The sequence below is a fragment of the Lipophrys pholis genome, assembly GCF_963383615.2.
Source record: "Lipophrys pholis genome assembly, chromosome: 16".
NCBI lineage: Eukaryota > Metazoa > Chordata > Actinopteri > Blenniiformes > Blenniidae > Lipophrys > Lipophrys pholis.
The window spans coordinates 21,581,842-21,652,295 of record NC_137634.1 but is presented as its reverse complement, the minus strand read 5'-3'; the positions used below and the strand labels follow the sequence as shown (position 1 = coordinate 21,652,295).

Below are 70,454 nucleotides of genomic sequence, written 5' to 3'. Positions count from 1 at the left end.
GGTTTTTGTGCTGCGGGGAAACGAGAGAAGCTGCCGATTATCAGCACCAAAGGCAAAAAGATCCCCTCATTCCTAAAACCCTCGAGCACGACTCTGAAGCCTAACATGCTCCTTTATCCCCCCGATTTGAAACACAAAGGCTCCTCATGAGTGTGACTGCGAGGGAGAGCAGGAGATGGGGCATGCATTGTGAGAGAAATCTTCATCTCCCTCTTAATTACTCAAACTACAGTTGTTTTTGACATTTATCAAGTGGAGTAAAATGTGAATCTCAGCACTGAGGATCAATAAAAAATGAGTTCTTCATCACTCAGCAACATGGAAACTTTTTTATTTTATTTTAAGCATTACGTTTTATAAAAGTAATTGTGGGGAAAGTAAAGAAGTGTTGATGCGAGCTCTAGATGATGACAATGCTAATGCTACATTTCCTGACAATTAAAGTAAAATGAAACAAGTGTGTGTACATGTGAGAGTTTGAAGTGACTGTGTAAAATCAAGACTACAATCAATTGTATGAAAGTGAGATCCAATCATCATTTGTGTATTTGAGCTGAACTAAGTTAAAATGGGAGTGAATGAATGGTCGTCTAAGTGAAACTAAAGTGTCAGCTACAACTAAATATGGCTTGCTTACTTTGGTAACCTTTATATGTTATACTTGATAATCCTGTCGTCAGGTTCAATCTGCTTTTTGCAGATGATGTCATCCTTTTAGCACCTTTGCAGAAGTTCCTTCAACACTGGAACCGTTTGTCACAACCAGAACAGATCAGGAGAATCTTTAGTCTTGGACAAGAAATCTGTTCTGATCCACTCTGGATAGGATTTATTGGTCCCAAACCAGGTCCAGAGCGATACTGCCCATATCAAAAAATGAAAATGTTTCAGGACCTGTCCAGGGAGGTCCCAGATGTAAAGAAATTGATACTGCCTGTTTGCAGTGATCCAGGACTCTTCTGGGCGGAGTCATAGCTCAACGACCATTAGGAGGAACGCACATAGTCACTGTGCACCTCCTCAAGGGTTTCACTCGCCTGTAATTCATCCAGCATTCATGATGATAAAAGAATATGTTCTTTTTTAACGCTTTTGCCGTGGACTCCTGCCATTTTGGAAAACTGCTGGTGAACATCACTTAGGATACCAGCTGAAGAAAATCTAGGAAAAGATAGCAGCTCTCTACAGGGAGGGGGAGAACTTTCACCAAGTAGAATCATTCAAATGTCTTATTGATGAGTTATGGGAGGAAATATTATGAGATTGTTCCTAAAGGTTTGATCGAGCTGCAGGCACTGAATGGGACAGTGGATCGAAGCGGCTGAAATTAGTTTTCTCTGCCGGGAGTGGGGCGACTCTAGTCATATTATGGACCTCAATATTTCCTGATTATTCTGTGAGTGAATCCAGACAGCTAAGAACAGCTGTTGGGGCGACAGGTATTTTCCCACCTGAACTCCATGCAGTCTGTGCAGGAAAGTAGATGGATGGATGAAAAGGTATTTTATCTTTGCAGGATATGCAAAGAACCTCATGTGAAGAACAACAAACACCTGCCCTCAATCAATTTCCTATTACAAATTAGTGCTGGCAGGTAGAACAACTGCCATTCTAAAACGTTCTTCGTTTGTGGACCGAGAACACAGATCAACCTACACGTGAGCCGACACACGCAGCGTGCTTTCCATACGCCCATTTAAAGACATTAACTCCATGAATTAGGTTTAAACAAAGATTTACTGTGACGCCTACAAGCTGAAGTCCAGTAATCCTTTATTATATTTACACAGAACTGTTTTTTCATTTCGTGCGAGAGTTTTCTCCGGGTATTTGGCAAACGGTGTAATCCTTCCTCCTTGAACGCACGCCGCAGGTGGAGGCGAGGTGTCACCACACCGCGAGCGGACATCCGCAGACCATCATCCTACGATGGGGGAGTCAGTGACCCATGCCTCCTTAAACACCCGGAGGTCAGCCAAGACAAGAGGTGTTAGATCCAGACGTGGCTCCATTTCAACACTGGGTGTTCGGGGTTTTACTGAAAGAACGTCATTGTGCTGTACGAGTCTGAACACACGCCTCCGCCTTCCTGTTTTTACTTTTATTGAATTGCAGACATAAAAAAGCTGAGCTTTTAAAAGAACAGCAGGTTTTGTTAACATAATTTTGTTGGCAACGTCAATATAGTTGTCGATTATAGTTGTTTTCTACTTCTATTGTAAATTAAAGCCCAATTCGATGCCGACTTCTGTACACAATGTCTTGTATTCACTTTGCTCTTGATCCTTTTGAGCAGGTTTTTCTTTACTCTATGATTGGTAGGTCAGCGAAGCATAACTACTATTTTGCTAACGTTGTCTCTAGTTAAGAATGAAGTGTGATTTTCACAGTCGATGGTCTGTGGTGCCACTTTTCTGACTTCCGCTGTCTGGAGTGCAGACTTTCACTTGGACCATTCTCGAAATCAGTTCAGCTTATAAAAGTTATATATGATAAATTCCTTCTCCCTATGGGAAGCAAGCTGCGTGTGTAGGCCCACGTGTAGGTTGATCTGTGTTCTCAGTCTACAAACGAAGAAAGTTTTAGAATGGCGGTGGTTTCAACCTGCTCATGCACATGTAAACAAACATAGCGGCCCCTGCAGTGGTATGACTCGTGGTCCGTATTCTAGTTTTCTAGTCCATATTGGTACTTTTATAGTTGAGGCTCCCCCTGATGGCGTCCGATTCGTCATCTGCCCATACAAATATCGGGTTCTTTCAATTTTATTCACGTTTAAAGCGTACTGTTTTCTTCACACACGTCTGTGTGGTTTCATCGCCCTGCTGTGGCTCTGTAAATGATACACTTTCTTTTTAGGCTCAAGGTGTTGTCACGCAAAACGTTGTCATGTAAACAGGGCCTTAGTTTCATGGTGCACAGTCGCAGCGTTTCTGAAAAGTTGCCTTTTCCCCCATTAACACAGAAACAAAGGTTGTTATTTTTCCTGAAACGTTCCACCTTGGGAGCTGTTTTCAAAAAGTTGCAATTTCAGCAGCTCCGAGCATGTTGTTGTGTAAACAGACACCCAAAACGCCACAAAAATGGTCCATTATCATTTGAAAATATTGCTGTATAAACGGCGCTCTGAGTGCGACCCGTGAGGGAAAACACCCGCCACCCTTTCACATGTTTATGGTTTCGTCCAAAGCTAAACATTACATTATAGTATATTCTTATTTACGGCCGATAAACTTTTGAAATTAGGGATTCATCTGTGACAGGATTATACACAACAGTAAACAAAAAAACATATTGAATATGCTGATGATGTTCACGCCTCTCGTCCAGCCCTCACACACTCTCACTGACTCACTGGCTTTGACAGATATGACCACATATCTCTCGTCTGAGCCACGACGATCGCATTAACTCCCGTTCAGCCTCGCCCGCGATCTGCTTCACATTGAGAGGATCAAAGCTGGGAGGAGGAGGAGGCGGGTGGGGGGAGGCTGTAAGGCAGTAACTTGTTTCCACAGGGGAGTCCTCTCTCTGGGAAAGTGCAATAGGTTAGAATATCAATGAGACGTGCCTGAGAGCGTAACCGCTCACCTGTTGTCTGACTGCGGCTTTGGCACCGTTCCTCTGCGGTCAGGACGCCGCTTCCTCTCCGCTCCGTCCGTCCCCAGTTTCCCAAGCAAACATTTTGACGCTGAATAAATCATGAAGAGTGGTTTCGCCGGCACTGACGGCCTTGACCTGGTGAGAGGAGCAACTTTCCCCCGAGAGGTCAGGTCATCCCCACGGCTTGTGAAAACGGAGAAAAGCTGGGTGTTTGTGTTTATCCCTGATGTAACGGTCTCCACCTCGCTCTGTTAGTAACACTAATGCAACACATCCTCAGAAACTGACCCCACATGTTTTAATATCATCTGCTAGAGTGAATCATGGTAAAAGTCAAGGAGGAATTTTTTCATCACTTAGTTTTAAGATTTGTGACCACACCAATGTGTCACATGACGCATGATGATATGTCTACTGAGATACTTGCAGAAGTAGGAAATTAAAAAGCTCCCAATCTTTGGTCGAAGGACTTGCAATACCATTTCTGGATTCTAGAGGCTGAATGAGTCCGTTCTCAGCTTGGAAAACGACCTTGTGGCAAAATTAAAAGCAGCAGAAGAAGAAAGCCAGACTATCCAAACACATGAGAGCATGAATTACTGCCTCAAAATGCTGCCTATCAAAGACTTTATTTTAGCCAATTGCCTCAGTTGAAAAAAGCCAGATTTAACCACCTACTGCATTTGATTTGACCGGCAAAAAAGGTTTTCATGGTGGGTGTGCCGTACTGTCTCGGAGGACCAAGTTCTACAGAGCTGGTCAAAGTGGTAACACCAGAAACTATCACCTCTGTCTTGGTGCCATGAAGACTGAAAAGGTTTAAAGGGGACATATCATGCTAAATCCACTTTTTTAGCCCTTAAATGCATTTTGTTGTATATTTAGAGTGTTTAGAAGTACAGAAAAGTTCAAAGTAGTCTCTTCAGGTGCTCCGTTGATATCTTTATATTCTGTTTTGGTCATATTTTGCGATCGGTTTCGATTTTTCTATTCTCTATTACGTTTTTTGAACAATGACGTCACAGTATTCTCAGCGGAACTGCCAAATTAGGACATCGACATTTCGAGCAATCCGCCATTTTTGTTTCTCGCTGCGATTTTGTAGTCCAACCGAAGTTACGAGAGGATAAGTCGAAATGTTCGGTTGTTGGATGTAGTAACCCACAAGCTTCGTTACACCGTCTCCCAGCATCACAACCTTTTCGAAGTGCCTGGTTGAGTTTTATTTTTCACAGAAATGTACCCACATCTGTGGGTAAGGTCATTTTTGTGTGCGCGAATCACTTTAAGGACGACTGCTTCAGCAACCTCCGCCAGTATAAAGAAGGATTTGCCGAAAGACTTGGTCTGATTGAGCGGTCAGTTCCTTCTATCTATGGAGACGACGAACAGAGCACTTCGGTAAGCTGTATATAACGCTAAAAAGTGTGATGATAAGACGTCCCTGTCATTGTTTTGTTAGCATTAGCAGTTGCACCGTCTTCATATGTTAGCGCTGTGTGCTCGTTTTAGATTATAATGTAACTTCTGTGTTAAATAGTCGTTGTAATACAGGCAGTATTGTAGTAGTGGGCATGGATGGAGAAGTTAGTGTAAATATAGTAACACACCATTGCGTTACATCCATATGAAGACGTTGTTCTGTAGGTGCATCATCGTCATTTTCATCTCGCTCCGCCGGGTCCGACTCTGGCTCCAACATGTATGGCTGGATGGACAAATCTTCCGTTGTTGACATTTTGTAAATAATGTGTGAATATAAAGTTTCTGCGCCGCTAGATAATTGTATCTGTTCTATCAAACTACAAAGATGGCCGAATAGGGTGACGTTGAACCGAGTGTCACCTCTGCAACCTGGAGAGGAGGCGGGGTATGAAGTGTCTCATTTGCATTTGAAGAGACCGCACCAAAACGAGTTGCTCTCAGAAGCACATCAGAAAAGGGGTTGAAAAGGGGCCTGTGGAGCTATAATAATGAGGAATTCAGACCCAAGCATTGCAGTTTCGCGTTGTATAGACCACAACTGTATGATTTATATGTAAAAAGGAAGGATTTAAAAGCATGATATGTCTCCTTTAAGGCATTCAGGTTTCAATATCTTCAGTTAAGCAGTGGGTGGCTTGGTACTATAAGAGTAAGACTTTTTGAGAGGCATGTATAACAGAATATCATCTCCATAGCAGTGGAATGAAACACTGTGTTTTCTAAGTATGGACCAAACGGAAGAGGACAGAAGAGGACAGAAGAGGACAGAAGAGGACCCAAAACTGAACCTTGTGGAACACCACAAGAGACGGAGGTTTTGGCAGGCACACCGTTGCCAAGGCTGAAAGTTTGATCTGCCAATAAACCATGTCCGTCATGGTTGTTGATGTGTTGAGTGAAAATCATTCGATTTGGGGAATCATACACTCTATGGTAAACACAACAGCCTCCCGATCTGATTGACTTGAAACAATTAACTTTTTTCATGTGCTTATTCCTGATTCCAGACTGGTTTAGCATACTAGAAAAACCAGACTAATATTGACTGTTGGAGTCTTAAAGCTCTTCAGTACAGAACCATATTTTGCTCTTAGAGATTCAGTCCATGAGTTACACATCTGGTAAAATAAAGCAATCACAGCATGTCAGCGTTAATCATCCACTGTTTCTGCAGTGGACACGAGTGAAAAGTCTCCGGCCTGCGCTCCAAACAGTCCTGATAAATCTGTGACAGGAAAGAGAAAACGGAAACATTCAGTTGATCCAGCTGCTCTCTCCCCTTCCTCCTCTATCTGTTTCTGCCCCCCCAGTCCTCCCCTGTCCTCCCCCGCACTCTCCATCGCTCTCCCATGCCTGTATCGAGTGTCCGGGGTGGGTGGGGGTGGTGGGGTGGGGGGTGGGGTGGGGGTTCAAACAGGTGTCTGCTCACAGTCCCAGCGGCCTGCTGAATACAGGTTCTACCTCCTCGTGCTCCCAGCTGTTCTGTTGCTGACACACACACACACACACACACACACACACACACACACACACACACACACACACACACACACACACACACACACACACACACACCTTCCATGACATCTGAAAATTCCTGTGGATTAAATATAATTCTTGTGACAGATGGACTATGTTGCTGTGTGTGTGTGCATGTGCGTGTGTGCATGCGTGTGCGTGCGTGTGCGTGCGTGCGTGCGCGTGCGTGCGTGCGTGTGCGTGCACGCTTTCACTGAGGTTGTAATGCGACCACTTGACCACCTGCAGTTGATTGTAAAGAATTCCCCGCCTCCCTAACACACTCTCTCTCTCTCTCTCTCTCTCTCTCGCTCTCTCTCGCTCTCTCTTGCTCTCTCTCTCTCATGCACACTTTTTCTCAGTGCCTCTTCACCTCTTCTCCCTCTCTCTCTCTCTTACACTCTCTCTCTTGCTCTTTCCCTTTCTATCTATCTTATACTCTCCCTTGTGCTCTCTCACACCCCCCCCCCCTCTCTCTCTCTCTCTCTGCATTACTTACATATTTGCCAATGCTACTGTATGTACTGAATGTTCAATCCCACAAAATATTGAAATATTTTTCAACCTCGTGGGAAAAAGAAGCACAACATCATTTCCTCTCAGAAACACACGCAGCCTCGGTTACACAAGTACTTAAACCACAGTTAACCCTCACTCATGATTGCAACAGATGAGATGTGATAAAGAAGCACGAGAACAGAATTTATGAAAAACATTTCCTCTGAAAGCAAAGCACTTGTGATTTTCTTCTCACTCTGGATCCACGTTGGCTCATCCAGGAAACACATGGTCCAAATATCTGCCCCATGCAGCTGCACTGTCATGGTTATTATTAGTCGATATCAGCCTGAGAAAGACATAGTCACTCCACCTGCAGCCATTCACAAACAGAGTTCACCCAAAACAGCTGTTTTTATTTCACGCCCTTGTTTCACTTTCTTAATGACCATTACAGCAACAAATTATCAGTCGGAGGAGACATAACAGTGAGCAATAAAAACCCTGTCGGTGGAAATGAGCCCAACATTAAGTCAGAGAGCAAAATGGAGCCAAGACGATTTCTCCTAGTGTCATTGAAACATTATTTTATCCACCTGATGCTTCAAGAGAATTATTCGCAAATTAGTATAACTCAAATTCAATGCTCTTTCTTCCAAAATATATAGAATATATATTAGATTTAGTTTCTCCTGTTGTGAAGATATATATGTGTGTTTCGACTAACGTCTTCCTCTATTTCACGCCGAGGATTTTCTTTTTGACTGTATAAAAAATAAAAATATGGCCGAGGTAACAGTTCAGGTGAAAATGCATTATTCTTGTGTCTTAGTTTCAAGAATGGTTTGCGTTTACACTTTATAAAAGGGGACCCTAAATATAAAATATAAGCCGTAAATTCGAGAAGACAACTCGTGAAACTATCTGATCGTGCTGCAAGTAAATTTTACTTGATGAGAAATCTATAAATCTAAACAAGTCTAATCTAGTCATGACACCCATTGTTGCTATTGTCCATCTACTGAGAATGTGCAGAAGAACTATTTATTACAGCTGTTGTTTGCAGCGTTTCAGAAAAGTATTAATTCCTGTTTCCTTAAAGACGGATTTGGATCGTTTTCCAAAACTTGTGTTTTCAGTAGCACCATTCTCGTGTGATCGGACACCCAAAACATTTTCAGGTTTAAAACGTGTAAACGGGACCTAAATGATGCATGTTGTAATAAGTGACAATGCTAATAGGATTGTTCTTGGATTGGATCACTTCAGATTTAAATAAAGAGCTTATTAAAAGCACCAAAAGCACAGGTGTTGAGTGGAACACCTAAAGAGACATGGACAAACGCAATATTAATGTTGACAAGGTGAAAGTAGGTGGTTATATGCAACATCTTTACATAGAGAAATAATTAACTGAACCAACAAAAGCAAGGTGGGTATATAAATTCACTAAAATCCACTTAATAATATAAATAATAAAGAGGGCCTTTATATTTTTAAGTATTTTTTTTATCTTGTTTTTTCATTTCATCTTGTTTTTTCATTTTCATTGTTTCATTTAAATTTTCTAGTTTGGTCTTGTGTTTGTTTTGTCAAAAGCCCTTCGTGCCCCATATTTAAATATATCGCATCACACTAATTTACCTTTTATTATATTTTCATGTTATCTAATGTCCTAAGATATCATGTCGTTCTCATAATTTTTACGTCCAGGTCTGATTAAAGGTTCCGTGTCTGAGCTTCCTCTCGCTTCATCGCCCCTGATTGTTGTCAGCTGTGCCTCGTTTCTCTGTGGGTCTATAAAGCAACGTTTCCCAGCCGAAGGACAGTTTGTCTGTCTTGTTGCTGAACCCGAGCCACGTTTGTCTTAATTTTTTGTTCGGCCTCGTCTGTTAATTACTTTGATTTCTTGTTTTTTTGGGGCTTTTGGATTTTCGAACTGGCAGTACAGCTGTGTCCAAACAACTGGTGGCAAGTGGCCACATCCAACCTGCAAGCCAATTCCCCCCCAAAAAATGATGAAATCACTGATTTCACAGTTGGTTTAATCCAATTTGGTTTGATAGAGTCCAGCTATGACTTATGATGATGAAAAAGATGAGAAAATCTTGCATTTTTCTGCAAATTATACTTGAAATGAGCCTGATTTAGTTGAATATTGGCTGTTTGTAGTGCATTGACCCGCTATCCGTACACATATTGTATGAATGCATGAGTAAACATCAGCCTGGTAAATTATATTAGCATGAGGCTCTTTTGCTGTCTTTGCAATTTGTAGTTGAGGATCCTGAAGAGGAATTTAACTTAAATTTAAATGTGAAAGATCAGCCTGGGATTAGGCTCTCTGTCATAGAGAGACTAGATGTCAACACACAGAAGGAAATACACACCCAGAAACACGACTAATGAGACGAAGGGATTAACACACACACACACACACACACACACACACACACACACACACACACACACCTACCTGCAGTCATCAGCAGGTAGACAGGAGGCAGGTGTTGGTGGGTCCTGCAGGGCCCCCTGCCAGTAACCGAGTGGCCTGCTGACTGACGGCTGATGGGAAATGGCCTGCTGCATGCTGGGGAATGAGCTGATGACAGCCTGATGTGCCCACCTGCTACGATTCACTATTTCTTTCACTCAGTCTGCTGTTTTAGAGCAGGTGTCACTGACAGCACCAAGAGTGGAGGCATTTTTCAATCGTTTATTCTCAAAAGTCCAGGTTGAGAAGAGGCTTTAGTGATCATTTTGTGCAAGTTTCCTCAATACAATTACACATTTCATTCAGCATTACAGTAAATAAAATCGACAGCAGCCACAGATCTTGTCCTGATCCAGTCCGACCAAGGAGCAGAGGTCCCCGGGCTTAACTCTACCCCAGCGAAACACTAAAGGTAGCGTGAACTTCCTATAAACTTATGAGCCTGCTACAGACACTAACTAATTAAACGTAGTCTACATTGCCCTGTTTATTAATATTTTCAATTTACTTAAATGAAATAGGCTATTATAGTTTAACTGACAGATAAAGATAGAGCTATTGGTAACCCTGCAAAGAAAGCTCGCTACCTCGTTGCTATTAAACTAGCATCAAAGCAATGCTAAAAACGCACATAATGCAGCAGCGAAAGGAGAACTCAGTTGTTTTTTGGGCGGGGGGGGGGAGTCACTATATTTTGCACCAGTAGGTTTCATCAAAATTGGCTTTAAATTGAGATTGTAGTCATGGTGGTAATTGTTTTATATATATATATGGTTTTTTATAACACATATAGACATTTTCATCACGTATGCTCTGTGTCACAACAAAGTAAAGCTTCTTAAGTCAGAGAGTTTCCCTATATGATGTCATGTGGGGAAATAACCCCTCCTCTCATAGTGGATACCTTTTCTGCCCCCCCCCCCCCCCCCCCCCCCATCAGGTAGATGAGCTCTGACCTCCAAACTCCATCGACTTTATCTTAACCCCGTGGGTTAAGGAAAGGTGTTAGAGGTTTCCTAAAGTAGTTAGTGAAAGGCGATCACGTCAGTGTGGCAGTCGGACAGCACTTTCACTTAGTGACGCCATAATAATGCGACGGCGGCGCAAGTTAGTGACGTCCACCGTGGTGGGGAAAGAACAATAAGTTTCCAAAAATGGACTACAAAAAGCGCATTTGGGTTTTAGATGATTTAAAGTTGTTCAAGGCAGATTATTGCTTTGGTAACTTGCATGATCTGCTCCCTTTTTCCGACATCGTGAGATGAGCGGGTCCCTTTAAATGTTGTCGGCGCAAGGAATTGTGGGGCAGCATGAGCTCGCCTCCTTTGATAAAAAGATGCATCAGTGGTTCCTAAGCTAAAGGAGGCTCTAAAGGAAGCAACGAGCCTCCTTTCCTTTGCTTATTGAGAATTCGGACAGTCCTTATCATAGCCGCCACGCAAAACACTTGTGGGGTTAAGGAAAAGTCGATTGTTTAGGAGTTAGGAGGGACAATTTGGACGTACGCGGAGTCTTACGTCACCTCGTGGAAGTGCTGTCCGACAGTCAAAACAACGTGAACGCTTTTCCCTAACGCCTTTAGAAAGCCTCCTAACACCTTTTCTTAACCCTGTGACATCATCCACGGGGTTAAGGAAAAGTAGGTAGGAAAGGAGAAAGGAGGGAGTATTTGGATATAGCCATGGAGTATGTGTGGACAGGCACAGCTCATTAACATTTAAAGGTACAGACACAGAAACAGCCTGTTCTCAGAAGCGCTCACGAGAGGGACGTTTAGACTGGCTGGCATTCAGAACCAAGGCTGGATTGGCGGAAAAACACTTTGATTACAGTGTTGTCGGACCTCTGACACCTATTTGAAATTGTTGAAAAACTGTACAATATGGAACCTTTAAGTGCCCTGATTTTTTTGTATTGTGTCCTCCACCATGGACGAACTGTCTCGGGTTTGAAACTCCTGGTCCTTCCATGCATGTTTTGTTCCTTCTTCACAGACTGTGCTCTCCCTGCAAGCTGCCTCCGAGGGGACAGTAGGGGATGGCTTTAAATGTGAATTTAGATGCGTGACTTCAAATTGGCAGAATGGAGTTTAAAGATATTATGCAAGATATAATGGAAAACAAAAAGTTTTCCCCGAGGAAAGTCATCAGAAAAAGACCAGTGTGCTCCTTCCTAAAACATCCCACAGTGAAGCCGAGCCGGCAAAGCGTTCTAACTCCACTGTGTGGAGAAACAAAGACGATCCATTTCAAAGATCTTGAGTTACATCAGGATTTTGATGGTTGATACCCTTCCTTCCTGAGCGTTTTTGTGCTGTGCGATTAAATAAAACAGAGTCAGACACTGCGATGTTTTCTTTTAGATCTCAGATGTGAATCAGAACCCTTTTTTTCTTGCAGACGGAGGAGGGAGAGATCAGAAGCCTTAAAACCTTTGGTAACTTTGTCGGACTGACTCTTTCTTTTGATCCTTTGAGCACATGGCCTCCCCGCTTTAGAAGATGGAACAAGACACCGCGGTGAAGAAAAGCCGTGGACTGGACTGTGTTTTGGGCCTTGAGACCCAGAGCCGCAGCTGTGGCACCGAGGCAGGTCTTTACAGGATGAGTTCAGACCGACTGAAAACATTTCAGATTGATCTGTTAGAACAACAACCAAACAAAACTAAAGCCCGGTGTACACGACAACGATTTCAAGTGGGAATGCAAAAGTTTCGCTACTTTTTGCAAAACGATGTGCGTTTTCACAGAAATGGCAGAAACAGTGAAAACTGTGCAATTTTCCTATTGGGCCATGAGAGGGTGCTGTTTGTTTTTTTGTAATGTAACCACACACATACTCGGAGAACAATGCACGATAAACTGGATCAGTGGGAGAACACAGATATTCATATGCTCTTAGTGGTGAAAAATTCTGTTTTCAGGGTGGAGCATTTTTAACAACAACAAAAAAAAAAACTCCACCTTGACAGCCGTCCTACAAAAGTTGTGTTTTCAGTGGCTCCGAGCACTGTTGTCGTGGAAACGGACACCCAAAACACAACAGAAGTTTAGTGGTAACGGGGTCTAAAACTAATGGTGGTAAAGTGATCATCTCTCAATCCAAAGGTTCGATTACCATCTGTCCACATGTTGATGTGCCTTTCAGCAAAACTCTGAATCTCGGATCTGCTCCCAGTGGATGGACGGAGTGCGTTGAATGGCAGCCATTGATGGGTGTGGATGAGTGTACTGACAGGGTCAAGTCCTTTGGAGGCTGCTGAAGCAGTGGAATCAGTGAAATCCATCGACAATTTCAGAAAAAGTTACAAGAGGTTAGAGAAGTGAACTTTGTGATCTGAGGTTTGAGAAATAATTTCCCCACAAGGGATCAATGATCCTGTCCTACACATGAGGAGGTTTGGTCAGCTGTGGCACATACAGAGATTAGAAGTTACATCTCATTGATCTATTCCAGGTTTATGGATTACTTGTGTAGATTGCATGTTCTCCCTCTGCTCACTTGGTTTTTGTCCACAATCCAAAGATATGCATGTGAAGTTAATCTACTCTAAATTTTCTCAAAACAAAAATGGTCTTAACGTCGATATTTTATCCGGCACATGAAGCATTGAACAGAAAGCAACAGAATGTATGTATGGCCAAAGGTCGGCAACCTTTGTTAAATCCCCTGCTTTAACACTATGTGCTGCTTGAGAAAAGAAGAAAAAAAAGAATAAAAAGAAATGCTTATTGTTGCTCTGTTTGCATATAGACTTTCTATTTGTAGTATAATTGACTTTATTTTTCATGAAGAATATTTAGTGGAATAAAACAAACATTTTCGTTTCGTTTCAATGCAGCACAAATAATATATAATTAATCTGATTTATCACAGAGTTGTAAAACAAAGTGCTGGCAGAGGGATTTCAAAATGAGTACTTTAGACGTAACTGGATACTTGCTGTGCCTCATTGCAGAGCAGGAGACACTTTTATGGTTCGACAAGCACTTTTTTGAGTCACACTGATCCAACGGAGCAGAGGCAACATCTGGATGCAACATTTTCTGTATTTAAAATGCATATCGATTCATCCAAGCGATGGCTTTACATGCAGACAATGGGGGGGAAATTTCCGAGCCCCTGTGACAACCGTACAGTCTCACAAACACAACGAGGCAGCCGGAGGCACATCCACAAATTAAACTGACAATAAACAACCGTTCATTCAGGACAGTCCGTTAGAACTTACTGTAAGAAGATACTGTCGCCATATGAAAATCAGATCGGGGAGCATTTCTGCTCTGACATGCCTCCTTTAATTGAAATACAATAACAGTGAGGCCCATTCAGCCTGTAGGGGGACCAAGACAAATCATCTTGTCTGGCAGCTCTAAGAGACTCTCCTGATGTCAACGCCTGTGCTCCTCACGCTGCTCCCAGCTGCTCGGCCTGGCCTCGTTCTGACCGACACATTGTTGGTGGAGGTAAACAAGGACCGTCAAAGGACGTGAGGTTTGGCCTCATTGTGGCGGCGCGAGGAGGCTGCAGCTGTCTGCTGAAAACTTTGCGGGGATTTTCTGCACATATGATGAACTTCTGGGATAGAAAACGTCTGATTATCTGACCCCTGAGAACATTTCTGTGGGAAATGAGGGTGGAAACTCCCCTGAAAACTGGAGATTACCTGTGAAGTACAAGTATTACCTCATTTACGTTAAAACTGATCACATATTGATTACAGCCAGTTCCTTTATTTTGAAGTGCTTCAGTTACTTCCAGTCTCATGACTGACATCTATTTTTTGTGTGTTTTCTTTCTTTTAGTCGGTTGGTTATTCAGTTCTTTCTTTCTTTCTTTTGGTCGGTCGGTCCATCAGTTGGTCGGTTTGTTGGTTCTTTCTTTCTTTCTTTCTTTTTTTCTTGAAAATGTTTTTCAATCATATTTATTGTGTTAATGGGATTGGATGGAAAACACTTTGGTCAACTGCTTTATAAATGGGATCTAAAAAATACATTTGGATTGAATTGCTTCAGATTGGAAACCAAATCTAAAAACATTTATGTTTTTTTTTTTACACTTTTTATACTGCACAGCACTAGTATATATATTTCTACAGCATGGAGGATTTTCTGGTTAGAGTTTGCATGTTCTTCTTGTGCACGCATTGGTTTCTTCCTCCAGTATAAAATCATGTATTTGAGGCCCGTGGCCCAAGGGAGGCTCCAATCCGACCAAACCACCAAACAAATTGTAAAAAGTGAAAAGAAAACAAAAACATTTTTAGACTAATATCTTAAAAGTAGAGGACACGAGACACAATGAGAACCGAGCTGAGATATCAATGATCCAGCTGATCTGTTCGATCCAGTGGGAAACTAAAATGAATGGATGATCATCTGATAAAAGCCTGGATGGACACGTCAATCATCACTCGTACAGACCTACTGCGAACTCGTATCTCATGCAAAAATGCTCAAAGCCCTTTTAGTTTTCACTCGGATTCACCAAAATTCATCCACACACAAGTCTGTTTCATTCATACACAATCGTGTTTTCTTTCCTCTGACAGGAACATGAATGTGTTCATACCCTCACACACACACACACACACACACACACACACACACACACACACACACACACACACACACACACACACTGACTCCCTCAGCAAACAGAGCTGAGGCCGGTAATAGAGGGGCTATTAGCGCCAGATAATCCATTCTTTGTGCATGAGAACTGCGTGTTCAAAATGTACGTCCAAAGTGTAATTTGTGAGGGTTAACTTGAGGTTTTTAGTGCTGTCGGAGTCGAAAGCAGCGGAAACTCAGCCAGGAAATTCAAAGTCACTGAGTCGACACTGTGTCCCTCTCAGTCGGCTTTGTGTGCGGACTCGCACAACACTAACGGGAGAAAAAATAAATAAACTGTGACTACAGTTAAAATGTCTAAGTAGATTTTAAAGGAGGCTCAGTTTGCTTCTCCTCTGACTCCTGAAACAAGCTGGTCACATTGTGACTGTATAAAGCGTTTTTATCGTTCTGCTTCACGTGAAATCCAGTAAAAACAGGCAATTAAGTCACTAATTCAACCAAAAAACATGTTTTTTGGGGGGGCCTGTGTGAGGGAACCTGAATGTAAACTCCACAAAGAAAGACCCTCAAACCAAGAATCAAACCAGGGATTTTATCACTGTGAGGCCACAGTGTCATTCACGACATAAACTCAGCTAGTTACATGTTACCTTGTTATATTATTAATTATTGTTCTTTCTTTAACGGAAATGAATGATTTATATTGGTCGCGTGGTGGAGCAGTGGGTGGAGCTGTTGCGTGTTCTGCATTTATTATCAATTATGCATGTGAGGTTAATTGGTGACACAAACCGTTTAGAAGATGGATTTAGATTATTACCCAAATCGCACATTGTGGGGGACCCTGGTACGAATCCCAGTGGAAAAACTGAGCAAATCAATCGAACAATTTCCAATGAGTTAGTTTTTACCCGAGTCAAAGAGAGCAGCTGTATAAACAGTGACTTTCTATATGATAAATATCATGTGAGGGAAAAATGTCTCCTTGTGTGAACATGTGTGTTTATATATATATATATATATATATATATATATGTTTGTTTGTTTTTTTAATTTAATGTGTTTCCTGAAACAGATCACATTCAAGACATTTCACCTAAAAATTCAACTAATTACTTGAACACAGTGTATTTACACAGATATCTAAACTTAAAGCAGTTTGAACCCAAGGAGCAAGACATACTGTAGATTTTTTACCAAAAATCCATTAAAACTAATCCTGAAGTCTGTAAAAACAGATTAAAATCCCGCTCAGTTTTAGGATTGACAGAGCAGAAACGATAAGGAAAAGTGGCGCAACTCTCATTCTCTCCCTCTAATCCAGCACCAGCACAGAGCCAGTCTGCCACCATGTGGACTGAATCAAACCCTGAAGCTCACTGAGAGGCGGGACTGGACTTCGGAGGGTCAACGCACATCTGGAGCAAACAACATCTGCTTTCATCCACATGTGTCAAAACACAGGCAGATTAAAAACTATTTCATGTGACTCCCTGAGGTTTTCACATTCATTCAACATCATGTTGTTCTAACCAGAGGATTTTCATATGAACTATATCAGAAAATATTACATTCATCTTCTGCAACTCTCACTCTGTTACTCAATATACAGTTTGAACTGTCGTCAGTAAATCCACTTTTAAAACTGGATTCTAACAAACAAATTCAAAAGATTTTTTGTTCCTAAAAATTGCTCGTTGGCTTCAGGCAGGGGTCTGCAAGAGCTGTTTTTGTGATTTAAATAATAAAATTTATCTTTAGCTGTAAAACCTGTTAAATATCTGAAATGAAGAAAAAACATTGTGGTGGGGGGGGTTAAGTAAAACATAAAACATCTAGAACGTCTCAATTTCAGACAAAAACTGCGGTTAGGTCCATGAAGTGTCATTTACTTTATTACATTTTCACCTTTTCAAGCAGTTTTTAGATCTTTTTTCCCCACGTGGATGATAGTGCATCGGTTATTTAATGTATGATTTCTATTTTAGATGTTTCGTTTATATCCAAAGTGTAAAGTTAAGAGCAGCTTTTGCAATGCGAGCAAATATTTTGTGTTTTTGTTACGTTTAGTTTTTGTCAGGTCTCTGCGTCTGCTCCTGTGTCTCCCCTCCTTTTGTCTTCTCCCTGTTTGCTTCAATCTGGATCATTATAAGCTTCACCTGTGTCCTCCCCTTCCCACTGGATTTAAAAACGTCTCCTCTCTGCTTCTCCCAGGGCGCCCAGGAGGAGAATTCCCAAGTCTCTAGTCTTTTTTTTCCTTTTGCTGTTATAGAAATGTGTGTTTATGCTTGAGTTTCTCTCTGAAATCCAAAAGGATCCGACTTGGTAACTCGTCTAATTCCGGTTGGAAAGGAACTAAAAAGCACCCAGAGGCAATCCGTCCACGCACGGGGAGAACGTGCGAGTCCAGAGGTCAGCCGAGACTCGAACCGGGGAATTTCTCAGTGTGAGGTGAGAGTGCGAGCCACTCCTCCACCGGGACCAAGAGGAATTCCGCATCGTCATGAGGCTCCTCGACGTTGAAGAAAGAAAAAACAAACTCTCTTTAAAACATTTCTCTACTTTATATTCGCAGCATCATTTTCCTCAACGATACACAACTCAAAGTCGCCAAAGCAAATCTGAGTCACAGAACATCGAACACACACAAAACTCAGGATAAAAACAAAAGAAAAAGGCCTTTTTTTTTTACACATAATGTACGACTATACAGTATGCACGAGCCCTCTTTGTATAAATTACATTTAAAAAAAAAAAAAGAGAAAAAAAAAGAACATTTTTTTAAAAGCAGAAAGTTGAAGACATTCAGTAACAAAAATATTAAACCGATCGTCTGGTGTGAAAACTAAAAAAGTTATTCCTATATTGACATCACTCGCTAATCTGACATCACTCTTCTCTTCCAGGGACGAGAATCGGCTTCTCTGCTGACGCGTCGTCGTCCCCGGGAAATAAATCCATGAGCATGTACAATGTGATGACGTCTGCTACAGAAAGCACGGATCAGCCTCCAGAGTGGATGAAGCCCCACGTTCGAGAGTCGGCTCAAGTTTTTTGACAGTTTGTTAAACATGAGGTTGCTTTTTTTTTCTTCTTTTTTTTTTAAATACAACTGATGAAAATAGGATTTAAATAGATCTGACGGGGGAAACAAAACAAACATCAGCAATCTGTTAAAACAGATTCCGCGAGCAGACAAATTATTCCAAAGCAAAGAAAAAAGTGTCGACGTGGGTTAAAACAAGAGGATACAAGAAGACGATTTCAACCGGAAGCAGATCCGTCTTTTGGACTGAGAGCTGAAGTAACAGATGATTCGGTAAGTACATTCAGTCGAGGCGCAGAAGTAGAAAATAGTTTTGCTCTTTACACTTTGCTGCGTACATTTGGCTCTGAGACTACATGGAAATACGACTCCGACGTCCGAAGGAGCTAAAGGGTCAAATGTGTTGCGTTTTCCAGCAGAAACCTTGGAGGAGTAAAACGTCAGGCAGGATGAGACGTGACAAACTAACGCACGGCGCGGATCTTTTATGCTTTTGCGTATTTGTCAGTTTCAGATCGTCACCACGTTATTACAGTGACTCAATCGTCATTTTAAAAAGTATTTTTGGATTTATTTGATCTGAAACATTTCAGTGTGACAAATACGCCAGAAAATTGCACATTCACTGGATTTTTCTTTCATTCGGGGGACAATGCGAGCATGTCGGAGGGGTTTCCGGGGCCTCGGTCACAGTTTGAAAGGAGAAAAGCTCAGCAGACGTTTCCTGGCGGTCGGTGTTGGATTGACGAGTTTAAAGGGGGCTGGTTGTCGTTTGAGTTTCGTCTGGCACCGCTGCAGTCCGCCTCGGTCCGGCCTCAAGTGTACTGGTACTCCTCTGAGTACTGGGAGTCCTCCGGGGCGTACTGCTCCCCCCCGCCCTCGTACTGCTCCTCCCCGCCGTCATACGGCTCCTCGCCACCGTCGTATTGCTCCTCGCCGCCTTCATACGGCTCCTCGCCGCTGTCGTACTGCTCCTCGCCGCCGTCGTACGGCTCCTCCTTGGGGGCGAATGGCTTGTCGGTGGCGGCGGCGGTGGCGGCGGGGGCGTCCGGCTGCTCGCTCGTCAATGATTCTTCTGCCGGATTCTGCTTCTCTGCAGCGGAGAGGCCTGACTTCTTCACGCTGTGGGGGAAGATCAAGATGATACCGACATTTAAAACAAGACTTTTTACTCCTTTTCTGTCGTAACCACAACTCAGAAACGACCAGACACCATTTGTGACGTCCACCGCCAGCATTTCTGTCAATAATGGAAGTCATTTCAACCAAGAAGACGCCTGTTTCACCCTGAAGTAAACTCAGTAATAAAGCAACTTGGAGTCCTTTCATTTCATTTCCCCAACAGATTACCATTTTCTAACATTCTATATTCGTGCAGAGCCTGGATCTATAAATATATACCTTAACCATCACAGTAATATTAACAGCTCGAGGGTCTTAAAGCATGAAGATGGGGGGGCTTCCAGTTACCCCTCGTCGGACATAGACTGTTTAAAATATCCCCGAAAGTTAGCTGAAAGCAGAGTAACGGAGTGTGTGAGCTCAAACCTGAGTTATTACGGTGACTCATGGGATTTATGCAATATAGTTGTCCAATTCCAGACAAGATTCACCAGCATGTCACACGAAATGAGCCATTGTGATGGAAATATACCGACATGTGGCCGCCACTGTCAAAAACAGGTTGACAGTTGAACTTTTTAAATTCTGAATAAATCCTGTCAATCGAGCAGCAAAATGTTAAGTTTCGTCATTTTTGTGACCAAAAAACAGGGCGGTGGTTGTCAAGAGGTTAGAGAGGTGGAATCCCACAGTGGACAGGTCACCACGGTGGCTCCCTGAGCGTGACCTTTGACCTCCTTCAGCTTAAGGGTTAGTCAATGTGGGGAAAAAAGGAATTTCCCCAAGAGGATTAAGAAGTATGACGCGTTTAATTTTAAAATGGTAAACAAGTGTAATTATGAGATGGATCTATGAGAGTTGTTTCTCCTTCTTTAAAAACGTTGCACTGGAAGAGGCTTCCAGAAGGTCTGAGTCAGGCTGATATATTCACATTATCAGATATGATCTTAAAACTTTGTTTTGTGCTTTGAAACGTGTCACAAATTAGTTTCTTTGTTTACAGTTCAGCGGTTTTTAGTTTGTATCCCATCATGTTTTTAAGAGTATTCCATATCTAAGTAAGTGTTTTCTTCTCACGACACTCCAGGTGTTTCTGTGTTTCGTCTGCGTGTTCTCCCTGTGCCTGATTACTTACTGGTTCTTATGCTTGGCGCCGCTGATGTGAGACTGGTACTGGGCCACGGAGTTGAGCTCGATGTTGCAGACGGTGCACGGATATCCGTTTATGGTGGAAGCTGTGGACAGGAAGAGGAAAACAGCTTTGCGTCAGCATGAACTCCCGCTGCTGGATTCACAGGAGAAACCCCGGAGCCTCGCGCTGCGATCGGACCTGGCGCCGTGGACGGGCCGTACGTCTCCATCAGTTTGAGCTTGGTCATCTGTTTTCTGTGCTTCTTGCCGACGTAGTGCTGCTGGGCCATGAGCGGGTTGTTGAAGGAGGCCCGGCAGATGGAGCAGAAGCGGTCCGGGTTGTTGCTGTCGATGCCGCCGCCCGTCGCCTGGACGACGCTCGGCTCCTCCACGGGTTTCTTCTTCTGCGGCGGGGCTGCTGGTGTTTTGGTGGGGGCCGCTGGAGACGATTCACAAGAGAAGGAAGGTCAAATCTGAACCGCAGCTGGTGAGGAAAAACCGCCAATAGACAGACGGTGAAGCACCCACCGGGGGCCGGGGGGCCGACGGTTTTCAGCCTCAGGTTCTTGGCGTGACCTTTGCTCTGGTAGTGGGACTCGGCCATCACCGGAGAGGAGAAGGTCATGTTACATAGGTGGCACACCTTCGACCGGTCCGTGTCTCCGTTGTTGCAGGACTGCAGACAGAAGATGATCAAGATGTCACCCACAGGAGCGTCTCAAAACAAACAAATGCACGTTTATTCTCTCTCAATTTCTATTGAAGCAGAGAAGCTTCCATATATTTTTGGGGGATTTGAAGGTCTGCAGAGAGAAGTAGAAGGTTAGTAGAGACAAAACACATGATGGAGATGAGCTGCAGGAGAAGAGGAAGATCATGGAGGGGCTAAAAAAGGTATTAGACTGAAAATCTAAGTTTTCAAACACATCTTTTGGTGTAATTATCACAATTACCACTTTTAAAATGTTTGAAACTTTTCAACGTGGAAATACAAAACAATTAACTTTCCAAAAAATATTGTATTCATTTGAGATGCGCGTGTCTGAGCCAGGAGGACACTGTCCTCTGTTGTGTTTTCTGTCAGGAGAACCTGCTGGTGCAACCCCCATGAGACAGAACACACAGGAATCAGACTGAGAGCGATTAAAAAACGTTTACAAGAATTGTATTACATTATTCTTGCAAGAAGAGACAAAGTCATGGTACAACCTTTAGCGGGTGTCCAGGAGTTTGTCTGTCTATGAAGTCGGACAGCGCCTTCTTAAAGGCTGAATTATTTTGAGAGAGATCCCCGTGCTTCCTGCACTGTCGACGCTGAAGGTTACAAAAAGTGGCACGGAGGTTCCAAAAGTGCTGACAGCCTTGAAACACAGACTGCAAAATTACACCTCATTTTTCGGAGACAAAAAAACAAGATTACCCTAAAAAAAAAAAAAACACCAAAACTGGCTTTTCCAATACATTCACGAGCGGTTAGGTTTCCACGTGATAAGACGACCTCCGCTTTACTGACACATTAAAACTGCATTCGACAACCAAACGAACTGTAAATTCACCTCAAATCACAATATTGACGACAAACAGTAGCACTCTTCACTCAGACATACACAAATTTAGTCATTAAAAAAAACAAAAAAAAACCAGAAATAAAACACCAAGAAAAGTCTAAAATCAGAATAAAAATGTTAATATTTCAGCTGGATGGTTTTCCAGATAAGTTGTTTTCCAAAAAGCAAAACTAATTCAGTGATTACACACACAACAAAAAATAAATAAATCAAGTTCTCGTGGGTAAAAACCACATTCCTCCTCCAGTCACCTTTTTGATTTGAACATTCTGGTGCCGATCAGGCAGTTTATTAACCGCCGTGTACGTTTTACTCACGCCATCAGGTGAGAGCATCTTCAGCTTCTTGACGGCCGACTCCTTCTCGCCCCGGATGGAAAGGTACCGCCGCACTTTGTTGGCATGTTTCTTGCTCTGCGAAAAAAAAGAGACGTGATTACAAACCTTCATCACAACAGCGGGAAATGAGCATTTGCTGTGTAAAACATGGTGTTTAAGTTTTTTTTGTTTTTATTTTAGTCTCTCCTGAACAAGGAACACATTTTGTTCGTGACACCTGCAAACCTTTCATGTGTGCATTATTCCTGTGTGGTCACTAAAAACTGTTCTGAATATGACATTCTGCGTGGTTACAACTTCTCAATCACAGAGGTGTTTTGTGTCACTATAAATAACCATCGTTCGCTCTCTTGTTGCTTTTTTTTTTTAAATATAGAAATAAACCGAGACATCATGTGGAGCTCCTCTAGTTCGTGACAGACATTTTACCTTTTGTGCTGATCTTTAATGGCCTGGAAAAGTAAGGAAAAGAAAGCTATTTTGGGACTGGCACCAAACCAACTATCACAAATACTTCAAATACCTTTTACTCATCTAATTATTTTTCAAATCCTGACTTTTTTTTTTTTTTCTTAGACTTTCCAGGTCATGTTTTGTCAAGATGTAAATCCATGCGGCAACACAAGGAAAGAAAAAAAACAAAAACGTGTTTGCTGCAATACAAAACTGTGACTGAATCTGAGTTGTGGTCGACACTGTAGTAAAGTGCTTCTCTCATTCCCTAATTAGATCATAAAAAAAAACAAAAAACCTTCAGCATGTGCGGACTTCTTCCCTTGAGGTCAGATTTCTTTCTTTCTATGTCGTTTTAAAATGTAAAACCTCCTGAAATAACCGCAGTGAAAGGTGAAATCGCACCGTGAAGAATGGATGTGCTTGAATCTTAACAGCTGAATAAAAAGAACTTGATATATAAAACGTGGTGGGGGGAAAAAAACCTAAAAACAACCCCTAACTAACACTGAGCTGAGATCTCCTCACTGACCTGATAATGAGTCAACTTCTGCGATTCTGAATTTAGGACAGCGCTGCAGACTTTACACTGGGAGTCAGAAAACAGGTCACCATGCTCCTTTATCATCTTATTTACTGCAGAGAGGAAGAGAGAGAGAGAGGAAGAGGAAAAAGAGAGAGGAGATTTAAAATCAGGTTGCATCTTTGGGGAAAATATAATTATAACACAACAGGGGGGGGGAAAGAAAAAAAAAACGATCTCGCTCAAGATTTCCGGATTTTTCTTCACATTTACCAAGAATATGAGAGCAGCAGAATCCTGCAAAACTCTGTCTTGATTCATTTCCAAAGATACCACTCCCTTCTCCATCGTTCGTCATTCTAAACAATGCTATCTGTGAACCAAACGATCCAAAAACATTCAAGGTTATATCAACCTTCCAGTCCAAGTCCTCTGCTTATCTGAAAAGATGCGATGAGTCAATGTACCTGCAGAGATGACGCAAACAAAGGCAGGAGAGGAGACAAGATGCCACAAAATAAATGAAAAGCCGTGTCATGGTGACAGACAGAGAGCGATAGGTGCTACGTTAAAAAAAACAAAAAACAAAGAGAGACACCGAAAACCATCCGGAGACAAAAGAAGAAGCAACTCATAATGATTGACAACAACAAAATAAAAGAAGACGAAGTTAAGCTGGTGATGAAGACTCAAAGGCCAAAGTATCAGAAAGTCATTCAAATTCAAGGAGAAAACTTTTTAAGGGTCAGTTTTAGGCCCCCGCTTAAATGTTTTCAAGTCAAAATGGAAAAAACCTTTGTTGTGTTGTGGGGCTCTGTTTCCATGACAACTGTGCTCAGCCACCGAAAACACAACTTTCTGAAAATCCTCTGACTGCATCTCCATGCAAACGAGGGAAACACAACTTTTCGGAAATTCGCATGCACACTCCAGCCATAGTAAAGAGTTCTGCTGCCCGTGTGAGGAGATGAACAAGAACAGTGTTTCCTCCGTCGTGTCACGACTCCCCGTCCATCTCCTCCTGGGACTTGGTAGTTTTATAGTTGACAGTCACTGTAGTAACAATCTAACTTAGTCGTCTGCTTATACTAACGTCTGTGTACTCCCACTGCTAATGTTTATAGTGCATTGCTCTCTGCATGTGTGTGTGTGGTTTCATTAAAAAAAAAAAGAAAAGAAAACTAACCGCTGCCCCTAGTGGCCCGACATGAAAACTACAATGTTGTCAGCATTTCTGTCATTTCTATGGAGACAGACATGTTTTACAGAAACGTCGCAGTGAATCTATTCTGATTCCAAAATGCACAAACGATGCGTTGTCTCTTGAAACGTTGTTGTGTAAACCGGGCATTAAAGCGGAGTAAAGACGAGTTAAAGGTCAGTGAGAAGACGGTTCAGCCTGTGATGAAGCTTACAAATGTCGTCAAAGGCCAAGAGACAGGTAGCCGAGCTCATGAAGGCAGCAAGTCTACTGTGAAGCACAAAGGGCCATGAGGAGCCAATGAAGAGACGGGACACTCTGACATGAAGCCTTAATGGGTGTTGAAGGCTGAACAAAATCTGGTCAAAACTCTGTTTGAAGCCAAGACATTTTGGTTCATTCCTCGCAATTTCATCTCTAGCGGGTTGGAATAATGAAATAGTGGCATAATAACCTTTAAATTTAAAGTTTAAAACGGTTTAAAGCTTCTTTTTTTTTTGTCGTGGTGCAGAGTATACATGTTAAATATCTCTATTTTGGCAAAAACTAAAAGATTACTTCAGGAAATTACGACAATGTCAACATAAAGCCAATATTAATAATGTGCAATACAGTGGAATGTCAAAACCGGCCTACTGGCCTTGTATTGGACACCCAAGCTAAGCGGCTGAAAGAAAGATGTAGTCAGTGACGAAGGCCAGAGGGAGGTTGGTTGAATCGACGACAGAGCGAACACGAAATCACCGGGGGGGGGGGGGGGGGGGGGGGGGGGGCATACAACTCCAACAAGAGCCTGTGTTCAATGACACTGAGGAGCTGCAGCAGTTTGCAGGACAGCAGCCAAGAAGCGACACAGGAGAACTCTGTCTCGCCAAGAGACGATAATGTCTGCTGGATAACTTTATTACATAAACGATAACATCTCACCCGGAATAACACTGCACGGACAGTTTAATTGTAAACAAACAGTAAACGCTATAATGGAGAGCACAATGCAGATCAGCAGTGACAGAACTGAGACACTTTGGGATCAACAGATGATTGCAATAAGCTCTATTTACACATGACATGACTTTATTGCTTTGAGTATTTTAATGGAGGGTGTCACTATAAAAAGTGGAAGGAATCCTTTACAGAGAAAAAATATCTGATGTATTTGAAAATAGTTACACACACACACACACACACACACACACACACACACACACACACACACACACACACACACACACACACACACACACACACAACCATGACATTATTTACATTATTGCATTTTGGTATTGCTTGATGATATACCAGAGATGATGTGCTCAGAATAAATGAATCATAAACATTGCACACCAGAGAACAGCATGGGACATCAAATTGTTGATTTTGGGGGTCTGTGCTGGACTTCTTAATGAGTTTGTCCACTGTTGAGATGCTGCTACTTTTCTCTGGAGTCCTCACACAGAACAAATACTTGACTTTAAGAATATTGCAATTGACTTAATTTAATTATTTGCATGTTATTAACTGGGTGGAGGTTTTCACTGTTAGAAAGCCCGTTAACCCAGGAAAGCAGGGATGCACAAAATACGGTAAATCTATTGCAAAGACAACTCGCAAACACACATGATCAATTCACAAATATTATGAGATTAATGAATGGAAATGTTTATTCGATTCATAACAATAAGTATTTCACACCTGGTGGTAAAAATAAGGATTTAAAACTGAGACTCAAACACTAAAATTCAGCTTTTAAAGCTGCAGAGGCGCATTATGAATAACAACACGGGGCAAGAGAAAGAGCGCTGTTACTTGGAGAAACAAATCTCCAAGCACAAAGACTTTACCTCCACCTCATCAATCATACCGTTTATCTGCAATACTCAACAACATATATGCAGCCCAGAATATAAGTCAGAGTGTGTCTTCAACCTGAAGCAAATATCTGACGTGGATTAATCCAAAACAGTGGATGTGTGTGCAAGCGCCTCTTGGATCTACCCAAACACGAAACTACTATAATGTTTTGGGGATGCTTCGAAAACTACTAATGGGAATCTGCAGCCATGCAGACAGTGACTGCGCTGCACAAACACAAGTGTCATTGCAGAGAACCTCAGTATTTCATGTCGCGGTCACTCTGGTGTTTTGGTTTGATAGATGGATTGAATGAAACATGCATGCAAGCTATTTTCAACACAGAGTAACCTGAAATAGAGCTGGCGGCGCCACTGGGATGCAGAAGTGCTGCACAGTCAATGGCATCACGTCATCTAACGTTGTTAAAACAGGTTTATTCGACATTTGGCGGCGACGCTCTTCATCCAGAAGTTCAAAAAGGGAGCGAGTGTTGCTGCTCGTGCAGCTTAAATAAACAAACAAACCACCGACATCACCCCGCATTTCAAGCTAAAACACGCATTTCATCTTAAAGTCTTTCTAGGTAGCGAATTTTTTTCCCCCCCACAAGCGGAGCCAAAGATCCACAATTAGAGTGGAGCGACATCGGATGCAGACGTGCTCTCGTCGACCTTGGAAGCGATACGGCTACGGTTAGCTTAGCTTAGCTCCGCTCATTCTGAAATGCCGGCTAACGTTAGCTCGGAGGCTAACAACAACACACGAGCAGGTTTAAAGTGGGCGCGCCCTCGTGTCTGTCACGGAGCGAACTGTCACGGTGCTGCGGTGAAACATGCATGCGGTGAGTGAATAATAAAGCAGATCATACTCTCCGCCGGCCCCGAAGGCAAGCATGGAAAATCCTCCGCCTGCATCGCGACGGCCATAATTTACAGTACACACGTTCGGATTAGCTGTTTGTGCGCATGCGCAGCAGATGGAGCGACAGAGGGAAGATGACAGAAAATAAACAAACCGACCTGAGCTGGTAAAGTGCAAAGACTTACCAGTTCAGTGGTGACATTTCTTAGTATGTCGAATTGTAATAGAATGTAATAAAGCAACCTGTGATCAAGTTTTTGATATATTAAGTACAGTTTTTGGAAATTTGGCATCTTCGTTTCCGTAGTGTAGTGGTTATCACGTTCGCCTAACACGCGAAAGGTCCCCGGTTCGAGACCGGGCGGAAACATACTTTTGGATCATTTATTTTGTATAAATACTATTTTTCTTTTTCGTTTGAACAAAATCCCCAAACGTTCCAAAAAAATTTTAATGTTTTTTTTATCGAGTGAAAGTGATTTTCTTGACCAATGAGGTCCCGCTGTTTTGTAAATATTTGTCACTATGTAAATAATAATAAATATTATTTTACTTCTTTCATTTATATTGTATTTGATAATTTAACATGTGTTGTATTTATTGTTCTCTGTGGGTAGCAATGCTTAAAAAACAATTCCCTGCAGGATTAATGAAGTATTTCTATTTGATTCTAAACTACAACTAAGAAAACAAGGCAAGTTAAAGTAGATCTACTTCAAATATGTTTTTGTCTTTAATGTTTATCATTTATATTTCCACCTAAATAGGATGCTGTTTATCTTACCTTTATGCATTCATTGTCCTATCATAAACATACATTTATTTTCAATTATGTACAGTGACATTAGACATGACTTACCTCGAACTAGACTATATTTTTTCAGTCTTTTCCTCTGGTGTTATTTTGGTCTTTGTTCTTTTCTGAGCCTGAGTGGTTATTTTAGTACTTCTTACTCAGAGCCTCAAAGTCTCCTGCTGTCATCCAGTTTTTTTTTGCAATATTCCCACCTAAACAACTGATTTGGGGGCAGGTAGTTGGTGAACAGTGACACCCAGAGTTAGAATTAAAACATTTCATCGTGTTTATTCTCAATAGATGAAGGTTTCTCAAAGTGGAACAGGGAGCTTCAGAAGGGTTGGGGTGAGGCTTTTATTCACAGTATTTCCTTTTAATTGTTCATAAGAAATCATAAGCAGGAGAGCGAAACTGAGACTTATCTCATCACATGACACATTTTTGAAAAGTATTGAGCTTTTTTTTTTTATTGACTATAGATCTCAACCCCATTTAATTTGATCCGAAGACCAAATAATGATTGACAATGTCAAGCAAAGCATCTTATCTGATGTTGAGGATATTCCCAGAATATTATAAGTATTCCAGAAGTATTTAAGACAACGCAACTGTGAAAGCATCAGCGTTTTGATCAGGATTCCGCGCGAGTGTTGCAATCAAACACACCCCTGCTTGTGCCATGTCGTGAAACTGCCTGCAGCTACTAAAAGGCTGCTGGGAAAGTCACGTATTGCTTTTTGTTTGGTACCACCATGAGCACTGCTCCATTTTGTGTCTCATCCGTGAGCAGCTGGATTAAACCCTCGGCGACCTCGGACGGGCTGTAGGTGATGGAAGACGAGGAAGACTGTTAATAAACCACAGGGAGAAAACTGAGTATCGCTTCAACAGAAGGACAAAGACTCACTTCATGACTCCTAACTCATCCACATACTCCTGGTGTTTTCCACTCAGGTGGGAATATTGTCCCAGTTGGGTCCGGATGTTGGAGAAAAGATCAGTCTGGACAAAACTTGGACAAATGGCGTTGACTCGTATACCGTAGCCTGATAACTCAGCAGCAGCCTGAAAAGATAAACACGGTTTGGTTTGATTTACACGCTTAACATGCATTCTTTTAAACTCTTAAATGCCAAATAGTCTCAGAAAAGGATTGATGCTGCCAAAGTTACAAGTTCACTTGGAGGTATTCAGGCCCAGAGTATACGGTTGGTTTCAGGTGAAAACGATGCGTTTTTACGTTTTCATTTCAGAAAGGCTTCACGTTTACACAGTGTTTATATGGAAACTGCAGAAACCATAGACCTATATACAGTAGCTCTAGACCGCGCTTTGGCCTGTGTGATCCGGTCAATGAGCTCTGACCTCCGGTAGTGGCAAAACGGAGCATCACAGGAGGGTGAAGTCATGCGGTGCTGTTGGTTGTACAAATCGCTTTTCAAAGGGGTTCACCCATCACATTTTACACGTAAGTAAATGACAAATATATTTGTGATGTGAAACTAATATTTATTTATATGTGTTTTTTATTATTGCATGAATGCAGACATAAGTATGTCATATAATGTATGTGTAAGAAAACGCCCCCTTGTGGCCGCTAAGCATCAGACACTGTCTGTTGACTCTCTCTCCCCTTTAGAAGACGCCTCGCTTCATCTGGACGTCGAGCCAATCACAAGTTGACTCAGGCTCACTGCACGCTGGTAGTAACGCATGTTATCCGCACCAGGATGCCTGGTTACACCTGTCTTGTTTTTGTGTGCGTCTTTACCAGTAAGAATGGGTATTTTGTTGTTATTTTACTGTCACTGCTAGATTGGTAGTGTTTTGTCTGCGTAGCGTTGCTCAGGCTTTGCCTGCCTGGCTCGGCCTCGTGCCGTGACTTTCCTTTCTGTAAATCCAGCTAATTGGCGATAAGGCACCAACGCGGCCTGTTGTAGTTATTCATGCGACCAGCAGAGGGAGCCATTGTATTGCGAATGGTTTATTTTTTCTCATTTCATGGTTGAAGCTGTTTAGGCCCACAGAGCAGCCTTGTTTCATTATTTAATGCCAGTTTCGGCCATGTTTATACTTTATCGTTATTATTTCAGCACTATTACTATACTAGCATATAGCGAAGACAAATGCTTCTTGCATTATAGGCCATTTGCGTTCTGCTAGTTATGTTTTATTTCTGTTTCTCTGTTTCAGAACCACACTAACACATATTCAATTTGACAGTTGTGAAGTCAATAAATCATCATCCAATGAGGAAATCTTGCGTGATTCTGACTGATCACCAGCTGTGAACTCTGCTTAACGATCCACCCCAGTTCTAATTCAAGGAAGCCAGTCTTCTTCCGCACAGTATGCAAATTATCTTTTGCATGAATAACAATGATAGTACATCACACATTATGGAATTGTTTTTAACTTATTTGGATATATTATAGTCTGAAAATTAAAAGACTGACGCAAGTGGAGCAGTGGGAGTTGACTATATATATGTGTGTGTGTGTGTGTGTGTGTGTGTGTGTGTGTGTATATGATGAATGGATATTGTTAAGTTTAATTATTTTAGATAATTAACTCAATAGATTAAATTAAAATATATATATTTTGGAATAAACATCTTTTATGAGAGATTTTCCTTGTTTCCTATATGTACTTCAGCTCTTTTGATTGTCATAAAGGCAATAACTGTGTTTAACCTAAGCTTAATGCTCATTTTTGATTAATTAACAGAGCTGTCAAGAGCCAGATAGGTTATAAAGACTCAGTTTAGCTGTAATTTCTGATGCTGGCTGGTGGCTTTTTGCTACTATTGGAAGTCAGCGCCTATTCGCCGTGGTGACGTCAGCCAGTAGCATTGGCTGCGTGGTCTAGAACTACCGGTACATAGAAGTCTATGGCAGAAACACTGAAAATTATGTAATTTTCCTGTTGGGCCACTAGTGGGTGCTGTTGTTTTGTAATGAAACCAAACACACGTGCGCAGCGAAAAATCTGCTAAAAACACTAAGAATGGGAGAACACGGACATTAAAAATGACGACCGAGTTGGATTGTCATTACGGTGACCGTCAAAATAAAACTACCAAGTCCCAGGAGAATATGGACTGGGAGTCATGACACTCTGGAGGAAATTTTGTTGTGATTGTCTCTACTGAGCATGTGCAGAAGAACTATTTACGACAGCCGTGGTGCGCATGCACAGTAGCATGCGCACCACAGAAAAGTTGCATTTTCCTCTGTTTCCATGGAGACGGAGACTGGTGGTTTTTGAAAAGTATCACTTTGGGAGCTGTTTTTTAAAAAGTAAATGGTAAATAAAGCCTAATACATAAGCCTCAATATGAATCTATGATGATGATGCATCTGTCAAATCATGACTGAATAATTGTGACATAACCTTAGCTTTATCTAATGAAGGAAGATACCAGTTATATTCACCAGATACTATCTTTCCCTCGGGCAGCAGTGTGCATGTTTTCACCTTCAGTGGTGCACATCTTTTAAAATATCTTTTTAATCACGGTGAATTGTGTCCCAAGAAAAATGTCCTCACCGCCATGGTCCGAGTGAAGCCAATCACAGCGTGTTTGGTGGCTGTATAGACGGGACAACAGACGAAAGGGCCGAGACCTGCAGGACAACAATTAAAAAACAAATCAAACACAATCTGTTTTCAATAACACACTGCAGGACAGATCGGATAAGAATATGCAGAGACTGTCTCAGCACAGTCTTTCCTGGCACTTGTGTGTTAGTGTCAACTACTCGTCTGACATAAGTTCTTTATGCAACCTATGTATTGGAAAATTGTGAATTTACACCATGAAACACTCATGCAAGATGTAAAACTACGTGGCCAAACTGTCTCGTCGATAGTGGGATTTACCCGCCATGGACGCCGTGTTGATGACGACTCCTCCCCGTCCTCCACTCAACTTGTTCATGTGCTCCAGAGCCAGATAGGTTCCTCTGATGACCCCCATCTACAATATGGAGTTTATTTAAGGCGTCAGCTTCCGGTCCAAAGCAACTTTATTTATAAAGCACATCGTGAAATGAAACAGATGTCGGACTGGCATTAAGGGGTCATATTACGCAGCTTTTCAAATCTTTCACATGGTCTCGTTGGTCCAGAATCATGCTAGTCAAAGTTTATTGCCCCAATTCCAGCTTGAATGTTGGATCATAGGAGCTGGATTCAGAATCTGCTGTGTCTGTGTGGGCTGGACTGGCTCCGCCCACACATGCCCATCCTGGGAAGAGGAGGAAATACTTCATCTCGTGGTGCCATGTGCCAGAGCAGAGCTGCCTAATTGTTGGAGGGTCAAAGGGAGGGCCTACCTTGATTGGGATTGGCTAAACCCCCGATGACCCTATATAGGGTTTGGTTTCTGATTGGCCCGTTGGAGCAACACACTTTTTAAAAACTGAAACAACCCAGGGAGAGAGAGGACAGATTTTTTTCACTTCTGAGGCGTCATTTCCATGTATGGGATACGATTGTGACTGTTGGAAAACTATTAGAAAGTGAATTTTGTATAATTTTGACCCCTTTAAATAAACAGGCCATTGCATTTTTGGTACACCAAACAGAATCCATATTCTATTGAGTATCGTTCTAGATGGAGTTAAAAACTTGCGAGATTAACCTTGGTGACATTGCGGCATATTCTGACACGTGGCCTGAGCACATCCAAACACTGAGCATCATCTTTGATAAGCTGAAACTCGCTTCCCTCACCTGAAACCTGGCCGAATGTGAGTTTGGTCGCGCTACCGTGACCTATTTAGGGAAACAAGTAGGTCAGGGTCAGGTGCGGGTCCTCACCGATAAAATCCAGGCAGTACTAGACTTTCCTGTACCTCAGACACGGCGTGAGCTTCACCGATCTTTAGGCACGGCTGGTTATTACCGAGGTTTCTGCAGAAACTTTTCGGATGTTGCGGCTCCAGTCACTGCTTTAACCAGTACCTCACGGCCACTCGAATGGTCTTCTGTCTGCACCGCAGCCTTCCAGTCGGCCAAAGCTGACCTCTGCAGCACAGCTGTCCTGGCCGCTGCTAACTTTGAGCGTCTCTTCAGGATGGAAGTGGACGCCAGCGCCAGCGGTGCCGGGGCAGTGCTGCTGCAGTAGGATGAGCATGGTATCAACCGCCCCATTTGTTGCTTCTCCAAGAAGTTCCAAAAACCTCGGGTACAGTACAGCATTTTGAGGTCGATGTGGGCCCCAGCCCTCTGCCTGTGGTGGTCTACATGGACCACAAGTGTTTCTGACCCAGATGAGAAATGCCAACCAGAGACTCATGAGGTGGTCCCTGTTGCTCCAGGATTGTAACCTGGAAATTCGGCACAAAAAAGGGAGCCGATGCCCTACCTCGGGGACTCGGTCTGACAGCAGCAGCGTTTGTGATTCATTTGGGAGAGCTTTGTCCCTGAACCTGTCTTGTGCATGCTGATTATTGTAACACTGTATATATCCAGTATCTTGGTTTTGTTTTGCCTTAAGATCTTTTTACCGGGAAGTCAGGCCACGTTCTGTTAATAAAGCCACGTTTGAACTCGCACCTAATTTGTTTTGCAATCCCTTTCTTTTACTCTTTTGTGTTGCGTCATTTCTCCCTAGACTGGGTCGTTACACGTACGCACATACAAATCAATGAATAAATAAACACACACAGACGAACACACAGTTTTCAGCATCGGACATCGCTTTCAAAGCGTTGCCATGTAAATGTGTAAATGATTCTTTTCTGAAGCAATGATGCAAAACGGTGCGTTTTCACTTAAAGCTTCGTCATGTGAACATCTCGTGTAAAACAAGACAAAATTCTTTCTTACAATGTTTACGGAGACGGTTTTCTCCCACGCAGCCTCATTCAAAACGCCAGCGTTGTTGACCAAGACGTCCACTCCTCCGAAAGTGTCCACAGCTTTCTGGAAGGCAGCTTGAAAGAAGAAAAAAAAAAAGTAGGTAGAACTCTTTAGGGATGAGTCAATGAACATGGGAATGAGTTACTAAAATTCAATATGAATTCCAAATATTTAGTTCAGGTTCCAGTTGCTGTGTAGCCAGTGTGTGCGTCCGACCTTTGAACTGCTGGTCTGACTCCACATCACACTCCACAAACAAGGTGTTTTCTGGTCCACATTGTTTATTGAGGGCTTTCTTTAAAGCCTCTAATGCGGTTTGGTTCACATCCAGGATGGCCACCTGGACACGCAAAGAACAAATCAGATAGAAATGAACCTGATGCAGTTTGTGTGTAAACGCGGTTTGATTTACGACTCAAAAACAGACTTGGACCAGTTTTACTGCGCCGGAGCCTGGTTAATCATTTTTTTATGTTCCAATGGGAGCATAATCCGAGCTTTTTATTTGTTCTCATTACGCAAAGTCAATTGATGAAATCTCACATGATGATTAAAAAAGTAAATGTCTTCTTTAGTCCAGACAATTTTATGAACGGTGCGTTTATATAACGTCAAAGTGTAAAAGTCTGCATGAGTGTGTGCAATACGGATCTGTTATTGTGTGTGCATGATACTAGTTTTGCAAAAAATAACTAAAGCAAAAATTGAACCGAGTTGAGTTTTATTTTTTTCCACTGAAAATCTGGTGTGCTGCATGTTTCTGGAATTTAATAAATAACTCTTTTTTCTTTTACATGTAAAAACACAAAACATTGCACGCAATTTGTTTTAACAACACCGTTCCTTTGTAGATTTGAAGTAAAACATTACCTTTGCACCGTTCAGCAGAAGAATTTCCGTCATCGCTTTTCCTATTCCCATCCCTGCTCCTGTCACCACTGCGGATTTACCACTTAGAGACATTTCAGCTGTTGGGTTGAAGTGGCTGCAGAGGAGTTGACTTCAGTAATGCTGCAGGTCACCAAGCAAATGGAGGGTTTTGGAGAATCCATAAATGACAGCACCGCCCAGCAGCAGTACTACGAGCAGGCTGGGTTTCAGTGAAAGATTCAAGCAAGTTAAAACATGATGAAATCTGAGGAATTGCAATAACAACGCAGAAAACGTTTTATTTTATCAGCAAGCTTACATGGATTAATAACATTAATAATAATAACAATGCATTGTATTTGTAATGCATTTTACATTTAAACAATCTGAAAGTGATGCAAAAATGTTTAAATTGTTAAAAGAAAAGGTAGGCCAGGGCGAGAAAAGTCTGTTAAACTGATTATTCAAATAAAATGTATTTTACTGTTTTACATTAACAATCAGGCGAGGAAGTAGTAAAAGCTTTAAAAAGACTTTATGTATGTATTAAGTAGTCATAGTTACATGTTTGCACATATCTTGGGACGCAGCAAAAAAATACCACTCTATTATGTTTCGGTCTCTGTTTGAGTCAAATGAACCATTTTTACAGACGTTTATCCTGAATTTAAAAAATGTCCGGCGAGGCTGTGAGTATCTTTCTCCTCCCAAAACACGCCAATGTACTCGGTACACGTAAATATTTCTCAAATAAATAAGTGAGTTTGGCATTCTAACATTTAACAGTACGGGACAAAATCGACAAATCACACGTCTATTCAGCTGACCCCTTATCACAAGGTGTCGCCATAGCAAGTTATTTTGTGTGTCCAATTGAACAGAACAAAGTCTGCACCTCTGGTCATGTCCCTTACAGTTGAGGGGAGATGAGATAATCAAACATTAGTAGGATATACACAAGTACACACTGTACATTTCATGTCCTCAAACTGTATATGATGCTTAAACTATAAGTCAAGTCAAGTCAGCTTTATTTATACAGCACTTTAAAACAGTTGTGGCTGAGGCCAAAGTGCTTGACAATAAAAGACAAAATAAAAAAGTACAGTAAAGAGTAAAGAGTAAAAACAGTGAAATACAATAAACAAACAATAGATTGGCAACAATAAAACCAGGGACAGAGTCTCAAACATGGTTAAAAGCCAAGGAATAAAAGTGGGTTTTAAGATTAGTTTTAAAAGTGGACCGTGAGGGGGATTGTCTGACGGGCAGTGGTAGCTCATTCCACAACAGAGGGGCTGCAACAGAAAAGGGCCTGTCCCCTCTGAGCTTTCGTTTGGACCTCGGTACCTCCAGAAGAAGCTGATCAGCTGACCGGAGGCACCGAGCAGGGGTGTAGGGGTGGAGCAGCTCAGAGAGGTAGGGCGGGGCAAGACCATTCAGAGATTTAAAAACAAATAAAAGAATCTTAAAACGAATTCTAAAATGCACAGGCAGCCAGTGGAGAGACGCCAGAACGGGTGTTATGTGCTCCCTCTTACGTGCTCCAGTTAGAAGGCGGGCTGCAGCGTTCTGGACTAACTGGAGACGAGCGAGGGAGGACTGGCTGACTCCAACATAAAGTGCGTTACAGTAATCCAGCCGGGATGTAATAAAAGCATGGATTACTGTTTCAAAGTGCTGCTGTGCCAGAGTGGTCTTCACCTTTGCAAGCCTTCTGAGGTGGAAGAAGCTGGACTTTACCACTGCCCTAATCTGAGAGTCCAATTTAAAATCACTGTCCATTCTAAAAGCTAGGTTCAAAACCACTGGCTTCACATGAAGCCAGTAAACTTAACAACAGTGTGAAACTATAAGATCTACCAGATTTCAAATTAAAAGAAGATTTTAATGATATCTGGTGCTATTGCCTCTAAAACTATTCTGATTTATAATCTAGGCTGGACTGGATATTTGGCTTTTTCCCAGCGACTCAGTATTTTTGTGACATTTTCCTTTGAATGTTGACGGATTGGCCAAATGAGAACCGGCATTGCTTATTGGTCCATTCCTGCACATCACTTTTCCTGTGGTTTGATTGGCTCATTGTCAGTGTTGCCACAGTCACCTTGAGAAAGTTCTCTGGTTACTGATTACTAGTGACTCCTTTAAAAGTAACTTAGTTAGTTTATTGATTACCTGTTTTCAGAAGTAACAAAGTTAGATTACAAGCAACTTTTAGTTATTTTCAGCAGCTGTCGACAACACCCCACTGTCTCAACATGAAAATGACCGGTTTCATCAAAAACTCTGCTGATCACTGCCTCCTGCACCTGCTAATACATATTTTAACCTTTGACCTTCATTCTTTGTTGTGTTTACATCTGACTCACCGTTTTATTATCAGGTTTTTACTATTACTGCTATTTATTTACCCGGTGATGTAGTTGTAGTCTGTTGTTGCACTATTTATCTATTTATTCATTTGCACCACCTGCTCTATGCAACCTTTAAATTGTCCCCCCTGGGGACAAATAATGTCTTTCATTGATTGATTGATTGATTGATTGATTGATTGATTAATTGATGGAAAAAAGAAGGAGGACTTCCTGCCAATATATCTTTTTATTCAGAAAATTACAAAAATAGTGTAACATCTCTGCAGTTGTGTTTTTGATGCTGTTGGAACCCGGCCTTAAGCCCGCTGGTTCCTCCTGGTTCCTTTGATTCTAGCAAGATACGTTTTACCATTTATTGAGCGAGATAGTAAAGATAGTAAAGATAGCCATATGCAATGCACAGCACTGGACCCTGAACGTCTCATGCAGGAGTACGAGTGTCCAACTTCCATGGTTCGACATGGCCACACCCCGACAATAGGTTGGGCTTCAGTGCAAATTGGTCAATTTTGTCATGGCGTCTGTTGCCAATTGAAATCAGACGTCTTTAATCAATGTGCGTCATGAAAGCTGTATGTGTGCATGTTGTTATCCAAGGGTAGCTGAGTTCTATCTCTGTTGCTCTGCCATCATACGTCAGGCTGATAGCAGAACAACCTTATCCTGGAATGAACGGTCAGAATGTCTTGTTAGAATGAACTCTCAGATTCTTCTTCTTTTGAATACTATTAAGGCCACTTAATCTAATAAAGATTTTTTTTTTTAAATCACTTGTTTTCTAGAATTCTGAGAAGAAAGTCCAAAATAAACACATTTTAAAACATAATTTTTTTGTCAGTGTCCACACAACATTAAAATGCTCCAAATGTAAAATGTGAAGTTGGTTTCATTTGAATAGTACGGAGCCCTGGAGTGGCCATAGAGAAAAAAAATTTAAATAACACGTGGGAACAAGATAAGTTGTTCCCTCAAATTAACAATGCAAGGGAACAGTTATAAAGCCTAAAGCTTTGGGACTCCAGCGAACCACAGTGAAAGCCATTATCCACAAATGGCGAAAACACGGAACAGTGGTGAACTTGGCCAGGAGTGGCTGGCTGACCCAAGAGTGGTCGGCCGACCCAGGAGTGGCCGGCCGACCCAGGAGTGGCCGGCCGACCTAGGAGTGGCCGGCCGGCCTCAGTTAAGGTCAGTGTTCCACGACCAAAACCACTGCTAAGCAAAAAGAACATTAAGGCTTGTCTCATTTTTGCCAGAAAACATCTTGATGATCCCCAAGACAGAACATCATACCAACAGTAAAATCTGGTGGTGGCAGTGTGATGGTGTGGGGCTGCTTTGCTGCTTCAGGACCTGGAAAGACTTGCCGTGATAAATGGAAGCATGAATTCTGCTGTCTACCAAAATATCCTGAAGGAGAATGTCCGGCCATCTGTCCGTGACCTCAAGCTGAAGAGAACTTGGGTTCTACAGCAGGACAATGATCCAAAACACACCAGCATGTCCACCTCTGAATGGCTGAAGAAAAACAAAATGAAGACTTTGGAGTGTCCTGGTCAAAGTCCTGACCTCAATCCTATTGGGATGCTGTGGCAGGACCTTAAAAAGGCAGTTCAGAAGTGAAAAGAGCAGAAATTCACAATGTCATGCCGAAATGTTGACAACTAAGCCCCAAACTATCCATGGCGACTCTGAGGCTCCGTACAACAGTGCTTGAAGAATCAATATTTAATCAGAATGGACTCTGGGTACTTGTGATCTGTGCAGTTGTTATTTTAGCAGAGTTTCAGCTGTAGCCAATGCTGGACTGGGATTACTGTAATTTATCTACTATAGTATACTCTTTTTGTTCAGTTTTTTTGTATTTTGTCTTGCAAAGCATTTTCTAACTTTGGTTGGGTGTGTTGCACACTTGTTTGCATACAGGTGATTTCCAGGCATGCATGGATTTGATTACTTGGATTTTTGTTCCAAACTGAATCGTTAAAAAAAACAAAAACATAAACACTCTTAATCCACTAATGCACAAATTCCATAAATTCATTTGTATCCAGAGGACCAAGCAGCAGATAGAGAACAATATCAGTGAGCAATAAACAATTAAAAGAATTAACAAGATGTAAAAAGTATGCAGGGTGTCTGTGAGAATTCAGTAAAAAAAAAAAAAAAAACTCAGGGAGACAGAATACACAGGAGTGATTTGAAAAAGTTTAAGATAATTGTATTCCATTATTCTTGCAAGAAGAGACAATGTCACATTTCAGCATGATTGTCCAGGAGTTTGTCAGACAGCGCCTTCTTAAAAGGCTGAGTTGTTTCGCTACTGCATTGAAGGACACCAAAAGTAAAACAGGCGCTCCAAAAGTGCCACACAGGCCATCCTTGAACACAGACTTTAACACAAAATGACACATCATTCTTTATCAGACAAGACAAGATTTCTCTAACAGTGTCCAATGTTCATCATAGGCATTACTGTCTATTAATTAAACATGCAGCCATGAGAGTAAAGTCAAAGTCAAGTCAAAAAATGAAGTGGGACACAATAAAAAAAAAAGCGATGGGAGGGAAAAGCCTTCTATCATTTTATCATTTGGTTTTCTAATGTTTTCTTAAGGAATTCCATTGATTCGTCTGACCTGCACCTTTATGATGAGCGCTTATCTTGTGGGTGTGGTTGATTGGTGTGGACAAGGTGAGCAATCAACCTCTAAATGAACCCGCCTCCCTGCCATGCCCCACCAGCTTGCTGCCCTCATGTGATTTAAAACACACACCCCAGGAGGTTCACTTCTTCATTCTGTGAGCTGTTCCCACAACTCGGTCACATTTTATTTAGTTTTTCTGCCAATTTCAAACCTTTGCTCGTGGACTCAGGACAGCCGGAATCATGTTGAAAGGTAAAGTTGCAGTCGTGACTGGAGCAGCAATGGGGATTGGAAAATCAACAACCAAGATCCTTTTGCAGAATGGTGCCAAGGTAAAGTCACTTCAGCTGATTTTGGATACTAGATCTATTTCACAAAAAAAGGGAACAGTTTGAGGTGTGTTACTATGAATGTGATTCAAATGGCTTTTGTTTATTTATTTACATGTCTAATTGTGCAAACAAGATTTTTTTTTTTTTTATCCAATTGAAATTGCTGCATGGTTCAGATTAAATCTGTTCCTTTAGTTTAAGGTTCTTATAAAGCACACAGGCACTGCCTGTTGCAACAATAAATGAGTTGAGCCACCTTTTTGATTCAGCAATAAAGATTGAACTCCGGGAAAGGAGCCTTTTGTTTTTTTAATGTGTCTCATTCTATGACCGACATTTGCCTGCGCAGGTCGCCCTCCTGGACGTGAACGAAGTGGCAGGAAAGGGTCTGAAGACGACTCTGGACGAAGAGTACGGACAAGAAAACACTCTGTTCCTTCGGTGCAACGTGGAGTCCGACAAGGACGTCAAAGGTGATGACAAGATGATCACATTAGATGAGAAAAGTTAGATTGTGGCTGTAATATAGGATTTAATCCCAAAGTTGAATTAGGAGCTGATGTAATCCCCATGTTTATTATGGTATGCTGCAGCCTGATTTAAATAAGCAAAATGTTTGACTTGTTTTTGGTTCATTCTTGGCCGTTTCAAACTGTTAAAATGACAAAGTCCGAACGAATAAAACAACCAAACTCACTTGAAATATAGGCTAAGAAGCTATTGTAAAGTAGATTGTAGTCATGAATGTACATTTAGCAACGCTACATAAATAACTTTAAGCTGTGTGATCAGTGGTGATTAGATGATTAGATTCATGTGGACTTGAGCAGAGACCTGCAGGACTTGGCGCAAATCTGACTGTGCCATTATCCTCCAATTCGTCCGTCCAGATGCTTTCCAGAGCGCAATGGAAACCTTTGGAGGGATCGACATTGTCTTCAACAACGCTGGCGTCCTGAATGAGGCTGACTGGGAAAAGTCTCTGTCCGTCAATCTGGTAATTTTCTCCCAGGTTTTCTCTTCAGCCACGCAGAAGCGACGTTAAATGATCCTGTGTTGCTCTGTCACGGCAGGCGGGAGTCATCAGGGTGGCCTATGTGGCTCTGGAGCATATGAACAAGTTAACTGGAGGTCGGGGAGGAGGCGTAGTCAACACGGCGTCGATGGCAGGTAAAACCCACAGATGGCTAAAGACACGTAAACTCAAAAAATGCAGCTTGGAGTTCAATATAAAGGATAAATACACATGCATACAAATTGCAATAGTTACAAATGAGGACACTGAGACAACATCAATGTTTTCTTGAAGATTTTTAGCATTTGCTCATTGGTTGGAGCCTGTTATGTTCGACAGCCCTGGTTTAATGTTCGTTCCTATAAGAGAGAGGATCAGTTCTAAAGTCTCTGATGCAGCATGTGTTTTCAGGTCTCCAGCCAGCAGCGATTTTCCCCGTCTACTCGGCCACCAAACACGGCGTGGTGGGTTTCACCCGATCCATCGCGGTAAGGTCACAGAGTTCTGCTTGGGAGGGGGGGGGGGGGGGGAGAATCTATTGTTTAGCTTAGATTTAATGACGCACTCGGAGTGATTGGTGTGTGTTTTTCCAGGCTGCCTCTGCTGCCTCAGGCTACGGCGTTCGCTTCAATGCACTTTGCCCTGCCGTCGTTCAAACAGACTTCTTCGCCGACATTGAAGTCAAAATGGGGCAGTTCTCCCACCTGTACTACCTGATTGAAAAGATTAAAGAGAGAGACTTTCTGGAGTAAGTCTTAATGTTTTGAGGCCCCTGTTTACTCTTAACGCTCTTGAGTGAAAAGGCAGACGTTTTGGGCGTCCGTTTGCACGTCAACGTTGGTCGGTGGCTGTTAGTAGTTGTTAATCGCTGTACGTTTTGCGTTTCAGTGTGTCTCAGGTCGCAGAGTGCGTCCTCGAGCTGGCGGCCGACGAGGTGAAGAATGGAGAAGCTCTCATACTGAAGAATGATGAGAAGAAATACATGACTTTTCCTACATTATAAATCAGATAATTAAAAGGGACTATCGGCTCCATACAAAAAGTTGGCTCACAAGGGTGGAACATTTTAAACATTCAGCTGAAACTTGACCATCAAGTACATGACAAATGTAGTTTTTTGTATTCTCTAATCTGTTTAGTCTATTGTATTATGACAGAAAATATACATTTGAGGGTAAATTGATGTGTAAATGCGAGTGTCTGTTTCTGTGTTACACCCCTGATGACCTAATTGTTCTTGTACTCCTAGTATATGAGCGTTTCATTCTTCAGAGTAATAAATGAGCAATTCATCTGAATCCTAAGCCATCATTTTACCATTTTCAAAGTCTGGCATTGTAGCTCACATAACATTGGCTGTGGACATGTGGATTAATGTCCAACATCTGGACTGACGCCAGTTGTTCTAACACGCACGTCTTTGAGCAGTGGGAGGAAACCTGGGAAAAACAACTTGAAATTCATAGTGAGAACAAAATGACCTTAACATGACTCCGGTGTGCAGCAACCAAATAGTGTGACTGTCTGGGGGTGGGAATAAAGGCTGCTTTCTCTGAACTAAGGCCAGCCGGGTCTGCCAATGCTCCTCTGTAACCAACCTCGTGTGGTTTTGTCCTTCAGAAGTTCTGAAAAAATAACAGTTGCAGTCTCTTCAAAGTCCCAACGCTGACGAACATTGTGCTTGTGAGCGGGAAGGTCGACATTCTTTTCTTAAAGTGAAACATAAAATCGATTGGGGGGGGTGATTGTTTTCTCAAGGAATTTCATTGATTCTTCATCCTCTTTACTGCACTTTTGAGTGTTAGTCTTGTTGATTGGTGCCTCTTACAGATGTTTTCTCGTTGCCAGTGACGGGCCGTCAGGGCCATGTACTGATAAAGCGTAGACGCCGCATAGGCTGCCACGCAGCAGGAAATACAGTCGCCATCTTGGTCCGGTCGTCAAATCCATAGACACTATGTCTGTGGTCAAACCTGTAAAAAAAACTGCAGCAGCAGAGAATACAAGACCTCCAGCCAGCCAGTCCCAGCTGATTATGTAATTTTGTTTCCGGGGGACAATATTTTGTGATGGAACCAAACGATGGCTGGCAGAGTAAATCATAACGTTGGAACAATTTCAACACGGTGATCAACATTGATGCTTTCTGAAAACACGTAACGACAATCACAATCCACGCCCCCGTAATCAAAATCAATATTGTCCCCTGGAAACGTCCGATATGATTTTTCCTGTTGTGTTGTTGCCTTATTATACTGTGTGTATATATATATATATATATATTTTTTTTTTTTTTTTTTTTTTTTGAAGTTCCTTTGATTCAGTCGTATGAAGTGAAGACACAAAAATGTTGTGGTTTACTGAATAAACTGTTTTCCCACTTCAAGAATATGACACTGGTGATTTAAATGCTGCAGTTATTCAATCTTTAGACAAATTTAACAAACTACACACAGTCATCAATGTTGAGCCTCAGATCAGATTTTTACTTCATTTAATATTTTTCTTGCATTAAAAGTATTTTATGTTGCTGATAAGATTGTCTAAATATTAGTCAAATAGCATGAACTGCAGTTTCAGATATCCTAAGGTGAAATGTGACTGAATGTTTTAGTTGATAAAATAATCAGTGTTTTTAATGTCTGAAGCACTCAGGAGTTTGAACCTACTGTATGTAGTTAAAATGTTTCCAAAAGTCACATTCCAGTCTGACCGAAGACAAACACTCAACCATGATTATCAGAAGACTTTTGTGACATAGAAGGACTTTGAGATACGTCTGATTACTGATTCCATTTGGTTCCGATGCCACCCCTGCTGAAAGCAATATTTTACATTTTTCTTTTTTTAGAGGTACAATATAACATTCAGAATATGAATTACCAGTCAATTTGCTGAAACTGGGTTTCTCGGACCAAGTAGCAGATCATTAAATTAAAAACAGTCATAAAAAAACTGGCACCTTTGCTGGGAAAAGACACTTTTTAGGGTGATTAATATCTGTACAGCCAAGTGAATGAATGTGTTTTGTTTGTTTTACTGTCATTATCTTTTAAGTAAATGACAAGAGATGTAACTTCAAATGTATTATACTTCAGCATTATTTTAAAATAAACAGAAAAATATGGGTTAAAAAAGCAGCAGGTTTATTTAAAAAAAAAAGAAGAAAAAAAAAAAGGTACTTTGGACGTTTTGAGGATTTTACACTTTGAGTTTAAAAAGGTAATCTACACCAGGGGTGTTGAACAAACGAGGCTCCAATCCGATCAAATCATCGGTGATGCTGCTATCACAATGGCAAACTGGCGTCAGCCACAAATCCATGCTGTCAGGGGGAGCTTCAAAACATCCATACTGCAACAGCTAGAGAGGTTTTGTAGACAATTCACTGCACTTTGCACCAGAAGGTTTCATTAAACTTCGTTTTATGATGAGATTGTCGTCACTTCCTTAGTAATTGTTTGGTTTTGAGACAATCTAGACATTTCAATCCCGCATACTGGTCACCACAACAAATAAAGGCTTTAAGTTTAGATTTAAAAGTTATTGCGGCACTATTCTACCGACCCAATACCCTGAAATGGGACTGTATGTGGCTTCTGAACTGAAATGTGGTTCACAGCTACTGGCTAAACGATGGGAAGGTCACGTATTTCTTTCCGTTCTGGAACACCAGCAGCGCCTCTCCGTTTCTCGTCTCGTCTGTCACCAGCTCGAGGAGACACTCGGCCACCTCGGACACCCTGAAGGACAGAAAGCAGTTGGTGGGTCTTCGTTCTCCTGCGGAATCTGCGCTACACGTTCAGTGTCACTCACTTTATGACCCCAAGCTTTTCTTCGAGCTGCTTGGTCACTTCAGTCAGGTGAGAAAATCGTCCCAGTCTGGACGAGACGTCGCAAATCATCTCGGTCTGGACAAAACCCGGGCAGATGGTGTTGAACCGTAAACCGTAGCCTGACGCTGCGGAGGCAGCCTGGTTCCAGATGAAAACAATTCAACATCTCGCAAAGGCCATGACCAACATGAGAGTAATTCACCTGTTGGAGTCACAGGTAATCCAAATCAGTCGTTCCTCACCGCCATGGCTCGAGTGAAGCCCACCACACCGTGTTTTGTGGCCGTATAGACAGGACAGGTCATGAAAGGGCCGAGACCTGCGCAGCGAGACACGAGCAAAGGTGATGATCCAAATATTTTATCAGCTTCAAGACGTTCAAGATGACTTCCTTCAGCAGGGGTGTCACACACGTTTTGGTTCAAGTGCCACATACAGCCCAATTTCATCTGCAGTGGGTTGAACCAGTAGAATAATTAACTTTAATATTAAGCTTTTAGGTATATATGATGGAAACCTTGATATTTTTACAAACCCAATGAATTACTCCCAAAAATGACAATAATTTCAACATAAAACCAAACACAGTGAAATGTCCAAGAAACCTTCTACCAGAGACGTTGCATTATGGGTGTTTTTACAAACTCACCCTGACGGTGGGATTTGGAAGCCTGTTTGATCGCATCATGGTTTTCTTTCATGGAAGAATCACCGAGATCTCAGCTCAGATCTCAGTGTCGTTGCTACACTACATTTGTCGGCCCAGGAGCCTGATGTTTTGACACCATGTCCAAAAGTCACTCAAACTATCAGTGATAATTCTCTTTATGTTTCACCAAAGTGTTTTTTTTTTATTTTTTTTCCTTTAATGAATGAAGGGTAGAGTCAATAAAGATATGAAATGATGTGAGTTATCAGTTTAAAAACAATGCACTGTAAGTCTGCTTATTCACGTCACTGAAGATCAGAGTGAATTCAGACATTCTGAAGGGTCTGCATATTGTTTGGAGCATTAAATGATAATAATAGCATTGTGTGATTTTAACATGAATCGTAAAAAATATTTAATTTCCAAGTGAGAACGACATATATGAAAACTACTTTTCTCTAAAATTTTACGAACACTGTCACAAAAAATCCATATCACCAATATGCTGCCAATTTTTTATTTTTTTCATCATCATGCAACAACATTTGAAGCAAATTTACATCAAACGGAGCTGCAACATGTTTACACACCCTGAAATTCATATCCTGCAATATATTGAAAGCTTGACATTTGATTAAGAGATATAGGAAGACTAGTATTTTCTATTATTTTAGTTCTTCCTCCGTTTTTTTTTAGATAATTATATTTACGCCTGTTTATATGTAAATAGCTTTATTGTAATTCAAACTGTGCAACATGAAAAGGGAGGGATGGATTCCAAAGTTTTATGTATAAAAAGTACTAAATAATAAAATTAATAATAATAAAAATAAAAATAAAAATAAGAAGAAGAATAGTAATAAGAATTAATAATAATAATAATAATAATAATAATAATAATAACATCTGGATTAAAGATGCTGCTGTACAACTGTACAACATCTCAAAGGTTGTCATAGCAACATGTTCTTAAAATATTCTGAACCAATCATTGATCAGTTACTTGTTAATTATGATCTGCAGTAGATTAGGAATCAAATTGAAGTTCATACATCCTCTTAACTACGCGGTCGGAAAATGAGGAGTCACTTTCTTGAAGAAACTAGATTGTAGTGAACCCGGTCAAGAAAATTGTTTGACTCCGTTGAAAAACACGTGGTGGTTTTTACCTGCCAGGGACGACATGTTGATGACGACTCCTCCTCGACCTCCGTTCAACTTGTTCATGTGCTCCAGAGCCAAATACGACCCTCTGATGACGGCCATCTGCACCACAGGGGTTATGTAGGGTTTTTAATCCCACTCGTGTCTCAAACACGAGGATTTCAACATGTCTCCTCCCCTTTAGTTTTGTACCCATCATGCATTTCAAATAGTAACGGTGAACGTCGCCTCTTACAAGGTTTATCGTGACACTTTTCTCCCAGGCAGCCTCGTCCATGATGCCGGCATTGTTGCACAAGATATCGACCCCTCCTAAAGTTCCTGCAGCTTTCTCAAAAGCAGCTTTGGAAGAAAAAACACAAAGTTAGAAGCGTACTTTCTAAAATTATCGGTGATATGTTCAGAAATGTTCGACAGATCAATATAGACTTTGAATTGTGTCTAAATGTCTGAACTCTCTGTGTCAGAATCCAGTCCTCAAAAGTTTCTGTCATCAGTTTACAGATGTTGGATTCTCCATTGTGGATTTTTTTAAACCCTCGGATTTGAAGCCAAATTCAATCAAAACAAAGTCATTTGTGAGCTTCCTGAAGTCTGAGTAACAAAAACATTGTCCTTCCTGCGTTTCTCCAATCACCGCTTCCTCCTTCGTGTGTGTGTGTGTGTGTGTGTGTGTGTGTGTGTGTGTGTGTGTGTGTGTGTGTGTGTGTGTGTGTGTGTGTGTGTGTGTGTGTGTGTGTGTGTGTGTGTGTGTGTGTGTGTGTGTGTGTGTGTCAGTCACCTTTGAGCTGCTCCTCTGACTGAACGTCACACTCCAGGAACAACGTTTTTTCTGCTCCGTATTGTTTATTCAGGGCTTCCGTTAAACTCTCTCCTGCAGTTTTGTTCAGGTCCAAGATGGCCGCCTGCACATGAGCCGATCAGGAACAGACCCAGCGGTCAATTTGATTTACAAAATAAAAACCAACCAAAACAGGCAAATCTGAAGAAAATATACTCCTTTAATAAGCGCTATAGCTATAACTTCCTTCTGTAACCACAACGTTCCTGACAGCTGCCGACTCAACCTGCGATGATGTAATCTATTAGTTTCTGATAGTCGTCGCCGCACACATGCAGATGTTTCCCTCTGCAGATGCAGACGCCTGCATGTGAAGCTGACTCTGCTGACCCCTTGGGTTAACGTTCTGACGACACTCTTCAGGGAAGTGGTGACCGGAGGAATCTGTACGACCAAAAATAGCTGGAAAATATGATAAGTCAAGTTTCTCAAGTTGAAATCCGGTGATTCACGGGGCTCTGCGTCCTGAACATCAACCTTGTCCTTCCTGATCAAGCCTGTGATGTCCTTTTTACAAACTGCCAGGGAAATCACAGTCTCCAGCCAAAAGGCTGTTTGGTTTGTTTTTCATACTTTATCATCATAATACTTAAACTGTCCTCATTTAAAGAGCCGGACGAGTCGACGCAGCCTGTTTGTCCATCACGGTGCCATTTATTCCCTGAATGATGAAGCAACATGACTGATTACCAAAGTTTCCATGTGACTCATGCAGCTCGGGACACTTTTATTCATTTTGGCAACCGTCTCACGTCCATCCTGGACGTTCTCCTCTTTGACAGTGCTGCACTCTGCATCAATTCATTCACACACTGAGGCGATCCTCTCTGAGATCTCCGGTTTCTCCGGAGGAAATCGCCACCAGATGAACATGCTTTGCTTCATTTCTCATTTAAGTCCATCCTTCGGAAAGCACGGAATCCCGTCTTCTAAGGAAACTTCGCATGCGAGACACAGTTCAGTGGAAAGATCGGTAAACTGACGTGAACACACACAGTATGCAGACTACAGATGCATTGTACTTCAAATTACTGGGTGTGTGGAGAGTCCTTTCACTCTGATGTATTGGTCTGTTTCATTGTTTAAAACCTGCTTTCCACAGAACAAGGACAAAGAAGAAGAGCCTGAGCAGGACACGGCACGTAAACCTGCAGACGTCACATTCTATAGCAACAGTCAGAATGGTTTTGATCGCAGCTGGTTGAGGTTGAGCTGCAGTTCGTGCAAGATCCTCTGCAAACAAACAAACAAAAAAAACATCTGGCATACCAAAGCTTCTGCCCAGCAGGGCAGGAAAAGCTTTAACATGTTTTCAATAGGAGTCAACTTGTTTCCAGATGAGTAATTATAATTATGGAGTAATTATAAATGAACGGCATTGCAACTCTAGAAAATACCTTTGTGATGTTTTCTCCGCGAAAAAGTTATCAGATGGTAACGATATTATGATCAGACTTTGCTTGACAAAGTATACAAATAATAAAGCCTTTGGTAAAAACAACAAAATGACCCTTTTCACAAATATTTCAAAAGTATTTTCACCTAAATGCAGTGAAATACTTCGGGGGGGGGTTTCACCATAAAATACACATTCCATATATAATGGAACATCCTGAATGTGGACGTTTCAGACCACATTCACAAGCTTGCTCAAAGGTTTTGATTACATGTAAAGAAACGTGCTCCACAATTCAGAACAAACAAACTTTACCTTTGCACCATTTTGCAGGAGGATCTCCACTATGGCCTTTCCTATTCCGGCCGCTGCCCCGGTCACCACTGCAGTTTTACCAAGGAGGGACATGTCTGTGGCTGAAGAGAGGCCCGAGGAGGAGTTCAGCTCTGGGGTGTTTGCAGGAGACTGAAAGGGGAGAGGAGTCCGAGGTTTTGCACCTCCTCTCCTCCCTGTGGGAGGTTCAGACCCACAGCAGGCTGAGGCAAGCAGAGTGCATCTGGACTTCGTCACCTGGGTGGAGCTTCGGGTTTCACTTTGTTTTGCTTCTCCACTCTTATGGAGACTTTTTTCACTGTTGGAAAAAGGTGGGACAAAACCTGGAAAACAAGGCAAAGACTTGATTTAACGTCACGCTTCAGAACTGAAAATACAAAGAGGATAAATCTTCTTCATGTAACTTTTCTGGTTTGTTTGTTTGTTTGTTTGTTTGTCTGTCTGTCTGTCTGTCTGTCTGTCTGTCTGTCGGTCGGTCTGTCGGTCGGTCGGTCGGTCGGTCGGTCGGTCGGTCGGTCGGTCGGTCTGTTGTTTTGTTTCTTTTTTACTGGGCGGCACATGAAAGCGATGGTGTGACTGACTTTTCTCTTCAATATTCACACCATCAAAGTGGAAATACCAATCTCAGTCAGTGTATGTATTTATCTTTTCGGGGGGGGGGGGTTTGTAATTAATTATTTTCAGGCCTGCAACAATTCAGTGTGCATTCCTGAAAAAAAACATATAAAAATTATATATATATATATATATATATATATATATATATATATACCTATAAAAAAAAACGTATTGCTAATATAAATAAATAAATGTGTATTTTATCTAAACATACATTCACACAAAATAGAAAATAGATCATCGATATTAGATTATACAAACACACATCCTAATAAACATGCACACATACGTCCTATATCTAATTGACATGCCATCTCGCGTTTTGCTCACTGAATTCTTTCCCCTTTCTCAGGAATGAACGTGACCTCTTCATTTTCCGCTGTTAACATTCATACCAGGTTGGACGTGTCGCCTCGGTTTAATCTTCGATCTTTGAACTCTGGTGCTTCATTGTTGTTGACTTCCTGTTGAAGCAGTTTAATATGTTATGGCACCGTTTACACTGACTTTCTCTTCTTCCTGGGAGGAACATACAGACGTGTCCTCAATGTGACAAACCTTCAGTTGAAACTGATTTGAGATTTCACGTTTATTTCTGTTTTTTGTATTTTTGTATTGGATTGTGTTAACTCAGACTGTCCAATAGTGGTCACTCTTATAACCCATGGACACCATGATGCCTGTAATGCCATTTTATTTTGATGATAACAGGTATTTTACATGTAAAACTCAATTTTGGCAATTCACACAAACCATCTAACACTGAATAAAAGAAATAATTTACATTAACAGGAGTTTAAATTACAAATCTTGATCATTACTATAATAAATGTGTCTGAATCACTTTAGTAAATCTTGAAACCAGGAAATATTTATGTAAATGAGTCGAATCTGTGCCATGTTCCTGAACCAAAGAACTTTTTCTCACTTTTCTACCTTTAGTCATTACTCTGTTTAAACCTGACGTGTATTGTTTATTTGACGCGCAAGAGCCAGAAAATAGTTTACTCAATATCTATAAGTTTCTGTCATTATTTGTTCATCTTGATAATATTTTGGAAGTTGCATCTTTTCATTCCCGAGGGAACCAGATTGATATTAGATGGGAAAATAGACGCTTTCTGCAGGTGTTTGCAGAGCAGAGAGAAATACAGCTTCTAAAAAGGACAATGATACTCGTGTTTTTGGAGAATCAACTCATTTTGATTAAATATTAAATGTAAACTCACGGGGAGGATCATCTCGATCTCAAAAGTTCCTGCAGCAGTTGTCAGTGAGTCTGCACTTGCTTGAAACAGATAGTTGCATACCTTCCTCTTTCTTTTCAGCGACCTGCGTCTCGAATTTCCAACCAATAAAACAATCATATTTGACGCGATTGTGCATGTTTCAGCAGGCGGAAAACATTTGAGTCACAGCAGTTAAAGAACAAAGTACAGAAAAGTGCAAATTAATCGTTAATGTAGCGAGAAATTTTCAGTGCAGGAAATGTTTCTGTGCATGTGTATTCAGGAATGTAGAAAAGGCTTTATATGCATAATTTGATGTGTCCATGCAGAAACTACATTTTTAGATTGGCAAATATGCTGTCATGCCTCAGACCTGCCCTTGGCTTCTACAGCTATACACCTTAATCTCCACCAGAGGGCGCCAGTGGTCTCATTTCACCAGTTTCAGGCGCCTTGTTGAGTTCAATGTTAGTCATTAACAGTAAATCATGTGGTTACTGTTGTGCCTACACATATGATTGCTGTTATGATAGGATGCACCAGTCAGACAAATGTCTTTTAACAGTTGTCATGAAGAAAAGCAGCTTTAACGTGGATGTTTTTCACTTGACATCCCTCTTCAATAAGAGAAAATACACCGTTTCAATGCTGACTGCAAATTACATTGGATTTTTTAATTTTCAGGATCCAGATTACAATTTTCTTTCATAAAAAATTACTTAATGTAATGCTGTTCTGAAACTAATTGTACGTTGGATGCCCCATACAGTCTATTTGATCTCTGTTGGGTCATAAAAAACAATAAAACAAAGATTTCATTTAGGTTTAGTGCAAAAAGATTCACAACTTGTGCATTTCTTTTCAACAAAGTTTATATGTACAACCTGATTTATTTTTTTCTGAAATCTGATTGGTTCTCAAAAAGCTTCCAGCATGCTGTTTAATGTTTCCACCAAACTATTTCCAATGTTTGGATTGAGTGAATGGGATTAACAGTGTAAAGTACTTTGAAGGCTGCTCGGGCAGTGTGAAATAGCTAAATGTCTTGAGCCGCCACCAGGGGGCGTACAGAGTCGCCACATGGTGACACGGTGTTGCCTGTTTCTCGGATCTCATTACATCAGTTTCTTAGACAGAGCAAACACATGGCCACAGGAGAGCTGACCTCTGCTTGTATGAACGTGTAAACGTCTAATTTTGAAGCAGGAATCTCAAAGTAAAAATTCAAAATGCACTCTGTTGAGAGTGACAATAGGAAGCTGGGAGTCCAGATCTCTTTTCAAAGTACGATTTAGTTTTTCAGTTGAATTTTTTGGGGGGGGAATAAATCGAGGAAAAAACAAATGACTACGTTGGTAAAACTATTAAAAGTTCAATCAAAACAACACGTTATTTGTAACTGGAATGAAGATCAATTTAAAAGTAGTAATTAGCACATTGGTGCTGAAAGAAAAAAAAAGTGTAACCGTGACAACAGTCACCAGACTCAACAAAGCTTTTACATAGAATAAAGAGTTATAATATTTCTAGCTTATGAGTGCTACGAGCTAGGTGGTAACACCTTTCGGAAGAGCTGCATTTTCCCCTTTTCCATGCAGACGGAATTCAGAGAGTTTTCAAAAAGTTCAACCTTGGGAGCAGTTTTACAAAAAGTTGTGTTTTCAGTGGCTCCAACCGCAGTCGTTGCAATGAAAGTAATCGTGTATAATGTGATAAATAACAACTGGGTGTGGGACACGGCTGAGGGAGGGGTAACAATGTGGTTTCATATCTCGGGGCAAAATGGGTCAAACTGCAAAAATGTCAAAGTTGTTTTTGAAAAGATGCTGAAAAATAAGGTTAAAACCACTAAAATCAGATGAAAATGAAATCCTTGCCATCCTAACTTCACAAAGGCAACATAAGACACGGGTTTTTCTTTTTTTAACGATTGAATGTGTTCTGCAGCTCCAGTTAACTGATTTGGTGAAATGTGTCACAAATGGCTCTTTGGGTCATATAGGTTGCAGAGTAGTGGATAGAACTCTCACCTCACTGTAGAAACACCCCGGTTCGATCTCCGCCCGTGGCCTTTCTGAATGGAGATTATTCTCCTGCTACAAACTTCTCCCTCGAAAGCAGAACCTGTGGAGTAATAGATTACTGGGACCCACAGTGACACTGAATTTAACTAATGAAGGTTTTATCCAGTCAAGCATTACTCCTCAACCTGATCGCTGTAACTCAAGGTGTAAATTGAGAAGTTATGAATCAAACCCATATAATGGCTTATGGGAAATCTTTTCATTCAGCGCAGTGCGCTCACAGACCGAGCTCACAAAGGCCCCTCCACCGACCCCCCCACCCCCCCCCCCCCCACCCCACCCCGAGCTCGTCCTGCTTACGGGGCAAATCCACCATTTAACGGCTTTCAACTGCGATTTGCTGACCAGCTGCTGACTTGTATTTTCATCCCAGTGGCCCATTGCCATTTCACTGGTGATTACACTGCTAAAGAGCTGGACAATGCCAGAGAGCTTTACATGTCACCAGTGTCATCGGCCCTCAAACAATAGGCAGCCGGCATTGAACAAAATTTGGCCTGTTTACAGTGCGGGGGGCCTCGGGGGGGACGGAGTGTGTCTCCATGTCAACACGTCGCTGCCTATAGGAGCCTGCGAGTGTTAATACAAGAGCTTTACTCTGTATGTGTGTGTGCTGAGATCATTGAGGGTGTGTGACGAGTGCTCCAGGTAAAAAGGAAGGGTGTGTGTGTGTGTGTGTGTGTGTGTGTGTGTGTGTGTGTGTGTGTGTGTGTGTGTGTGTGTGTGTGTGTGTGTGTGTGTGTGTGTGTGTGTGTGTGTGTGTGTGTGTGTGTGTGTGTGTGTGTGTGTTTTATGGTGGGAAAACGTCGCCTCGTTTACCTGCAGGCATGTTTGTTTTCCCTGGAGGGCTTCACGACCCTCCGTGAATCATTCATGAACACACGACCGATCCACCCTTGAAGAATCACCCATGTAAGGTATCTGACAGGATCAGCGTCTCTGTACTCCTCCTGTTCTTTCTACACCTCTCATCCCCCAGTGAAGAAACTGACCTGGCAACGAGCTGACTCAACAAGAATAAACATTTGCTCCGCATTGTGTGTAAATATGTGGATTTGTTGTCAGCTGGGTGTTGTAACAAACAGGACTGGCTGGCTCAGACGGAAAGGAGAAGCATCCGCAAAGGACTGAAACACAAAGACAATGACAGACTCACAATGGCTGGATTGTATTTATTTAATCCAACAAAGCTTGGAAAGATAACTTTATCGGTGCAGTGACTCTGAAGAATAGTTAGGACGACAGTTTCTTTTCAAAATATAAGACAACTCTTGGCAGGTTCAAGACAAAAATCCCAAAGTCAAAAAATAACTTTGTGAAATCCTTTAATTCACCTGAGTGTGAGTGTATCGGTGGTGCTGGAATAGTCTACCTGGTTTTCTTTCTCTCAGTTCAATTCCTCATTCACCTTTTCTCCACCAGCACACACACCTCTATGCCAATGGCACACTGACTTCACGTATATATAACGCTTTTCTACCGCGTGAGCAGCCCCAAAGCGCTTTACATCCTTAATTACATTCACCCATTCACACACACATTCATGCACCAATGGAGGCTGCTGCCATGCAAGGCGCTGTCGCTCCATTGGGAGCAAGTTGGGGTTCCGTGTCTTGCTCAAGGACACTTCGGCATGTGGCCAGGTGGGGAAGGGAATTGAGCCTGCAACCTTCCGATTGGAAGACGACCGCTCTACCAACCGGGCCGTGCCACCCAATATGGGATATATAATCTATGAGTGTATAAGGAAACACACTGATATGATGCTGCTGCTGGAGAGTAATAGAGCAAAGGGTTGGACAGAGATGGACAACAGTTGACATTGGACACATAATATTAGTGACATACAATTAAAGCCATCTAACCCTAAATACACTTCACTAGAAAACAGTCCCGAAAGTATTGAGTGTCAGCTCTAATGAAAAGTGATCAGTAGTGTCTACATTCACTGTCACTTGTTCCAAGTAACAAGCTTCGAAAGCAAAAAGAAGGATGTGGGAACCAGGCGGGGTGAAAGAGTGCGTTATATCTTACTGCCTGGTTGCATTGGAGAGCCTTTGTTTAGCTTGTTCTGCTCAGGATTACAAAACTCAGTCGATGAAAGAAGATAACACGTTTTGCCATTTTTATCTGGAACTGATTTCCACACCTGAACTCGTTTTTTTTTTGTTTTTTTTGCCATGACATTATGTTCAGGCAGGAATACGACAGGTAGATATTTGCTTTCTCAGCCTCGGGACTGACTTGACTGTCACATGACTCAAACTGGAAAAATCAGCCAGAGGCTTTAACGCAGCCAGAGGAGCACGGCCGGTCCGATCTTGTCCACCACACCCACTTTGGGAGGGGGATCCTGTTCCTGAGGCTGCAAGTGAGGGGCCTGGGATGCGTCATAATCGCTCTCGCAGTTTTATTCTGCTGTATTTATTCTACCTTTTTCACTTTGCGGCTTCTTGTGTGAGTAAAAAAACTGCTTTGTTCCAGGGTATTACCGCCAGAAGTCTTAATATTCACATCTAAAAGTAGGTTTGAATGTAAAATCCATTGAAAAAATACATATTCTACATTATCTCCTTTGATAGTGAGGAAAAGTAATATTGCATTGCAGGATTATCCAGGTTTCTGTGCCACTGTGTCCATTTAATAACACGTTGGTTTGCAAGCTCCATGAAACTGTAAAGCTACAACAAAACGAGACGTGTATTATTGTTTTGTTTTGTTATTGGTTTTATTACTTAGCAGCAAACCATTACAATTCAATCAACAAACTTGTTGAGAAATATTGCAGAAGATATATATCAACTTTTGAATTTACAGTATAATCATCTTGTCAAACTCCTTTTCTTTAACCGGTCCTCTCGTCTTCTTGACGTTTCTTTGGATGCATTCAAACGTAGCAGGCGACGCTGCGCCCTTCAAAATAACGCAGCTATTTACAGTACACTTTGAGAAACTGCGTTCAGGCCACAAACAGCGCCGGCCTGCAGCATATTTCAGGGTTTAGTCATGAAACACAGCAGGAATCCTTAAAGTAGTATCCGTGTGTGTGTGTGTGTGCGTGCGTGCGTGCGTGTGTGTGTGTGTGTGTGTGTGTGTGTGTGTGTGTGTGTGTGTGTGTGTGTGTGTGCGTGCAGCAGCTGAACTTCCCACGTTACGTTCACACAGCGTTTCACCACTTCAGGCCACACATGGTTCATTTCTCATTCATGTCTTTTGACAAGTCAGTGACAGATGAGAAGAGGTTTGCTTCACGATGCTTCGACATTTAAATACCTGTTTGTCTTCAATAGGTCAGAGACGGTTATTTTCAGCTGCGATTTGTTTCGGGTTTGATATTTGAGGTTGCGTTTGTTGTTTCCCATGTAAACAGGGAAAACACAACTTTTCTGAAACGCTGCTACTGCGCATGCCCCCCATAGTGACTGGTTGTTCTGCACATGCTCAGTACATGGACGATAAGAACAATGTTTCCTCCAGAGTGTCATGACTCCCGGTCCTTATTCTCCTGGGACTTGGTAGTTTTATTTTGACAGTCACCGAAATAATAATTCAACTTGGGTTGTCTGTCCGTACGAATGTCCGTGTTCTCACATTGTTAGTGTTCATGGCGTGTTGTTCTCTGTGTGCATGCGGGTGTGGCGACAATTCAAAAACGAACAGCACCCGCTAGTGGTCCTATATGCTCACTAGGACCCGACCGATTAATCAGAGGAATGACTGTAGCCATTAGAGAGTAATCGTAATCTGATGCATTGGCGCGTGTCATTACTTATCGACGTATTTATGTCGACGTGTCACCCCAGCACAAAAACATTTAGTCGGCCAATATAGCTGTTATCTGAATTTTTTATTATTCTCTGAAATCGGAATCAGCACCGGCCTCAAAAATTCAGTAACACCCGGGCCCTAATGTTAACGACATCGTTTTAAGCGTTTCAACAGACATTGAATTTCAAAGTGTTGCCGTGGAAACGCAAAATGTTAATATGCAAAGACAAAAAAGCATTTTCACTGGAAACGTCGTGTAAACGGGGCCGACGTTTGGACTTCGCATGTTCTCACCTCTGTGTTCTCCAGCTTTCACTCAATTCAATTCAATTCAACTTTATTCACATTGCACTGAACACAAAGAAGTCATTTCAGGACACCTTTGCAGAGAAAGCCAACAAATCCACATGAGGAAGCATAAGCGACTGCGTAAAGGAAATGAATGAATAACATAAAGATGAAGGTTTACTCTAGATTGTATGCATGCGACTGATCGGTAGCAGAAGAGGGGATGTGTGGACGCTGGTCAGTGACATCTGCAGTGTATTTAAGAGAGAAATGAAGGTGAACATGAGTAAAATAGAGCGTCATGTAAATAGGAAACTTCAGGAGGTTAAAGCAAAAATAACTGAGGTTCTTTTACTTTCTCTCCACAGATGTCCGCTCCGCTTTGAATGCAGAATTCGACTGAATCTTTCTCCACAAGCAGATTTTCCCTCCACTTTGAAGTGCTCCCGAGACACGAGAAAACAACATGTATTTCATTTTTTAGAGTACCTGAAGTATTTCCACACAATGCTGCACAGCTGCCTGGAGGGCCTCAGCAGACCTTCACGGAGCTCGGATCTTCCCATCAGCATTTGCCAAAGCAGTATGCAGAGCATGTGCAAACATGAAAGTATTATACACTCACTTCATTTTAAATGATTCTAAAGACCCACAATCTAAAAGCTAAATTACACACTTTACCTTTGTTTGTGCTGCGAATTGAGTCCTGCACTAATTGATGGATTTTAAATACCACTGTTAAACACTTTTTTTGACAGCCATAAAAAAACACATACCGTATCTGTGTTTAAAGAAATGACGTTTGATTAAATGTCTGTGATTGATATATTAAGTAAATTTAATTGTCAGTATTAAAAATTATTAAAGTTAACAGAAAGAGTTCTGAAAATGTATCAAGTCCAGCTGTTATAATGGATTAAAAGAAAGAACTTAGTATTACTTACGCCCCTTGAAATCTTGTCAAAGTACAGCTTACTTTTCTATTCAAATGCCTTTTCAATGTCTGTATTAATTGTGTCCATGCAAGAAACTTTTCACAAACACTGAAGTCACTGAAAGTGGTAAACATTTATATGAGCACATCGCTGTCAGAAAATGCAGATCCCCCATGTACTTGAAGGAGTGGACAATGATCATGATTTGTGTGGGATAGGGCTGTGGGAGTGATGAAATTTTTTTTTAAAAATGAAAACAATTGTACTCATCTTTGATATTTTCCATTTGTTGTTTATTTAATATAAAGAAAAAAGGAAAATGCAGATGAAAAGTTTTCCATATTAATTCAAACTGTTGGAAATTCTAAAAGTAGATGACTTCCTTACAAAGTGTAAATTGTACGTGCACATGCAATACTTAAATATAGCGAGTATTTGAAGGTTTTATACATAAATAAACTATCATGGGCCATCATTTGTCACAATTTTATTTCAATTAATCAACACTCTATGAATACTTTTTCAGCATTCTTTATGCTCTACTAGTGAACATGTCCCCATCAACACCTTCACTGGAGGATTTCTAAACTGTTGTATTTCTTTACCTTAAGTATAGTAACTTGTCTTAAATGGTATGTCTTGAGGTTTTTTTTTTTCCTACAGTAAGTTGGATTTTTGACCCTTTACATGTCTCTACCTGCAGTGGCGACTGTGTAGAAACTAATTCATAAACTTTTTTTCCTGCTAAAGTCATGCTTTATGATTTATGCTTTGACAGAGCACGCACACGGAGCACATGGTCAGTCTCACTCCTGCATGGGTATTATATAATCAACCAGACAGACTATAAAAAGCACATTTAACTTAGTGACACACACTGCATGCCACCACTCACACACACCCACAGACATCACACACATCAACTACCAGTTGGTTTTGGTGCAGGCTTCGAGTTTCAGGTTGGTTTTTGGTAATGCGTGAATTGTGTCGAAATCAGTTACACGTGCTGGCCCGGTACAGGCACGTGTTGTGGAGTATTGAGACGGTTTTACCACATTTATTTACTCATTCCAGAAGAAACAATGACGTTTATTGCTCTGCGGGGTCGCATTTGAGTGTTTGGTGGCATCTGTGAGGTTAGAAGCGGTGGCGTTTACAGAGAAAGACCTGTGTTTTGGACGGATCTTTAATAAGGTAACGGTGACTTGTGGACGAGCCCGGAGGGCGAGGCCGACGTCATTCAGGGCTCCATGCTGCGTTCAAGAATGTCGTAAAAAGCTGACGTAGAAATACAACAAAAACAAGCAGATTTACCTTGTTTACGGCCTTGTGGGAGGAAGAATTAGGGAAAACGGGAAGAAAACAGCCCCGTTTCATCTCAACATCATTTGATGCTGGGAAACTGATCCATGCTTTAGTTTTCTCAAAAGTGGACTATTGTAAAGTAGTCTACTACTAAACCAACCACTGATGTGTCAGACACATTTTAATTCAGGAGCCACATACAGCCCAATTTCATCTTGCTCCAATGCTCCGGACCAGTAAAATAGTGCCATAATGACCTTTGAATTAAAACTTTTTTTGCTTTATTGTGGCGCAGATTATACATGATAAAAATGCATATATTTTCACTCTTATTATAATCGTAACATAAAGCAAATTTTATTGAAAACTTCTGGCACAAACTACGGTGAAATGTCAAAAAACACCACCTCCTAATGCTTTTCCATTATGCATGTTTTTACTAAGTCACTCTAACAGCATGGCTTTGAGGGATTTGAGCAATATTTCAATTTGCTTGGTAGTTTGGCTGGGCCGGAATGGAGCCTCCTGTGGCCGGTTTTGGCCCAGGGGTCTCATGGTTTATGGTCTCAGTAAGTATAATATTTGTTGAATTTGATGTACAAAGGCAGCAAAATATATTACTTTTTACTTCAAACAGCTACAACCTCGAATTGCATCATCAGTGGGACATAATTAAAAAAAGTTAGTTTAAAAAGGCATTTTGATATATGTTCAGAAACTTCAGATATGTATATAATATTTATTTGCAAGTTCAAGTTCCAAAAACTCTCTTGATTTGATAACTTTTTGAGTTGTTATCCAGACAACGCATATCAGCTTGGTTTGTAGATCACATTTTATTCCTCTTCCCTTTATATATCATTCAAGGTTGCAGGACACTGAGAAGGAATTAAGAGTCACCAATCAAACCTCACATGCATGTTTTAGGACTGTGGGAGGAGATTCGGGTACCCGCAGGAAACCTACACACAGAGAATATACAAACTACACTCAAAAAGGCCCGGCTGGTATTTGAACCCACAACCTTCTTGCTGTGAAGCGAGAGGGAGTGCAGCCCACTGCTCATAGTATGTATTAAGGTTAATAATGAATATGATCAAATACTGAGGAAACATTTCCCATTAGAACAAAGTAGAATATAAATACTTTATTCACAGTCAATAACGTATGCTTTATTCCTTCTTTTCTTCTATCTTTAATGAACATGTATAGCTGGAAAGAAACAAATAATGAAAAAGATACATACATAACACAGATTTTATGAAAAAAACACCTTCAAATGAATTAATAAAGTGAGAAGGGAGCCAAATGGATTTCCTAACATAATACTACATTTACATTCTTCATAGCCTAAATGTAGTTGGCATGCTGAGGGCAAGCTAGAGTTCATTCACTTCTATTTCTGGATGTTATATAACCTATATTATGTATTAAATGATGCATAGCGTTATTATCTTCTGTCCATTTGCAACAAAAGATAGGTCAGATCAGGGCTTAATTTTTTAATCTGGGAATTCCTTCAAAAAAAGACAAAATGATGATTTAATCCTGAATGGCTGCGGTGTTCGAGTGACGCGTCCCCTTGCTGAAAGCCACCGAATGCGCTTTTACTACTTCCGAAATTGGATATTAGAAGTCCCCACGACGAGGAAGCACTTGAACGCAGCACGTCGACCTGACCCACAAGCGCGCTCCCGGCGTTTACGTGGCTACTCCCCCTGCACGCTGTGCGTGCGCGCTCCCCGGTATCGCGTGGTGGGGATCATCCATATTGCTGGTAGTGGTGGAGGTACGGTTGTAATCTGGAGAGGCCGTTTTGCCCGTTTCTTCTTTTTTTTCATCACATGTTTTCAACGGCTGCTCACCTCTCCGCGTCTTAGACTGAAGCCCGTCCGGTCCGGGAGCGACAGACCCCGCGGAACGACCTCACATTTTCCCCTGAAATTGAAGGCGACTTCGGGCCGGGGGGGAGGACTGGTAATCCTGAGGGGGGAAGAAAGACGGCGGTGGGAAATGGCCACTCAGGTGGAGGCTCTCCTGCCCGGCAACCCGCTCGCCAAGGCGGAGGAGCACGGCAAGGTGATCCGCGGCGGGCCGGGGGAGGAGGAGGAGCGGCCGCAGCAGCAGCAGGGCGGCCGGGACGACGGGGCCCAGCGGCAGACGGGTGTCGCCGAGCAGGGCAGCAGCAGCCCGGGCCAGGGAGGGACCCCCGGCCCGGAGGAGCAGACCTCCAAACGGCCGGCGGAGGAGGGCGGGGAGGGCGGGGAAGACTGTGACAGCGACGACAGGCACGGCGAGGAGGGCGTGAAAGGCAGAAAGGAGTTTACTGAAGCTCCCCCGCCCAAGGTGAACCCGTGGACTAGGAAAATGAACGCGGTGACCGTGGTCAGCGTGAACGGACAAGCACACCACGGTCTGTACCCTCCATACATGTTGGTCTGTTCAGCTGTCACTCTGTTAATGTGTTCCGTGCAGGACACACACACGCACACACATACATTCACTCGCGCACACACGCACACTAACATCTATTACAAATCAGAAGTTTAATTGACGAGCAAGCCGGTTATATTTGGAGTGAGAGACTCACTCCTCTCCTCGGTGAGAGCTATTCCTGGGACACAACTGATCACACCCTTTAAAATCAACCTGCCCTGTGATTACACACTTTTTAGATCATAAAGTACCCGCATGTGCTTTTGATTGGACCTCTCAAGCTGCATGTCCTCTGTCCTGGACTCTGAACCTTTCTTTTTAAAGTGATGTTGTGAAGTTGCCCTGCACTGGACACACTACTACGGCATACATTTCTTTTAATCTCGTGGTTGTGAGCTTCTGGCCTTTTTTTTTTTTTTTTTCATTTTTTCTCGTCAATGGGTGGAGCATCTTTATTTCAGCAGTGTCACACGCAGTGCTTGGCTGCAGAAACTTTCAAGTTGGTAGAAAACAAGCTTCATCAACGTGTTCACCTCCTCCAACAGCCAGATTGTGGCTGTTATACATACACACACACACACACTGGTCCCATTTAAACCAGTTTGTTTTCATGTTTGCTCAAGGGGCAGAGTTTGACTAGCATCCACCGCAGATATTAAGACATCTGCCTTCAGTTGCATCAGTTAGGATGGCTCCGGTCGTGGCTGGATGTTAAGCTAACAATAGCACGTATATACACACACGCACACACACACCTCTTTGGCCTAGTCTGTAGTCGAGCCCTCCCCATTCAGACGTTAGCTTAGCTTCTCTGTAGCTGCTCGACAGTCACAATAAAGCTGCGTGAGACTTGTCAGCCTCCTTGTCCGTCCCACGTTGCCCCCGGATTGTGAATCACAGTCCAACACGAACCATCTGCTCGTTTATTCACCAAAAAGGAGCAGGTTTGTTATGGGTCGTCACGTGTCCACTCCACGTGTTCCCCGAGAGAAAGGCATGGGCGCTGCTAGCTAGCCGGCTAGTTAGCGGCGGAGCTCTTTAAACGGCGACAAATCCTGCGGCTGGAAATGATTTCCGCGTGTCCCGTGTGGGCCAGCGGCGTTGTTTCAGAGCGGATCGGTCTGCTGTCACCTCGTGTGTCCGCTGTCAGTGTTAACTTGGCTGCTGCCAGCTGGTCCACCCAGTTAGCTGTCGTTAGCATGGATGCTAGCAGGCACAGTCATCATGGCTTCTAATCAACTCACCAAATTAGCATTTTACGACATTTTATGATCAAAACACACTCTTATCTACTCTATAAATGAAAAGTAACGTTGACGGGGGTTTGATTAGTGATGATGAGTGATGATGATTGGCCTTGATGTCTGCCTGCCAGGTGTTATTGTTCTCAGGGTGTTTTGCTGTTGCTCTGTCAGGTCAGCCTGCCTGTGACTGTCCTGTCAGCTATCTGAGCCACTTTTTTTGTTTGTTTGCCTGCTGGTTTGTTTGCAGTGCTGATGCATGTGAAGACTTGAGGGTACAGGCTGTACCCATGATCTGGACTAACCACGCTGCATTGGATGGATGTGCTCCAAAAGCTGTCACATCAGCACGTAAAACTGGCTGGGATCCAGTGGTTGGGAGCAACCAGGGCAGTTGTGTACCTCAAAGGCCACAAATGTTTAAATGGAGGTGGAAACCTATTTTTTTATTAGCTGAATTAGTTTGAAGTCTTTCTTCCCATGTTTTCCCTTGATACAAAGTAATCCACACTATTTATTATATCTGACTTGTGTGTCTTGTTTTAACTCTTTGTAGAGCGAGTGACCATATTCAATAAGTTATCGATTTCTTTCTAACTAGTTTTTCCATTGATAACAATCATATTAAATACTTCTGATAAACATTAATAGAGGTGCTGCGGCTTTTCCTTCCTTTCAGTTCACCTGATGGATGCCTTTAACGATAAAATACAATACTTAATTGAAACACTGCATGTTAAATTAGTGCAAGTTTTCAAATATATGTCCAATTAAGTGAGAATAATGTATTGTATAGTAGGACAGTGAGGCTATTTAGCTTGCTATAAATCTTTTACAACAACACAGTGAGTAATATATCTTTCACAGCTAAAAAATATGTTCAGTATTTGTGATTTTGGGATGTAACGTAGTAATCAACATATTCATCATGTTATATTGAGTGCAGGAATATCCTTGGATCCTTTTAAACCATTAATGAGAGTGAAATGTCTTTTATAGGTTTGTATATTATGTGGGTAATCAGTGTGTGGTTGTGTTGGTAATTTTGGAGAGTGACTTTGAACAAACATGAATTAAAGGGACGGTTTAGCAATTCAAGGTTTAACCAACTGGTCTGAGAATGTCTGAGATCAATTTTGTCACAACTTAAGCTCCACACCCAAAAGAGAAATAATCTTTCATCATGGAGCCAGAGAATGTTCAGTCAGTCCACTAATCAGCTAATTGTTGCAGCTCCTGTGTTGTTTTAAAAATTGGGAGTAGATCAAAATGGCTTTTAAATCTGGAGAAGATGAAACGCTGAGTCATTTTAAGGTGAACAAGACCTTCGACTGTAGTTGCAAACAAGCTGAAAGGCTGCAGACATATTGAGGAGGATCACAATGATTGTCTCTGATTTGTACCAGAAGGAAGATTGGGTTTCCACAATACCATAGATTCCTCCATATAGTCCTTCAGGAAGCTGAAACTTCTGCAAATGCACATACATTAACTTATCGTACAATATTATGAAACGAACCGCTTGAACTTGCATACAGACATTTGTGTAAGAGCTTGTGGTGCCTCTATTCATCACCATCTCTCCCTCCCAGTAACTAATGGTTTAAGTATGATTAGTATCACCACCCAACACTTTTTCCACGTGAGTCTTGTCAGCTGAGTCCCGATTAACGTTCAACAGTAATATTTTGTCAGAGATAAACATTTTTCACCTTGTGAGACCGGAACACATCAGGGTGAGTTTGGTGTCTCCACGCAGAGCTCAGAGGGAGTATTATTCTTAAAGGTCACGTCCGTGAGTGAACCAGGTGTCTTGGTTTGTTAAAAACCCAAACTCCTCTCATATAGGAGTTAATCAAGTCATTAAAGTGCAGGCTGCCCTGCTGCATTCATGCCAACAAGAGTTTTATGTTTCTATTCAGTGTTTGTTTCTAGGAAATCTCTAGGAAACCAGCCAGTGTGACAGAGACTCGTTCAAGAGATTTTCTCCCTCGTGAGACTCGGGCTGCATGATTAATTGCATTTGCGATAATATCGCGATATGATAAAACAGGATTTTCTAATCGCAAGGGCTGCGATTTGACTGCTCACGTGATCTGGTCACGTGACGACTTGCGTGTCCTGTGCGTATCATTCGCCCACTTGTACGTCGTGAACGAGCGGAGCAGAGCAGCAGTATTGCTCCTTATGAACATAATTCGAAACAGCAGGTGGAAATAACTTACGGAGTTCATAGCGAAAGATATGATGCCCATGACAGGGCTCGACATTAAGGACTGTCCGAACGCCCAGGGCTGGTAAAAGCGCAAAACTCCCTGAAAATAGTCCCAATCATTTGTGTTGTGTTAGAGCTGGAAACACTGCTGTTTGTGCTGCGTTGCTAAATAATTTCCCCAGGGATTAATAAAGTGATTCTTAGCTTTTAAAGATATAACTAGTTTATTATGAGATGACGTCATGTAGACCCCCACATTGTCCAAATGGAACAAAAATAGTTTGATCCTTAATGTCAAGCCCTGCATTAGAAGAAGAAGAAGCTTTATTGTCATTGTACAAAATACAGCAAAATTCCGTTTGGTTGCATCTCTCTTATAGCAGCAGCAGCAGCATGTCACATTCACAAGTTAAATAAATAACTAGTCTATGGTAAAGTGCAGTATTAAAGTGCAAAAGTTATTGTCCATTGGCTGAGAGGTAGTAGTCCGTATGTGTACCTAGTATAGTGACCAAGCCTGGGTTTACGGCTTTGATAAGCACAATGGACAAGCGGTTGGCTTGTTGTGGTGAACGTTTACAAGACTGCAAGTCACAGTACTTAGTAAGTTTACAACTGTAATTGAATTAGCAGATAAATAACTGTCTTTCATATTAATACATGCTTCATTTGACTTTCTCTTAACATAAACCTAGCCTATAAGAAAGAACAATTTATGTATAATGAATCTGATATTGTTTATTATAATACAGATTGATTTATAACTTGTGTTTGAAGAATGCATGCGAAGAGGACCTTGAAAAAAGAATCACATATTTAATCGCAATTGCAATATTGAGGGAAAAAATCGCGACTAGATTCTTTTCCAAAATCGTTCAGCCCTACGTGAGACCCAAAGATGTATTTTTATCTATACATGTCTTAAAGTTTTCTTTGGCGATTGAATGTATACAGACTGAATGCTAGAATATAATGAGATTTACACAACTACCAAATGATCATATGGTTTTTTAGTGAGAAAACAGGTTTTCAATGTAATGTAGTTTAAAAGATAACCGTCAAGAGATAAAGCAGAGTTGCTTCTGGTCAAACTCTGCTTAGTATCTTGAAAGTGTTGTCACACTACAGCCCCGTTTACACAACGATTACAAGTGAAAACACAAAACTTTTGTTGTTCTGAGTGCCCATTTACCCAACTACGGTGCTCCGAGTCACTGAAAACGCAACTTTTTGAAAACTTTGTGTAGACGGCCCAAACGCTACTGCTGCGCATGCACGCCACGATCAAAGTAAATAGCTCTTCTGCACATGCTCAGTAGATGGACAATAGCAATGTTTGCCTCCAGAGTGTCATGATTCCCAGTTTATATTCTCCTGGGACTTGGTAGTTTTATAGTTGAGTCACTAATTAATAATAATCCAACTTTTTCACTGTCCATGCGAATGTCCGTTGTTTATGTTTATAGCATTTTGCTGTCTGTCTGTGTGTGTGTGTGTGTGGTTTCATTACAAAAAACCCATTACCCAGTACTGACCCAACATGAAAACTGAATCGCTTTAAGTGTTTTTACCATTTCAGTATAAGCACAAAAGTTTTCTGAGCAACAAAAAGTGTGTTGTCACTTTGATAAGCTAACTTTTAAACTTTTGAGTCACTCCCCAGCCTCTTCAGGATCTTGCGGTTGTTTTTGTCAAAAAGTCTTGCCTTTCTCAAGTTTTTGAGGGAAAAAAAGGGGATTGTTGGGAAATGCTTCTTAATAATGTGCATAATATATGTGTGTGTCGCTTTATTGAAGCTCCTAACAATGAGTCAATTAATGGCTTGCTGTCATGAATGACATTCAAGAGTATGCCACACATTTAGAACCTGAACTCAATGCTGTCAAAACCACACAGTTATAATGGATATCTCTCTCTAGAAAGAAATGGCTGACATACTAACTGATTGCACTTACTTTTCTAAAATTTCATAAAGCCAAAATATATCAAGATACTACAGTCAGACATTTTGCTGGCACTTGAATATCTTTACTTTTGAAGAGCTTTGAGATCTAAAAACCACTTATAAACCACGGCTTGGGTAAATATAACCCAGCATTGTCCTTGTCAGTAAAGTTTTTTTTATACCTGTACTGCGAAATTATAAGGAGCGTCTGTTGAGCTCCTCTGTTTCCTGCCTTCTGTTATACCCGCTCACACGGTGTACGTCACCGTGCGTGACCTGGTCCTGCTTCATCTGTACCGTATCACATTGGCTTGAAGCTGAACACGTTGAGCTGAGTCACTGCTCAGCTTTGTGCTCTCTGGAGCAGCCGCATTGTTGTCGTTTTGTGTTGTCCTGACTGCCGAGGAGGAAAATGCAAAGCATCTGGACGCCACCGTCGTCTTGGTGCCTGTGAAGTCAACTTAGCTCCTGACGAGGTCACAATGAGGAAGAAATGTTAAAAGTGATCAATCCACTGCTGAAGATTAACTCCTAACTGCTGGCAAAGTGCTGTTCATTTGTTGAAGTAAGTTTAGCTTCCCGTTTTGTGGCTGCGACTGTTGCTGTGAAGTGACTGAAATAGTAGTGATCGAGCTGAAAATGGCCCATGAGCAGGCTGCAGTTGTACTGCAGGTACTGATTTGTAAGTATTTTGCGTATCTGTCTCGGCACCTCCGACACAACAAGTGAACAACTGCTTATTTAACAATACAGAATTCCAAATATAGTGTCCGTAGGTTTTGGTTATTTTCACCCAAACATGATTATTTTGTCTCTGCCTGTTTTTGTTTTTTTTCTAATTTAAAGGGTCACGAGTGGATGTTTCTGTGTGTTTTGGCTTTCTTCCTGTCAAAAGTTCAGTTTTATCTGAACTTGCAAAAAATAAAAAATAAACCAACTCAATTTTTGTCCAGGAACAACGGAAGACTTCTGGACTCTGAACTCATCCTGATAGTTTTGTCTGTACTGTTTTGGTTTCCAGCAGCAAGTGTTAAAGATACGAGTTGAACAATATTCTGTGTTAAATTGACCATGTGATTTGATGTTTGATATTTACTTCAAGGCAAGGTCTTTCCAAGAATTTTGACAGAAATTGACAGACACCTTCAAGTCCCACCATAGAAGTTCTTCACCAACCAGAACTAAAATATTTACTCTCTAATCAGTGGTTCAGAAAGTCTTTGCTGGGTGAAATATTTGCTGAGTGACTGGTTGTTTTGTGTCGGTCATGCTCTGCATCTCCTGGAGCATCAAGTGTGGATCTTACCAACAGAAGGTACTTGATGACTGCAGAAAGTTTTCAGGGCATCTGAATCACTCTAAAGAAAAGAAAAAAGAAAGACTTGAGGAAGTAGATTTTTTTTTGCTGCTGATACAGTTCAGTGCACAGTTTAATACTTTGACCTCATGATATACATTTGTCTGAAGGAATCGCAGTCTGTTTGCTTGCAGACCGGCACGTGAAGCAGCTGATGTGTGACCCTCAGTTCTACATCCAGGACGGGCTGATCTGGTACTTGACAAATGTAGTTAAGGCCGCTGTGTATTTGCTTTCCTTTAGTTTATGGAGGAACCTTCAATGTATGCAAATGAAACCTTGTTAAAGTTGTTTAGCCTGATTGCCTTGTTTGTTAAAAAGCTGTTATTGGAAGGGTTCCTATATTAGTTTCCAAGTAGCCAGTGCGGAAGGTGGTCAGCTGAGGTGTCATGCGTCATAATTAAAACCATTGACAAGTAAAATGGATTACTTGTAGAAACAAGCCCAGAACTTGACTGTATAGACGGTCTAAACCAGGGCTGCCAAACATATGGCCCGCAGGCCAGAACCGGACCACAAGAGGCTCCAATCCAGTCCAACAAACAACCAAGTAAATAATAACAATTCCAAAGAAAAAGGATTTTTAAACAAATTCCTTATGAGGTGCAGACACAACACAACACTGAGACCCCAGGTGAGATATTGGAGACGCTGCCATGAAAGATCGCTGCCTGGTTGCGATCAAAAAAAGCCATGCTGTCGGGGTGAGTTTGTCAAAACATGCAGAATGCAACAGCTACAATAGAAGTTTTTTGGACATTTCACTGTATTTTGCACCAAAAGGTCTCATAAAATTATTATTTTTTTTTTTTATGATACTGTAGTAATTTTAGTTATTGTTTGTTTTTGTCAAAATATTGACATTTTCATCACACGTTCCCTTCCCCACTAAGGAAATTTAAAGGTTATTATGGCACTATTTTACCAATTTGGCCCACTATAGATGAAATTGGGCTGAATGTGCCCCCTGAACTGAAATGTGTAAATGCACGAGTCTCCTGGCATCGCATTAGAGATGTCTCCACTTAAATCCTTCAGCACTGTCAAGAATAAGATACAAGAATCTACCTCCGATCTTTGCACGTAGATTATTCAACAAGTGACTTTCCAAAGGTGGTAAATCCTAAAACTGCCAGACAAAATTATGAAAAACCACCAGTCAGTGGCTGGTATTCATTCCGAGGCCCGACACTCCATAAAGCATTGATTAAATGTTGAATTCCTGCTTGTAAATGGTGAAGGTGTTGGTTTGAAGTAAGGTTTTCCTTTTTTGCTAATTAACATGAAAGCCTCCAGGCTGCCTGACGGCCCTCTTGTCGGCTCTCAGCTGAATATTTGAAGGACTGGAACGTGCTTTCCTCTGGCCGCCGGGGGTTTTGTTTTCTAGATTAGCACTGACAGTGACAGGACACCGGCCTCCCGCACTTGTCCCCGTGGTCGAACCTTGTCTCCTTTTGTTGTGGCCGTGAAGAGTCGGACCTTCACCCTCTTGTCATCCGACACCTCAGAGTCGTGTTTACTCGGGGCTTTGCGAGGTGTCTGGACCTGGCAAAGGTCACGATCCTGGAAAGAGTGCTGATGTGTGAACGGGTAAAGTCGGACTACTGATGCTGCTGCTGATTGTGAATGGCAGAAAA

General features: G+C 41.7%; 5 protein-coding genes across 11 annotated transcripts in view; 2 read left to right on the top strand and 3 right to left on the bottom strand.

Annotated features, from left to right (window-relative positions):
• Nucleotides 1-17,720: 17,720 nt before the first annotated feature.
• znf346 (zinc finger protein 346) lies at nt 17,721-27,360 on the bottom strand. Of its 2 annotated transcripts, none has more exons than XM_080482749.1 (7): nt 27,278-27,360; nt 23,341-23,467; nt 22,358-22,453; nt 21,001-21,148; nt 20,672-20,911; nt 20,477-20,576; nt 17,721-19,341 (listed from the first exon to the last, which is right to left on the bottom strand). In XM_080482749.1, exons 3-7 carry the CDS (start codon nt 22,373-22,375, stop codon nt 19,035-19,037), a joined length of 813 nt encoding a protein of 270 aa, XP_080338875.1. In that variant the 5' UTR covers nt 22,376-22,453; nt 23,341-23,467; nt 27,278-27,360; the 3' UTR covers nt 17,721-19,034. The 2 variants fall into 2 exon arrangements, with proteins under 2 accessions (XP_080338875.1, XP_080338874.1); XM_080482748.1 differs by having other exon boundaries at nt 23,364-23,467.
• Nucleotides 27,361-28,265: 905 nt separating this feature from the next.
• LOC308121357 (15-hydroxyprostaglandin dehydrogenase [NAD(+)]-like) lies at nt 28,266-34,957 on the bottom strand. Its single transcript, XM_080482539.1, has 7 exons — nt 34,805-34,957; nt 34,151-34,274; nt 33,902-34,008; nt 31,949-32,045; nt 31,616-31,692; nt 28,974-29,131; nt 28,266-28,887 (listed from the first exon to the last, which is right to left on the bottom strand). Exons 1-7 carry the CDS (start codon nt 34,895-34,897, stop codon nt 28,770-28,772), a joined length of 774 nt encoding a protein of 257 aa, XP_080338665.1. The 5' UTR covers nt 34,898-34,957; the 3' UTR covers nt 28,266-28,769.
• Nucleotides 34,958-39,979: 5,022 nt separating this feature from the next.
• Nucleotides 39,980-42,473, top strand: LOC308122206 (15-hydroxyprostaglandin dehydrogenase [NAD(+)]-like). Its single transcript, XM_080483899.1, has 7 exons — nt 39,980-40,162; nt 40,512-40,635; nt 41,053-41,159; nt 41,236-41,332; nt 41,589-41,665; nt 41,771-41,925; nt 42,066-42,473. Exons 1-7 carry the CDS (start codon nt 40,073-40,075, stop codon nt 42,178-42,180), a joined length of 765 nt encoding a protein of 254 aa, XP_080340025.1. The 5' UTR covers nt 39,980-40,072; the 3' UTR covers nt 42,181-42,473.
• Nucleotides 42,474-43,483: 1,010 nt separating this feature from the next.
• LOC308122038 (15-hydroxyprostaglandin dehydrogenase [NAD(+)]-like) lies at nt 43,484-51,338 on the bottom strand. 4 transcript variants are annotated; one of them, XM_080483647.1, is made up of 9 exons: nt 51,244-51,310; nt 50,345-50,478; nt 49,379-49,719; nt 47,608-47,731; nt 47,062-47,168; nt 46,832-46,928; nt 45,256-45,332; nt 44,994-45,151; nt 43,484-44,920 (listed from the first exon to the last, which is right to left on the bottom strand). In XM_080483647.1, exons 2-9 carry the CDS (start codon nt 50,385-50,387, stop codon nt 44,800-44,802), a joined length of 1,068 nt encoding a protein of 355 aa, XP_080339773.1. In that variant the 5' UTR covers nt 50,388-50,478; nt 51,244-51,310; the 3' UTR covers nt 43,484-44,799. The 4 variants fall into 4 exon arrangements, 3 of the variants coding, with proteins under 3 accessions (XP_080339773.1, XP_080339774.1, XP_080339772.1); XM_080483648.1 differs by having other exon boundaries at nt 50,410-50,478; XR_013936127.1 differs by having other exon boundaries at nt 44,304-44,920; nt 45,216-45,332; nt 51,244-51,305.
• A 10,283-nt stretch (nt 51,339-61,621) lies between these two features.
• Nucleotides 61,622-70,454, top strand: part of larp1 (La ribonucleoprotein 1, translational regulator) — a 47,523-nt gene continuing 38,690 nt past the window's right edge. For all 3 annotated transcript variants that reach the window (XM_080483645.1, XM_080483644.1, XM_080483643.1), the window contains exon 1: nt 61,622-62,036. In XM_080483645.1, the coding sequence (XP_080339771.1) occupies nt 61,637-62,036 (400 nt within the window). In that variant the 5' untranslated portion in view covers nt 61,622-61,636. The remainder of the gene's footprint in view (nt 62,037-70,454) is intronic.

Excerpts from the sequence above, each read along its gene's own strand:
- LOC308122038 (XM_080483647.1), bottom strand. The coding sequence starts at position 50,387 with ATGAAGAGGTCACGTTCATTCCTGAGAAAGGGGAAAGAATTCA. Across the intron at positions 47,732-49,378 it reads TCCTGCAAAATGGTGCAAAG|GCGGCCATCTTGGACCTGAA; the intron begins GTAAAGTTTGTT and ends GCTCATGTGCAG. Across the intron at positions 46,929-47,061 it reads AAAGTGTCACGATAAACCTT|ATGGCCGTCATCAGAGGGTC; the intron begins GTAAGAGGCGAC and ends CCTGTGGTGCAG.
- LOC308122206 (XM_080483899.1), top strand. The coding sequence starts at position 40,073 with ATGTTGAAAGGTAAAGTTGCAGTCGTGACTGGAGCAGCAATGGGGATT. Across the intron at positions 41,160-41,235 it reads AGTCTCTGTCCGTCAATCTG|GCGGGAGTCATCAGGGTGGC; the intron begins GTAATTTTCTCC and ends CTGTCACGGCAG. Across the intron at positions 41,926-42,065 it reads AAAGAGAGAGACTTTCTGGA|TGTGTCTCAGGTCGCAGAGT; the intron begins GTAAGTCTTAAT and ends TTTGCGTTTCAG.
- znf346 (XM_080482748.1), bottom strand. The coding sequence starts at position 27,335 with ATGGCCGTCGCGATGCAGGCGGAGGATTTTCCATGCTTGCCTTCGGGG. Across the intron at positions 23,468-27,277 it reads GCCTTCGGGGCCGGCGGAGA|TAAATAAGATGATAAAGGAG; the intron begins GTATGATCTGCT and ends TCCTCTCTGCAG. Across the intron at positions 20,912-21,000 it reads CGTCGGCCCCCCGGCCCCCG|CGGCCCCCACCAAAACACCA; the intron begins GTGGGTGCTTCA and ends AATCGTCTCCAG.
- LOC308121357 (XM_080482539.1), bottom strand. The coding sequence starts at position 34,897 with ATGTCTCTAAGTGGTAAATCCGCAGTGGTGACAGGAGCAGGGATGGGA. Across the intron at positions 29,132-31,615 it reads GCTTCACTCGGACCATGGCG|GCTGCTGCTGAGTTATCAGG; the intron begins GTGAGGACATTT and ends TTATCTTTTCAG. Across the intron at positions 28,888-28,973 it reads GATGAGTTAGGAGTCATGAA|CCCGTCCGAGGTCGCCGAGG; the intron begins GTGAGTCTTTGT and ends CATCACCTACAG.